Raw genomic sequence first — 71,191 nt, forward strand, 5'->3', positions numbered from 1 at the left:
TCATTTTCACTAGGATAGTTACACGCATTACTCCACTCATTACTCCCAGGACTCCTTAAAATCTATTTTACAATAGATATCTACTAAAAACTTAATCTAGTAACAACATTTCCTAGATTTAGACTAATCTAGCTAAGATTACCTGACTAAACTCCGATTGTCTTCAGAAGCAACAGATATGACAGTCGCTATTTGCTTGCTGTTTTAAGTTGTGGTAGTTGGGTCTCATGATCCATATATTCATAGGGAAGTTTATTTAATATGTTCCCAGTGATGTAGACTATGAATTTCTATATTTCTTTCGCTGTCATCTAGAAAGGAACTGCTCAAAAGCAAAAAATTACCGAGAGCAAAATGTTTGATGTTTACATAACTATGGATTTTTGTATGCTTTAAACGAGAATTCCACTCAGTGACTCTGGAGAGAAAACAAAGCAATATTCTCGTATGAGTTTTCTATGCGAATATACTCCCACAGGAAGAAGATTACGGAACGATATGGAAATATATGTTCCCCTTTGTTTTCCTGAAGATTCTGCCTGCCTGCCTGTGCTGTCATGTATAAATAAAAGTTGCATGCCGGAAGAACAGATTGAAACGAAGTAGGCTAATCCTTCTTTGCATACATCTGTAAGTTAGGCCTCTTATGTTAAACTAACTGACTTAAGGTGAAATCTGATTTTCTCTGATTCTGTCTTATAGTAAGTTTGAGGAGATCTTTAAAGTGAAACAGTATTTTGAAATAAATCAGATTGTTTACTAGGTTAGGATAATTACATTTGAGTGGTATCGCCGTCCCTACCACCTTGCTTTGTCACAAACGTAAATTGGTGGAGATATTCAGAAATATTTCTAAGAATAATCATTACTAAATATTGTGAACGAAATTTGACATTTGAAAAACAAATTTTTGAAGGGTTTCAGAGTCTGAGACATGGCACACTGATGCAGCATGAAGTAAGTTGCGATCTCACTAATTTAGAACAACATCTCCAACTCCATGCACTGTTCTCCAAATTAAGAAAAATTGAGACTAGAACGGAACTTTATTTCGATTTTAGTTTTCATTAAAAGAACAGATTTTGATACATTTAAAAAATGCAAGCGTGAAAGCCTAAAGTTTTGCGCTTACAGAAAAAGACAAAAGGCCAAAGAGAAATAAATATTTAGTAATATTAAAGGTTCATCTAATCATTTATAAGAGTCGGAAATCATAATAAGAAAATTCTAAATTTAATCCCCCAATGTCGGCCCCTTAAGCATTTATGTTTAAAATGGGGGAAAATGGAAACAAGCTAGCAAAACAGTTAAATCTTGCCAAAAGCACTTAATTTTTATGAATATTTAATAAAATAACCAAAAAACTTTAGAAATGTCAAAGCTGAAGTACCAAATTTTTTTCCTAATATAAAAACTTATTTTCAAAAGTAAAAAAATACTTCTTCCAACGGTCTAGACAAAGCCATAAAAATGAAACCCTGTCGCCAACAGCAGATTCACAGTCTTCGTGGCACCGTGCGAAGAACTTCGAGTACCTGATCCATTCTTCTCCTTTGTTACCTGAGAGAACTTTTCGTTAGAGTGGGGATATTCAGCATCCCCTCTTTATCGCTGTCGTTATCATCTGTTGAAACACAAATAAGATGGCTTCCTCGCATGAAGGTTCTGATGAAGATGAGTCTTGTCTCGGCGTTTTTTTTTTTTTTTTTGTATCTGTTTTCGTCTGTCTCTTACTTGCGTTTTTTGTTGTACCCGAGATTTGGCTTTTCCATTGACCAACTTCATCCGCATTTTTTTATTGACCTTTTTCATTTTTATTTGTTTTACTTCTCTTTTTATCTTTCTGTGCTTCAACTTCATTTTCTTATGAGAAGTTGCTGTCTCTACTTTTACAGCGCATCAGTATCTTAAACCATATGCACCATCTTGCAAGACGAACCTATCATTATTGCGTCTTGATGAGATAGCATGTTTCACCATCTCATTTGCATAGCTTCACAGGAGGTTGAACGGGCAAAATATCGTCGAAGTTGTTTTCTTCCTTTGAATTTCGAGAGAAATCGTCATTGATGACTGTTTGATCCTTGACAGAAAATATTTCTAATGCTTTGAAGCTATCGAATGTCATTCAGAGTTTTAATGTGAACACGGAAGTTTTATTAGGTAACTTATAAATAATTTATTTATTTCTGAGGTTCGCCACTGCTTTAATCATGAATCTTTATCGCAAATCTTTCTTCACGAGACCTACAAAAAAGATTTCAACAAAAGGCTAGCAATCAGATGTCATTCTAGGGAAGGAGGGACGAAATATGGAGCGGGATCGTATTGCCACCAACTTCGTGTATAGTTAGGCTTCTGTTAAGCGCCAAAGAAACTAGGGCTATGAGGTCAGTATACTGTGTCCGTAATGAAGTGTATTCTTCGGTAGAAAACCGGGAGGGAAAACACGAAATTCTAGCCTAGCATCTACTAATTCAGCTACGTTGCGAAAAAAAAAAATCTTTGCGTTATTGACGGAATTTGAACTCAAGCCTTTTCCAGGCGGTGTGAAGGACAGCGATTATAACCACTGTGCTATCTGCGGAATCGAACCCAACATTTTTCACCCAGTGTGCGAGCAATTATAACCACTATGCTACCTGGGCAAGTAGCACAGTTGTTATAATGAAGTGGAATAATAAAGAACAAAAGCTATTACGAAAAACCCTTGATCAAGTCCTCCCGGTAGCACAGTTATAATCGCTATTCTCCTCACACGTCGTTCGAATTCTATCAATGATAGGATTCGAAACCGAGAAACTTTTATGTGCTTTTTTCACTCCGTGGCTGAGTTAAACGTTTTCAGGCGTAGACAGAAAGCTTTCAAACTACTCGGGGTTTCTCGTCCAGCAAAAACAGGCTAATCGATCTTCAACAAAGGTTAAAATTCTTTAGAATTAACAATCGGCAAAGATATGGATCGTAGTTTTGGGATTGGGGATCAACAGCTGATATCCCAGCTTTCTCTTCAACAAAGGATGGTCTCATCTTATTTTCAGCGTTTGTACTATTTCAGCGGTTTTTGGAGTAGGAGGCATTCGAAGCTTATATATAACCTGTCTCTCAGTAACCATTGTTCCTCTATAAATCCGACTTTGGTTAGTTGAGATGACAGATGCTAAGATTTCATCAACATGAAGGATTACTGCATATATTATCTTCATGATAAATTATGCTGCCAGTTCAGGTCACAAACTAGGACAGTTGATCTTTTTGCTAGCCAGCAGAGCCGACTCACTTTGATCTGCAGCTTGTCAGTATAGTCTCTAATGGCAAGTGCGGGTGATGTTCGATCCACTCGCACCTGTGGGTTGAACATCACCCACAAGTGCGAATGCTCTTCGCATTAGGAATAAGAACGATGCCAGTTAATGTTTACAATTATGAGTGACTGCTCTTGAGGAATTCTTCCAAATCAATACAAAAATCATTTTTATTGATTTGGAGGAATTGGTACCTAGTTTGAAGCATTGCAGATAATTTTTTGTATCGGCCATCTTCTTGCTTGTGAAAATGTTAACATAGTTAAGGTTCTGACCACTGGCTCAGTCGTCATGAGCATTTTAATGTCATTGACATAACAGCTGATACCTTGTCTGTGCGCAAGGAAAGAGATAAGAACCGCGATAACAAGATACCTAACAGTATCTCATCTTGAGGAACTCCTGTAGTGATTTTATAGGACTTGGTGGACAAATTGAAAGTCATCTCTATGATTCTATTATTAAGACGTTGTCAGAAATTAACGAATATTTACTTGGATGTAGAAGTAATTTTCGAACACAAGGTCAGCATTCAAAAATGAAGAACATTGAATTCAGATTTTATATCAGTGTGGATAACTGCCATTTCTTGGTTGCGGTCGCTTCTGAATATCTATATGATGGCGTTTGTTGCAGAAATAAGATTGATAGTATAGGAACTCCTCTTACAGCGTCGTTGACATTTTGTGGTTGATTACAAAATTCTGGTAAGTAATTATCTGCAGAAGAATTCTCTCGAGAAACTTCAACAGTCTCTAAGGGCAAGAAAATGGCCTGTAGTAATTTGGATCAGTGCATATTGGGATAGGAAGCAGCAGAGACGAAGTATCTGTTCCAGTTTGCTGAGAATTATTGTTAGGCTAACACTCTATTAATCATGAAGAGCAATGGATCTCGAAAGTGTGGGCTGGGTGTTTTTAAACATGAACTAAGTACTCCCATTAGCGTCAATGATGGATTTCGTTGCAAAAGGAGAATCATTTGGCTGAAGATTTAATTGTTCAAAAATATCACTGTCCCCTGTAAACCGAAACATTCCCTGGGTTTGGTAAGTGTGCAGGATGAGCTGAACTTGGAAGGCGGCTTTCCTGATGATCGGGTCAAGGTGCATTACTTGTGATTTTAGGCAGCTAAGTATCGTAGTGCTCTCGAGAAAGTCATCTGGTCTTGAGGTCGAACAGTGTTGTTTTCCAACTCTGACACCTCGTGAGGTGTCATTGAGATATCAAGGTACCTTGCGAGGAGTTCATCGTCCAGATCAATTTCACACCTGTTAAGACACTTCTTGTTTTGTTGTGCTTGGCTGTTGTTGTTTCTGTTGTTCCTATTTTTTATATAGCTTACTAGCATTTAAGGTCATATCTCACTGTACGCATTTTGTCTGTATGACTGTATTCACTGATTTCGTGTTGCATGGACTGGAAAACTCGGAATAGAAACACGCACAAAAAAATAAAAAATACCTGAATGCTGATATGCAGTAGGTTCCCACGTAAGTGGGAAAGCCTATTCCATATATCAATCAAAATGATCGCAGTCAAACAGCTTTTCATGTTTAGCATAAACAGTGAATGTCCAGAGTACTCAAAAAAGTGGTTAGCCTTTTCTGGAGATGATAGAGTGCAAGGGAGGGTTGCAAAATCACCACACACACACACACACACACACACACACACACACACACACACACACACGAGGTGCTTTTTTTTCACACAAATTCATCACACTACCAAGGGAGTGTGCCGCACTGAACTCGACAAACTTCGGGGAATAGTAACGATATTGGACCTTTAACCTTATATGCTTGTAATTAATGGGATTCACCAGTTTCTCCCTCTTTCAACCTGTAATATTTTGTAGTTTTTTTATTGTTTTTTTTAGGTTAATTAAACACTTTTGAAGAACTATTGGATTTCTCTATCTCTGGATTGCTTCGTAATTTAACTAACCCAGTAAAATTTTCTAGTTTGAAAACTTTAGAGAAAATTTATTGATGAATGCATTTTTGATAGAAAGGCAATTTCTTGTTGAACACAAAAAATAGTTTGGTTCACATGTCATTTAATCGTCAGTAAACGTTTGAGTGGAGAATAAAAATATGTGCTTGTCAATGTTTGTCGTTACGATATTACGGCATGAGATAACCCCTAAGCAATAAAGTCATCAATCAAATCTATAGGAGATGGCTTTCTGACAGCTGCCTTGCTGGCTAAATAGAAAAACCTAGCAGAAACAAAAACACACAAAAAATAGGGAAAAAAATCGGTGGATGATGGTAAATTTTAACCAGATTAAGTATTTAGCACGATGTCAGTAATTCTTTTATCATTAAATTGATGAAATAATTAACTCGTCTAGATGCAGAGGGTAAAAAAGAAACTTTGGTTTTTTAATCATCTTTTTTGCAAATCCTACCTCCCCTTGAACTACAGTAAATGATAAAGTAAGACTTAGTGCCAATAATAACCTAAAATTTTTGCCCTGTTAACAGTTTCAGAAGTGATTATAAGAGCATTCTTTAACTTAGTACGTTGGGAAATTATTTCTAGCGAGCAATATCGGTAAATAGAGTGGAGAAAGAAATTTGGCTTTTAAGAATTTAAGCTCAGAACGGTGTGTTTCTATACATAATAACTATTTATTATAGAATAAATCCCTACTTTGTTGAACATAACTGAAAACTGACATAAAAGAACAAGAATCCTTCTTTTAAAAATTAATGAACCTCATCATACAGAACATTTAAATTAAAATTTGATCAGTCAGAAACAAAAATAAGCACGAATTTCAGAATCGACAGAAAGGCATTTCATGTTATCTTCGCTGAGCGATGGAATGAACTGTAAACAAAAATTTCATCCCATGTTGTACGCAGCTGAAGTTTTGATTTATCTTCTTAGTACCAAAGATGATAACTCCAAAACCGCAAGAGTCTTAATCATCTATTGCACTTCGAAAGAAGAGGCAAATCAAAACTTCAGAAATCGAGATTATTATCTTAAACATCCGAAATTCAGTAAACACCTATAAAACTCGACTCAAGTTAATTCACGAGAGCAAACCAAACAATCTTACAACCAATATCAGCAGGAAATCAATCGTGCCATGATGAGAGGAAACGCGAAAACTTAGCAGTCAGTGGATTAAATACCAACATTTAATGAAGTGGTAATTTAAGTTATGTGTACCAGGGTATAAAACAAACCTAAAAACATTATGCAAATAACAATAACCGAACTTTAAAATTATTACGGGTATTTCACACTTAGAATGCTTGCAAATCGAGATACAAAATGAACTAACGTTTCTGTTATAGCCCTCCCAGGCTATACGTGTGTAAATCAGAAACGCGGGCCAGAGTGAATATAGGAAAAAAAAAAAATTCAGGAAAAAAAAGGGCTCCGCAGTCATATATTTAACTTCACTCCTTCAGGTCGAAATCACTTTAGCATTCTGATCAGTCCATTCTCTTAGATTTCGTCACAAATTAGTTAACCGTTAGATGTGCGCGTTTCTCGGTCTCTTTGCCTATCCGGCAAATAAATATTTTTATATTAGAGTTAGATAAAATTTGAATTCGTACGCTTTACCCGCGTTCGATTTCGATCATAACTTTCTGCTTTCATTGAAGAACGAGCGAGCATAACCAGATAAATTCATGGAGAACGCATGGGTGAAGTATGCTACATATACACAAAATCTCCAGGTTCATTTTCTGATTAAACTAAAGCTCGCAACAATTACAAAGCGGTTATTAATCAATCTAAACTATATTTTGAACAAGCCAGGATAAATAGAAAACTTGATTCTTGTCCAAACGGTAGGTGAGAATTCTGGACTTTTACCAAAGCTTTCGCCGCAACCTTTGCCAAACTGTATTCCCATCCATGTTAAAAACTTATGATTTTATTGCCACCTCAACTAAAGATAAACCCGACCTGTTAGCACCCTAATTTTTTTCTTTGATTGTGTTAGGCATAAAGGTCTTCTAAATAAGCTTCCATCTTATGGATTGGCAACTGTTTTCTTGTAATTGGGTATCCAGTTTTCTCTTTGAGCTCACTGCACATGATGGTAGAAGGCGCTCTGCCTTCTAGCTTAGCCACTAATGCTGTTATTCCCCGATGTTTAGTTCTTTCTCCCACTCTTTTCCTATTGTATATTAAATACCTTTTTCCATTGACTGTAAACCCCATATTCATATTTTTACTGATGATTCACATTTTAGAAACCTTGAATTGCACAAACAGCTTCATCTTCTCGAATATCCACTACCAATTCCTTAACTCCAGATAATTCTCCAATGAGGCAAAACTAAGGTAATTCATTTCAATCCTTCTAAAACTCAGTCCTGTCTTATATCTTGCAAAAAGATTCTTTTGCTCCTCTGCTTATTTTCATCGACATTCAGATTTCCAGACAATATCGCATATCTCTATTAAGAATGACTTCTGATCTCTTTTGGCATAAGTACATTACAAATATTGCTTCCTCTTCATCTATAAAACTGAGTTTTTTTTTTTTTTCTTTCGCTCTCGACGTTACTTTTCTCCACACCACATCTGGGGTGTGGCATCATAACGTCCTTTTAGTTTTATACTTTTAGTTACGTAAAAAGATAATAATTTTGCTGGCATTCCAGTTTCTAATATAAAAGTTCTGTGGAGCCTTTAATAATATAACCAAATTTCAGTTTTATTATGAATAAAAATGTATGAACTAGTCTACAAGATATAATTTCGTGTTACAAAAAAATTGTTTAATGAGTCCAAGAGAGCAGGACGAAGAAGCAATGTTTGCCTTCTGGCATTTTTCAGAAATATCCGGTTGCACGGTTTGATTTAAATAGTTTAAGATACAATACACTTCTTCTGTGAAGTATGACAACCATTTATTTGCGAATGTGCGCTCACGTACAATAGATACGTGTATACAGTATTTAGAGCTGTAGATATTCTCTTTATATGGTATTTGACGTGTATTTCTATGTAGTTTGATTATTTAGCTTCATAAAGTGTATGGGTAGTAGGCAGATGTCCTGAAAGGTGTGTTAGTTTCCACCGGGTTTCTCCAACGAGTGACGTACAATGAAATTTTATCTTCTCTTCCTACCAAGAGCTTCGCCGTAAAGTTTACTTAAAGTCAAATGTCATAGTCCTTGAAGTAAGGATGCTATGCCACTTGCTTGGAGCTAAACGCTTAATGTGATTTACTCAGATTAGCTCGCTCACCTACACGACAGCAAAGGAAAGTCGTTAACGATGCTGACAACTACATATCACATGCAAAATACTCAAATGAAAATTCTACCGATTCAGGTCTTTTGCTACGTAGTGAATTTATCTCGCGACTATTATTCGAAAGCTGGATTTATGCAGCTATCGTAATCAGGGAATTAGACTTTAAATCAGTACTGTTAGCCGCATTCAGAAATCGGAGTAAATTGCTGTTTACACCAAGCTTTCAGCCAAGCGCAATTTTCCACTAAGTTTATGCACTCTAGTTGTTACAATTGCACCAACAATTCTTTCAACTGACTGCTCATTCTAGTTAGTTTTTTTTTACGTAATTCAAGATAAAAGAAACATTTTTGTTAATTTAAACAACTGTTATAAGACAGAAATACCCAATCTTGAATTTTAAAAAGTACGTTGCGTTTTAATTCAAATTAAATTTCTAAAGTTAGATTTAAAAAGCGAAGATAAAAATCGTTAACTTTGAATAAATAAATTATCAGCAATTATAATCTACTTATGTGGTTTCGGAAAAAAAACAAAGCTCCTTTGGGGAAATGCGCTTATTCATCTTTTACTTCGTGATATTAGCCACTGTTCTTTTTTTCTTTTTTTTTTTTTTTGGACAAAATGAGACCAAAAAGAAACCAAATATATTGCAAACGACAATGATAAATGTGGTGGCTTCGTTTTCCCCGCGGAAGTCGAAAGTGTCATATAACAGAAAAGGGTCTTCAGTTCTGTAATATTTCTTCGTCTTTGCCACGTACTTGAGATTCTCTATAAATCGCTTGCAATAAATCAGTAATAAAAAAGGGCAAATATTAGTTACGGATGGAAGCTGCTTGATTACAGATTTCTGAAAGGAACTGTCATTTGGACGTTATTTCTATTTATTTCATTTCTATATATTACATTTAGAGAGGATAATACATGCAGGCTATGGATACACCTTCCTCCATGACAGCATTATGGGTTCATTTGCCACTCGTCTGGAGAGGTATGGGTTCAAACCTCCTGAGATATCGAAGCAATTTTTAAAGGCCTCTTAGCTGATCTCCATCGGAGAATAAGGTTTCATCTCCATCCACCGCGATCTGGATTTTTCAGCCAACGAACATGAAAATGGGCCTGGAAAGGACAAAATTCGCGATAAATCGTATAAACTGCATATGAGTTCGCAATATGACTAAAACACGTGCAAAATACTCAAACGAAATCCCCATCCAAGCAGCTAACTTCCAAATTACGTTACATAGGATTACATAAGATAAATTTTAACCAGAATCTTAATGTGCAACCACATAATTATTAAAACAAATACAGTAAATTATTTTAATAAAATAAAGTCATGTGAAGTGGACCAGTAACAGTGCATACGACTGAAAAGTGACTCTTATTGAATACCTTTAGAAAGAATAGGTAAATCAAAAAATTATGTAACTTCTGAAAACTCGCTGTATGGCTATAAACCCATCAACACTCGACTTTCACACTGTACTGAAAGCAAATTGGTAAACACACCTCATAAAGAAACCCCTCCCGGCAGTGTCCATCTAGCGTGAGAAAAATATGAGTTCTGAATATTTATTGCAAATAACCGCTTTCAACACCGAAAACAAATAATATTTCTAGGATACGAGGTGTGGCAAGTATCGTATTACTTCATCACGGCAACGGATGGACAAAATATTCTTCATAAATTCAGTTAGTTCTAAAACGACTTTGCAAATAAAATCTATAATTAATTTCATATACAGTACATTGATATAGTTCAATTTCTGATTTTTTTCGGATGTACACACATAACAAAATTCTGTACTCATTTTTCAGGATTCATTCAAGAACGGTAGCAGAACATTTTAAAATGATCCATAAATTTGAAGCATTCTGGAAACCGTAAAAGATTATCTCAAAGCTCCTCAGGATTTCTCAGAATTTTGATATATTAATCGTTAACATTTTATTTACCTAAGATGTTAAATACTGCACGAATCAATAACTTTTAAAAGTCTTCGGGTATACGTTTTTCGTATTTAATCACGATCTGATGGGACCATTATTCCATATACACTGTCTGACATTTCTTTTATTTTAAGATTTTCCTTTCGCTTATCGAATATGCGGTGAAGAACCTACACAAAGAGAGGACATCTGAGAAGCGATCTACGACTTCACCAACACGTTTCAGGTATATTTGCCGAGTGATTTATAAGTAAGGTACTCTCAAGAAAGTCTGAAGAATTCCATTATTCCAGTGCACTACTTGGTTTGTTGTTGTTCTCGCGAGGGAATAAGTCATTAGTAACTTCGTCTAATGGATGGGTAGGATAAATCTTTATGTCTTCACTTGTACAGAGGATTCATTAGCGCACGCGATTTAGCTGACAGATTACGCCAATTAATGAAGTCAGCCTATCAGCAGCCCACCAAATGCGTACATCGGTGATTTATAGAACTTCGACTTGAATCTTTTACCGAGACAATGTAGAGAAATCAAGATGTCTCGAGCGATGCAATTACACCTTGACTGCGGTGATGGTGGTAGGTCCAATGGAACCACAAATGCTGGACAGTGGAGCGAGAACAATAAAGATCCGTAAAAAGCCAACGGGCCACTTAAGAAATTTCTTAAGTTGGAAAAGAAATTTAATGTTTTCAACCTGCATATTTCTGAAGGCGGTGAAGCTGTTTACTTTATGCACTATGCAAACGCAGAAATACTTACTTTATAAATTTAACTAGTTTATAATGAGTAGTAAATATCAAAGATACAAAAACACTAATCTTGACCAATAACCAAAGTCAACTCAACTTTGCAAAGTTCATCGCATGGATGATGCACGCAGTAGCTCATTCTGCTTGTTTATATCTCTGCTATTGTCTTTATACCTGTTCCCATATGGAATAAATTTGATTTGCACTATTCACTGTATAGATGTCCGAATGCCAGTGTATTCTCCATATACCCTCGCATTCGAAGGGGATAAGAAGTTTTCCATATACATAAAAAGACTCCTTGTCCGTCGTATATGAAAACAAAAAGAGAAGCGGATCGGACACTGGTGTACTGGGTATTAGATAACCCAGCTGAAAAATTGAATGTTATATTGATCTTTACTGAAGAAAGACCCTTTATGCTGAGAAGAGACTATGCGAATGAGGCTGATCCATACTAAATTAGTGATTTCGAAATTACAGATGACGTTTATTACGTAAACTTTCGAGTCCAAAGGCAAGTAAGGCTCCCAGAGTTAGTATTACACCGCTCGACAATATTAGCAGAACAAAAGGTTTTCATGAATATTTAATTGCGAACAGTGTGGCCGAAGGGGAATATTTGATATCGTAGGCATCCTCGAATGCAAATATCGAGTATCAATAGAAATCGATCTACCATTCATGGTAAATCAACAGGAGAGCCGCATATTGTACAAATTATTCATGCCTATAAAAATATGGATAAACTATGATCACATCACTTCACTACCGTCTTTTTGTTTCTTTTTTTTTTTTGTTTGCTCATTGGGAGAGTCAAATCTCCAGTACTCAGGATGGCAAGTCATCGCCCTTCAGATGATTATTTAAAATCGGGGAACGCTGGACAACAATGAAACCGGGCAGTCGCAGGCTGAAGAGACAGGTTGGCTTAATGTGTCACGAAGTGTCATCTCAGCACTATCGAAACAGTTTCAGGAGACAGGAACCAGCCCTCATGGTTAGCACAGTTGGTACGATCTCTGTCCTCCCCACACCGGGTGGAAGACACCTGATTTCGAGTCCTGTCGATGATGAGAGGAATTTTTATGGGCTTTCTCACAACGTGACTGAATTAGTCAGTCTCAGTCGAGGTAGCACGGATTTTCTCCCGGAAACGCGGGTTTTTTGTCCATCAAACAGAAAATCGACTACAGAACACACGCAATCTACAAACTGTATATACGAAACAATATGGCTTTAGTCGTTGATGCTCCTAAAACCCAACTACTACAACAACAACAACAACAACCATTATAAAAAGATATGGCCAAGGTCGCCCGAGGGCTGTGTTAACCTATACAGAGTGCTATCTGGCTCTAATAGCAAGACGGAAACCTACGATGTCCTGTTACCAACTGTCTCTTGAGGTTGCTGCGGCCACAGGTAAAAAGATTTCCAGCAGGACTGTGTTAAGAAGGCTCCATTCAATTGGACTCAACGCATGGAAGTCAGTGTTTTTTTATCCCATTAACTCCAAACCAATGCAGAGCTAGTCGAAACTGGTGCTATGAACATGTGACTTGGAGCCCTGACAAACGGAGTACAGTTATGTTCTCTGACGAGTCCCGTTTTAGCCTACAAACAGATTCTAGACGTTATTTCATCTGGAGACAACAATGAATTCTCTACCTTCCCGCCAACATCACTTATGGTAGAGGCGGTGTACCGCGTGAAGGTGGAATAATGATCAACGGTCGCGTCACTATTTATTGGGTGCGGCCGTTGATCACTTTTAAGGGGTGCAGTTGACTCAGATTTGCTTTTCATGCACGATGACACCACTGTACATAGAGCTGAAGGAACATTTTGAAACTGAAGATATCCAACGACTGCCGTGGCCAGCACGATTAGCAGACTTAAAACCGATCGAACATCCGTGGGACGCCCTCGGGCGTCGCATTGCACGCCGACAGCCAACTCCTCAGTCACTTGTTGAGCTAAGGTCTGCGCTGGTGGAAGAATGGCGTAGTTGCCGAAAATGATGTTGTCGAGCACAGTAGTTGCCGAAAATGATGCAAGAAAGCAAGCTTATGATGCATCAGCCAAAAAAAAAAAAAAATTTCCATTTCTTTGCAACTATTATAGATAAACTTTTAGCTGTTGTAGGTATTAGAACTTTTCATCGCTCTGTAACTTTCCTTAACTATATACTGGCCAGCTCCATATTCATCGATCACAGCATTTAGATTAATAGATTAATCGATGCTATATAGAGCCTTAAACTGTCATAGTCCCTTTTTCTCAAATTAAACCTGTGACTTACCTTTAACTAGTGCAACATCCTTCTTCATCTTCTAGCTAACGACTGTGTAATCACTACCTGCTAATGGTTTCTATACTTTAAACCCTGTGATGTCATCTGATTATTGAATTATGATGAAGTCAGCAATATTCTTACCCCTAGTTTTCACGCTCAGCCTGAGCGTGAAAAGCTCTTTTCATGCTCAGGCTGGTATTGAAAAGAAGCATGAACAGAAACCACGTTTCTTTTAACCCTATTTAAATTAACAAAGTATTACAGAAATTAAACTTTTAAGAAAAACTTTATCCATTAGTGAAATTAAAATTAAACTACCGAAGTTACCGGAAAGAATTTTAAGAAATATTCTAGGAAAATTAAGGATTGAATTTACAAGATATTGTAGAAATTAATTTCCCAAAACTGCTTGTGAACAGTCAGTTCAGCTCATTTTAGAATGAAACTGTACTCTGGTAAAAAACCACAATCTCATTCATGTTCTACAGTTGCTATAATTTAAAATACTGCACGTTCCTACGTGATATATCTCACCTTAACTCTTGGCACCATTCCGAACTTTATTTTATTAAATTTGACCTTGTTCCGTCCGTCAAACTGTAAGCTACTCGTGTCTCGTACACTTACTTCATTCCATAAATTAGAGCTACTTACTCAGATAGCATTGATCGCGAACAGCGTTAAAAATAAAAGGAATGAGATACGAGAGCAGATATTTATGATGACTAAGATAATGAACTGTCTAATTGTTTCTTCCTGCAGCTGTTGCACTTCGAGCACAGTGGTGAATTTCTAAAGGCACCAGTGTCAGCTCGCTTTGCAGAGTCACAGTGGTTGTGTAATATGGCGAAATGCAAAAAAGAAGAAACCATCCCTTATGACCAAGGATACAGCTGGGTCATTGCTTTTCTGTGTTGGTTTCTCGTCTTCCAGGCAGCAGGTGTAGGAAGAACGTCTGGAATATTATATGTGGAAATTATTTATGTTTATGGAGTGACAAGGGAAGTGGCAACCTTGCCGTTTACCCTACGTAGTTGTATTCGCAACTTAATAGGTAAGATAAAGTGGGTGTTTGCTGGGAAAGAGATTACTCTCTCTGAACTTCGTAATCGAATTTATTTCGAATTTAAAATTGGTGTTCCTTTCCGCGCAAGTAAACGTGAAGTCACTGAACGCAGTAAACATCACTCGTGCGTGTAAAGAAATGTGAATTCGGAATTTGTATTAATAGAACTAAAGTGCAGAATCATTGTCTACACTCTTCATTTATAGCCATTAATCATTAAAAATTTATGCTGAGCTCAGAAATTAATAGAGAAAATCACGAAGTTACTGTATGCTGCTTTCTACCACTTTAAATGACTGAAACATAATTAAAATATTAGCATAGTCTGATGTAACGATAATATAGTCGTATTAATTCGAATTTCTTAATGAATGATAACAACAAGTTGTATGACGCAGCCATTTTCAAAAGATTCTTAGTTGCAATCCTTTCCTAAAATATATTTCAACGTGTGATTAGTCGAAAGGCAAAGCGTATGGCTCTTAACTTTAATCAATCCTCAATAGTCCTCTTAATTAGTAGGGTGAGTAAAAATCTCCATTATTAATAATTATGCACTTCTCATTCAGGAAGGTTAAGATTTATTGCATCGTTGTTGAAATCTATCTAATCCCTTAACAACCCTTCTCATTTAAAAAAAAAATCAACGCTAACATAAAAAGGTTCCCAAAATGCACGATTTTTTTTCTTTTGAAATGAAAGAAAGGTAAAGAAAAGACTGCGTTGATATCGTCTTTCAGAAAGCTGTCACTTTTTAGCAAAATTAGTAGAACTGTTTTATCCACAAAAAGTGAAAAAGGCGTCATTTCGAAACTGGTGGGATTTCCATGAATTGTTTTCATTGTGCTGGAATAGAGCGAAGGTTTTTTGATCTTTTTTTTCTTTGGAAACTGATTTTGAGTGTTAATATTTAGTATGAGCAAAGACACGTGTAAAGAAACGGACATTTTCAACTCCCGCGCATCAGCAAGAAATAAAGAAATAATGAAAAAAATCAATAAAATTCATATTATTCTTAGAAAAATCAATATTTTTCGCATTCCCACAATGTAGCTATCCAATTCTACTTGGAACTTAGTTAGACCTAAGACACAGGTCCTCATAAGAGAACTTCATGAAATCTAGTATTCTGTTATTCCCTGCAATTTTATTTGTGCCAACTGTTTTTTGCCGCGTCTACGAGGGAAAAGGAACCTTTCTGATTCGATTTACTCAACCCCTTCAAGGCCTTATAAACTTCAATCAGATCACCCCTTAGATTTCTAGTTGTCGAACTTTGCAGTTCACATCATCCAATTAGTTCTTCATATGTGCATCGATTAGAATACATCATCAATCTGGTTGCTCTTCTATGAACTTTCCAGAGGTTCTATATCTCTTTTTAGGAGAGATCTCCAGACCTGAATACAATATTTCCAATGCGGTCTAACCATCTTTTGTTTTTATTTATTGTACTAGGCGGTCTCATCCAACCTTTGGTAACCCACTATATATTTACAATATCATACAGATAGATTTTCATTATCATTATTTATCGTTTCCTTCATTGCTATTAACTTTCAAACCGTACAGAAAGGACATATTGATATCATTCTTAAATAGAGGAATGATGGCATCCTTTCTCCCTACTCTCAAGGGTCCTATAAATCATGGACAGGAAACAATGTGCCTTCCTATCCGCCTGTTTGCACTGTATGCAAAATTTCATATCATAATTTGAATCGTAAGAGATAAATCTTTTTTATCACTTTTAGCTCTTCTCCCCTACCCCCCTCTTATATGTGACTCCAAGATTTCTGTTATCCAAACATGTAACCTTACATTTAGAAGAACTGAACTTTAGTTGCCACTTTTCAAACCAATATGCAAATGATCCAAGTCGGAATCGCACGATTGTCTGAGGACTACTGCCCCATGCTTTCTTCTTTTGCTCTTGCAAACCCTTAACCTCACTTGTCGTCCATTTTAGCATGGTATGTTTAAGGAACTTGACCACTAGTATGAATATGTTTCTGGCTTTGAAGATAATCCAATCTCTTGAACATTTCCCATAGCGTATTTATATCTGGCACCATACAGGTCGCCCCAGTTACTTGAGCCCAAGAAACACCTCAGTCCTCGTTTCCTCTCGAAACATAACACATTTTATGCTATTATGCTTGCCACTTGCTATTGATACCGCCGCTGTCGTATTTTTTTTTTTTTTTGCGGTCAGACTGGTTAGTGAGAACTTCCTCTAGGGCGTTAGCCCTCCCCCCCCCCGTTTTGTTCCAAATAACTGTTACCATATAGTGAATTTCCAGTAGACGTATCCCAGTCTATAAAAACGAAGGTCAAATTTGTCCAAAATGAGACAATCCCATTATTAATTTAATCAATCTGCCCAAAGAGATTTTTTTCATACTCCTGAGAGTCATTTGGCTTGTAACATACTTCAACTACTATCCTTTCCCGCTAGTCATTTCCCCACACTGATTCCATATCCGTCTTACTTTGATCTCACCTAGGGAATATTCTTGCTTCTTTCGAGCAATTTTTAACAAGACACCTCCATCCCTTCCTGTCTCTCTATAACACACAGTAATCACCGAAATGAAATTCTTCCTCTGGTACCTCTGAGCGGTACTGTCTCAGTAAGCTCAATTACATTAATAATATGCTAAGTTGAGTAAAAGCTCAGATTGATTTAATTTGTTTGCAATGTACTAGGCGGTCTCAAATGAATGAATGAATAAATGAATTAAATTTTGTACTTTTGACAAACCTGATGAGCCTCTTATCCTTAAACGTTTTCTTCGAACCTTAAAAAATATTGACGTCTCATGACATTAGTGATATATAATACACAATATAATACACCCCATACCAAACCCAGCCATTATTCGTGTAAAGAAAATAACCGGCTGATATTTTCCCGTACTTGAAGAGAAAATCTTTCCTACAACTCACTCCAAATCGTGACTATTGCCTTGAAATATATAACGAGGTTCGATGTACGACACAATACAATTATATACGTGTAATTGGAAATTCGCTTCATGGTTAAAGGCATTTTTAAAAGTTGGTTAGTCACATATAAAAATGACTCGTCATTTTTACGCAAGTGTTTTTAACCTTTTTCTAATTTTGTTTTATCACTCTAAGTTTTCCTTCAACTCAAGGTGAAACCTTTACTCTATGTTCGTCCACTGCAAAAAAATCTAAAAGTTTGGTCCACCGAAAGCCAATATCTCGCAGGATATCTTCTTCTCAGTCCACCAATGTATTAACGAAAGCGGCAATACGATCTGCTTGAAATATGTGATGGTGAAACCATTGAATTAGAAAACACAAAGAAAGAAGTCCCACGCAACTGCATGACCATTAACAATATTTACGGATACTTAATCAGGAACAAATTTTCGCTTGAAAAGACAAATCAAGCCTTAAAGCGCAGTTTAGTTTTTCTGTTTCATTTATTGTTGAGAACAGAGATGGGAAAATTACAATTATTGACTCAACAGCAGTATTCAAGGATGCTCGAATGAAAAAACTTCGGAATTTCCAATGCAGACCAAGAAACTCGCATGATCACGTGAAACATATATAAAAAAAGAACGGTCATCATATGTAGAACACAAACAATTAATCATATTGTAAAAATACATAAAAAGCAAGGAAGCGTCCATATTGGAACATCATAAAGTAATTTATTGTGGTAATTCGTGTTGATACTGTTGTTTGATTTTGTCTCAAGCAAATTAGAACCATGAGGCGGCAGCGTATTATGTTTATAAATTGCGTGCATTCTATGTCCCAGTTGCCTTTTTGCTAATGAAAACCTCCAGTTTTCATTAGCGAGTTTCGTGGCTTTTACTAATGAAAACCTCCAGTTTCCGGAGGTTTTCATTAGTAAAAGCCACGAAACTCGCTCCTGAAACCGACTAACTGAGCACGATATGAAGAACAACAAATTCCTTCCTTCCAAATGGGACTAAAATTCCGTTTATTTTCGCATGAAACTGAATGTTAGTTTTTATTATGACAACTATGGCAAGATTATCATATTCTCCTCAATTTACTGTTATACTGAAATATTTTATGATACCAAACGTTGTCATGCTGATAAAGTTACGAAACCTCTGCAGTAAATTAGCACAATGCAGATAAGATACAATTGTTTAGAATGTCCAACAGAAAGCTGCTTTCACAGTTACATTGATGATAGCCAACTAAGTTCAAACCACGTAATACAACTGGCCCATACCATCTCACTACCGCCGCCCCCGACTTTCACCCAGATTGTACTGCCGAATTTTGTCCAGTACATTCTGGGTGAAACTATTCTGTGGACGTATGCCCCACCTGCTAGCGTCCATCTGATGCTTGGCATCTTTCCGTATCATGTTCTACCACAACTGTAATGTCCAATGCGTTCCTCCTCTTCACCAGAAGAGCGCATTGTCGGGAGAGAGCCTCTGCTTCCAAGAAGTTGCGCGATAATGGTAACTCATTCCATGAAATGATTTTCTGTTTGTTGGTCCTGTGCCTATCCCAGTTCAACTGCCTCTCGAGTCAGCTCATTAAAGGTGCCTTTGCAATTACGAGCATAATTGCACTGTACAAATATAGATTATATCTTTAGCAGAAAAGAACTCAACTCTTTGTTTATTTTTTCGTTTTGTTTTATTTGAAAGCGTTGTTGATAATTATCACTCTTTCTGTAATTTAGAGATCGGAAATTAACGCAACCTCTGGAATGGAAAAACTGAATTTGATGGTTATTTTATCAGCATTTATATTTTGTCATCATCTCTTACAGAAATTCATAAATTCTACTTAAACATAGCAAATCATAGCTGCATACTTAAACATCATAGCTAAATCCATATTGTCTGAAAAAATTTTCGAATGAAAATTTAAACGAAATTTTTGAGACATAAGTGAATTTTAATGTATCTGTTTTAGATTGCACTTTAAGAAATTTTTAAAATCATATTATATTGATGGCTGATTATTGCATTAATCTGCATAATTATTTTATCACCATAGGTCCGATAGTAGGGATTCTCGGCCATCATTTTGGAATAAGAAAAGTGAGTACAGCAGGAGCTGCAATTGCTGCTTTGGCTGGCATTTTATGTTATTTTGCAAAAGATGTACTCTGGATCACCATCCTTTGGGGAGGGATAAGTGGTAATGAAAACTCCTTTATTAAAAAATCCTCAATCTTTTCTAATTTTTTAAAGTTGAAATAAATATATTGCCTTTCCTCGACATATCAAATTTATGAGGCTACTACATCATCGAATAAATATCATGTCTTTAAAATAGAAATATAATTCTACTTAGCTGTAACATGGTTCCCTCTCCTTCATCCTCCATATAACAGTTTCAGTTCTTATTAGTATCTCATTGATGGGAAGCCTGACACCTCATCAGTGAACATATTTATATCACTAGTGGTCGCTTCAAAATTTAAGAGGTCAGTGCCTTTAAAATAAGTCGAAACTAAAATCGTTGACATGATGTGGGTAACACGGGTTTTGTTAATATATGATTATTTTTAGTTTTATTGATTATTTATCTAAAATAAAGGTAATCCCTGTTGATTTATAATATTATAGAATATAGGAATTATTAAGCATTTAATAGCTCTCAATTATCAAATTTATTAAATAACAATTTACGAAATTTTCGTTTACTTCAGTTGAAGAAGCAAATTGTGTCCGCTTCATTCCACCTGCGAGGAGGATTCAAAACAGATTTGTATTTCCCAGAAGTAGTTTCGATAGAAGGTTGAAACCGACATCAAGTATTAACACTTTTTCAACATAGTCACTTGACAAAATGACACATTTTACCACCTCTCAATAAACTTCTGCAGACCAGTTTTGTAGAAGTTTCTGGCTGTCCTTCGAACCAAGACTTCCCAGCAGAAATCATCTCCTCATCGTCATCAGCAGCAAAGGGAAAAAAAAGGTCTTAAGAGCAGGAAAGAGATCCGAGGGTGGAAAGGTCGGGATAATAAGCAAAATGCGGCAATATTTCAAATAATTCAGTTTAAAAAGGTTGGACTATCTTAAGATCATAACTATTATCAGTAACCAACGGATCACTTCTTCGGATCACCAAAGCGTAGAACTAAATTTATCACACGCTTTGTTCAATTTCACCATTAAAACTTCGTACCTCCCTGTAGCTCAACTGGAACCGGATGCGTACTAAACTTCGCTTATTTCCTCTTCTGCTTCACCCATTCTTAATGTAGATGCTCAAATTTATAGACAGTATGAACTGTCTATATATTTTCCGGAAGCCATCATTCATTACTGAGTCCATATTATGCAGGGGAATAATCTGTATTATGTGGGTTCATTAGCCCAAACATCTCAAAATACATTTCCTGTTTCTTGTTCTGCTATTAATTGCATAAAGGTAAGGATTCACAAGAGGTGCACTTCAACGTGACATACTCTATTTTAAAACTCTCCTTTTATATTCTTTATTATCTCAATTTCTTCTGCTTTCCTTAACCCACTAATTATCGAGAGAAGAGAAATAGGATGAACATTTCTTGAGATTCATTATTATTTCTTTCAATCTCTTACAAATATATCTTCTTTCAATTTATAAAAATATGCATACACTTCCTGAGTTGGACCTTCAAAATTTTGTGTTATGATTGATTATTATCACAGTATAACTAGTTATCTAATTATGTCGCACAACAGAACAGAAATTTTTTAAATAACTTCTGATCCATTATGGTTAAGGAAATCATCACTTAGATATTTATAACAGCGTTAATCCACTGGTAATTATGATAAAGTATGCAATTTGATCATGCTCAGTAATTTTAAAATTCTGCATGTATAAACTGATTTAAATATTCTGCTCGACAAAATAAACAAAACAACAAGTTTTTCATGAACATTTTATTGTGAATGGTGTCGCCAAAGCCGAATATTTGATATAAGAGGCCTGACGAGCGTGAGTGCAGTAGCACGCGCTCTTTGGGTGGACCGGGATTCAAGCCCGTGACTTCTAAATACGATTAACGTTTGTACTGATGATTTATTGTAAACTTCACTGACCTGTTGGCCGTGCGGGAGTATAAACAAGAACATAATAGGCATCCTGGCATGCGAATTCCAAGTGTTCAATAGACATTGATCTACCACCCTATAGAGCCGCACATTATGCAAATTATTCATGCCTGTGAAAACGGATTGTGACTACATCACTTCATTCCGTTTTTGCCTTGCTCAGTGAGATAACCACGTCTCCAGTACTTGATGTACTCCAGAACGATGACTTGCTGTCCAGTACAGGATGACAAATGATCGTCGTCTAGATGACGGGCCGTTGGACGACTTGAAGTTCTGCAGTTACATGCGGAGGTCACACGTTGGCTTAATGCGTCACGTACTGTTGTCTCGGCACTATGGATGTAGTTTCAGGAGACAAGAACCATTACAAGAACTTGCCAAGATAGCCCGAGGGCTATGTCAACCCGAACAGACTGTTATATGTCTCTAATAGCAAGACGGAACTCTACGATATCCTGTCACCAGCTATCTCTGGAGGTCGCTGCGGCCACAGGTGAAAACATTTCCAACAGGACTGTGCTAAGAAGGCTCAATTCAAATGAAGTCTACGCAAGGAAGCCAGTGGTTTGTAACCCTTTTAATCATCGGCGTATCGGGGAAACCCTGGAGGCCCCAACAAAGTACAAAAATAAACCCTTTTAATGTAAACCATCACAGAACTCGTCGAAACTCGTGCCATGAACATGTGATGGAGCCTGACAAATGGACTACACTTCTGTTCTCTGGTGAGTCCCGTTTTAGCCTACAAACAGATTGTAGACGTTATTTCAGCTGGAGACAACTAGGAATGCGGTACCATTCCTTTAACATCAGAAAAGGACACTTACGGTGAGTGCGGAATAATGATAAACAGCTGCACCCCACATGTTTTCGATATGGGTACCGTAATTGTGCAGAAGTACCGAAAACATATCCCCGAAGCCTATGTGCGACTTTTTAGGGGGTGACGTTGGCCAAAATTTCTTTTGATGCACGACAACCCCACTGTGCCTAGAGCTCAAGTGGTGAAGTAGTATCTTGAAACTGAAGATATTCAACCACTGCTGTGGCCAGCACGATTCCCAGACGCATTGCACGCCGACAGTCAATTGCTCGGTCATTTGGTGAGCTAAGTTCTGCGCTGGTGTAAGAAAGGGATTTGTTGCCACAGAATCTTATAGACACCAAATATAGTTAGGGAAGGACGTTACCTGGTTGTTTTCCATGAAAAATTAATGGTTATAATGACTATTCTTTTACGACGTGAGATAATAATATAGTTTATTAAGCTTATAAGGTGAGGTTTCAGGCAACTTAAATGTATAGCGGTTTGGGCTATAAACTTAATAAACTGTATTATTATCTCACGAGGCTAGAGTGGTCATTATAACGATTAATTCTTATAAACACCCTTATATTCCCCATGGTTCACCCAGTCAGGCCTGTTTAGCCGTTGGAGGGGATCATGCGCCGTACTGGTGTCATGTGACCATATTTTCGAGCATCTTGTATCGATTTCTGTAATGCGACCTTTTTGGTAATTCATATACACCCTTATAAATGTCCCTTATAAATGTCCCTTATACCTGTCCGAAGTTTCTTGCTATCTTCTCGTTTCATCATTATTCAAAATTTCGTCCCGCTTTTTTCCCTTAATTTTGTCGAGCAGTGTATTAAACAAGATACGTTTATTGTCGAATAACTACTTCTGTATAATTTCGCTTCGTCCAGCTAGCAATATCCAACTCCTTAAAGACAATAATGTTAATAAATAGATAAAAATAAATACAGAGGATCTTTAAATGTTTCTTACATAGATGTTCCGTTGAAGAATTAGGCTGAATAATGTGACAGCGAAGGAATACTTTGGCTAAAAACAAAATAACTTTTAACTCATTTTCATGCAACAGATAAAATCTGTTGCATGTAATTGAAGAATTTTAATTTAAATGAAATAGCTGTTTTAAAATTAGAAATTGGTGAAATAATGAGCACTTCACCCTACGTGTAATGTAAATCTGCCTTTAATTTCTTAAAGAATTTCAGATTATTCTCAGAATTTTCATAATACATCCTGTGCCACTTTTTCAATGATTGTAAAAACAGCAGAACTGGTAAATTATAATGACTTAATTTGGATTTATTTGTTAACTTGATTACAGATTTCTTACTTTTAATATTTAGCCTTTAGTAATTATATGCGTAATAGATCCTGGATTAGTCAACCGATGGCTATTAGTAAACTTCAGGTGAAGATTAATTTTAGCAGGTTAAACATTTTTTTTTAAAATCAGTTAGTGATTTAGTTAATAAGGTTACATTTAATAAAATTTAATTCAGTAAACTTAAATAAAACTGTATTTAAGTAAATTGACAGCCATGAATATTTACATTCCTGAAATGTTGCCCTAATACCATCAGCCTCACATAACAAGACAATGGTCTACAATTAATTACATGTTCTATAATTCACAATTCTTATTATATCAATATTGCACCAGTTTCCATTTCTTGAGATATCTGCGCACCATGCCGCTAAAAGAATATTTAAGATGTTTTAAAATTAACTTTCTTTTTATAGGAATTGGATTTGGACTAAGTACGACCTTGCTAAAAGTGTGCATCAACCAATACTTCAAGGACTACAGAGCTACTGCTTCGGGAATAATGTGTTCTGGTGGATGCTTTGGAGCCTTCACCATGCCTGTAATTGTAGACTTGTTGTTGAATTCTTATGGACTGAGGGGCGCATATTTGCTTATTGGAGCGATTTTACTGAATTCTGTTCCTGCTGCATTATTACTTCGGCCACCATCGTGGCTAAACAGGACTACAACAAAAACAAAGCGTAAAAGTTTAAATGATGCTTATCTCTCCAAAAATTCTGAAAAAATAAATGTGATAACTGTATCCTGCATTTACAATCCAGACACGAAGTTTGGAGCCCTACCTTATGTATCGACAGAACAAATCACCACAAGCAATCTTAAAGATTCGTGTCTCGATGAATTTGATGAGCAACACGAGCCCAGTGAAGGTAGTTTTCATTGCAGCTCTAAATATTTAGGAGGAAGTTACGATATTTCAGATAATATTTCTAAGAAAGAAATAATCACTGCCGAAGGAGATCATAAAGAAACCAAGCAAAATAAGTTCACAAACTATCTTAAAGAGATGTTATATCTTGTAATTGATCCCATGTTCCTTCTTATTGGAATAACAAATGCGGTGATAAATTTCGTTATGACTGCAGTCCTCACCACCATCGTCGATTTTGCGGGAGATTTAGGAGTTTCTTTAAACAAAGGAAAATTCATCATTTCTGTATTTTCTATAGGGGATCTCATCGGGCGCCTCTGCTTAGGCTGGATCACAGATAAAGGATTTATGTCTCCAAAGACATTTCTCATGATAAACTTTTTTGCCATGGGGATTTCTCTGGTTGCATTTTCCTTGGCAACAAGTTTTAATATGCTACTTGGACTCAGTGTTTTGTTTGGCATAGGTGAAGGAGCCTCGGTTATGATCAATGCACCTATCGTTGGTTATTATTTGTTAGCAGAACGACAATCACATGCTATGGGCATGATTAATGGCTTCGGTGGAATTTTATTGTTTGCATTACCTCCAATGACAGGTAAGCAAAGCCTTTTAAATGTTAATCTCATTTTAATTGTTTTATTTCTATGTGATTCGATGTTCGAAACACACACCTTCGCATATAGAACACCGTCTTCACACATCAGGTGTAAAAGGCCTGAATTCGAATACCATCAATGACGCAAGGAATTTTAATGGGCTTTTTTTTTTCAAGGCGTTGCTGAGTTTGTCGGTCTCAGTTGAGGCTTTCGTGGGTTTTTCCACACTGAAACTTCGATTTTTAGGTCAGCAGGCTGACCAAAGTCACTCAATTAAATATACAATATACTGATGCCTCATAGCATTAGTTCCTTTGGCGCTTAAAGCACACCTGACAATGAAAACATACAAATCATTAACAATGTAAATGATTTCCTGTACACTTTTCGGAACCACAAAAATTGTAAAGTGTAAGTGTGTATGTTGTTGTCATACTGCACCAGGAGTTTCCCCCATCTCCGCGTTGTTTTCATTGTGGTGAACAGTTCACTGGGAAATGCCAGAGATTTAATAAGAGTGTGTGGGAATTTGTTTATGTGTAGTGTCCTGTACCGTTGTTCATCTGGTCATTTAGCCGTTGGACCCCTATTGAGGCTCAATGTTGCCCCACTTACGCCCCGTTGAGGCAGACCAGGAACCCAGTAGCCGTAGATTCACTCTGGAATGTCCTACCCCTTAATTTCGTGGGATTTCGGCAGCTAGGACCTAAAAAAAAATAAATAAATAAAAAAGAAAATAATAATAAAATCTGCGCTATCGTAGGGGTAATATCGCTTAGGTTTGCTAGGCCGAATATTTGGCTTAAGGTAATTTTATCATATTAAGATTTTGATGTGTGGGGCTTTCGCTATGATGAAGTTAGAGAGGGGGAAGACCGAAGATTGGGGGAAAGACAGAAATATAGGGCCAATAGAGTAGATAGCCCAGTTTTCAATGGGGCATGCCCATGCCCCCACCAGAGTAGAAGTTTGGGGTGGAGGAGAGGGGACAGAAAATCTTCTCTCCCCCCCAAAGAATTGGGAATAATAGGTGAAGAGAGCTAGGGTGCCCTCTTCAGATCACCATCAGGCTGTTTGCAGCTGTGCTACGTTTAGTCTGTTCTCTGCTCTCCGTGCTGCGTTTAGTCTGTTCTGTTTTGACAGACATGGGGGCGAGCCCCGTCCTTGCTTTTCTTTTCCGTGTGATCAGCAATCTTCTTGTCGAAGTACTGCTTTCCTGCGATTTCAGTTTTCTGTCACATTTGAAGACGATTTTTATCAATCTCTATGTATGTATGTTGCTGTAGATAGCTCTTAGTGATTTTCTCCTAGTGAATAGGTCTTGCGCATACTGGGAGAGCGCCCTATATTCATCCTCAGGAAGTGGTGCTCCAGTCCTTTTGGGAGATATCTGAATCTTGTTATTAGTAGACCTCTGTTGACAATATGTCCTACTGTTGACAATCATAGCCTTCATACTGTTTAACAATCATAGACTATGGCTCCAGCTTTCGCTCTCCCCACATATGCAGTTTGGGTTCTCAACGAGTCCGAAGCCAAACAGCTTCTCCTTGTAGGGTCCGTGTCCGGTTAATAGTGTTGTCATTTGGCACCCTGGGAAGTACCAGGCCGGCTGCTTTGGGTATATTTTCCGGAGGTCTAGTAGAAATCTTTTTGTTACTTCGCCTTTTGTAGTCTCTTTCCACCTTTTCTGCCAAAGGTCTAGGAGGTGGGTCTGTAGCCTCATTTTTTTTCATTTTTTAGGTTGCCCGCCGGGTGAGTCGTGTATCCTTGGTGGGTAGCGGCCACTCCCCTGGCCAACAAAAACAGTAGCCCCGCTCAAACAGCCTCCAGATCCACAGGGAGCGCTCCAGCAAGTACCTGCAATGCTGGGGTACTTACCGTGCTGCAAGCGCGCGCGTGTTGTTAATAGCAGTATGGTCCTTTGGGTCATTTCTGGTGTTCTTTTGTTGACTACCAGTGTCGTGTTTGGATACCACACTGCTGCTGCTGCTGCTGCTGCGTAGGTGATTGCTGGCAGAAAGGTTGTTTTACAGTAAAGCATCAGTGTTTTTTTCTTGAGTCCCCAATCTTTCCTTGTGATTCTGGTTACCAGTCCAGAGTATCCTCTGATTTTTCTTCTTATGTATTTCAGATGCGGCTGGAACGTCAGGTTTTTATCTAGGATAACGCCCAGATACTTCAGTTGGCTCACAAATTTTATGGTTACATTGTTAATTTTAATTTGCGGAGGTCGTCGTAGTTGTAGAGTCCCCTTTAGGAGGATCGATGAGGTCTTGTCTGACGATATTTTCAGCTGGTTCTTTGATGCCCATTGCTGCAGTGCCTGATTTCCAGCGTCTCCAATTGGGTCCTGGAGTCCGCCTCTACCGTCAATGTCAAGTCGGTCGCGAAGGCATGCGCTGCCACAGAACCCAGGTCCGTCGTCAGGAATTCATCGAGGACCATTGTCCACAGGAGCGGCCCCAGCACTGACCCCTGCGGACATCCTTTGTGCACCTCTCTTGTTATTTTTTGATAGTGTACATTGATTTCCACTCTTCTTTGCGTTAAATAGCACAAAAATTGTAAAATTATTCACCAATCTTTTTTTAATTGATGGTAACACCTATCATCTCTCCCGTGGCGAGCGCATTAGAGCCTTAGTTGCTAATGTGCCAATAAAATCCAAACCAACCAAATCTTCCGCATGGAATTTAACTTCTTTTTAAACTCACAAAACCTTTCATCCAACTCGCAGTATGGCGAGAAAGTATCCTCCGCCGAAGATGCCATTGCAGCCCTTGTAAAACACTGTCAACATTCCACAGAAGTCTATGAGATGGCCATCTTTGTGGATTTTGAGGATTCCTTTGATACCCTTTGGTGGTAGAGTTCCCTCAGGTCCCTTAGACTGGCAAACTGCAATCAATATCTTTACAAAGTCATAAGATCCTACTTCAGTAACAGATCAATTCAAGTCACTGCCCAACACCTGTCATGTTCAAAATTTATAAACAGAGGTTGCCCACAGGGATCAGTTCTCGGACCAGTTCACTCCTTTGGAACTGCGTACTTGATCAGTGGCTCACCCATCAGAAGTTTTGACAACTGCGGCAATTTCGTCTATGCAGACGACTTGGTTATTTGCATCGCAGGAAGATGCAGGAGAACCCTTGAGGACTGAGCAAAGATTTTCCTGGGTGACCTCGTAAGCTGGACCCTCACAAATAAATTTAAAATATCAAACACAAAAACAAAGCTAATGATTTTCAAAAACAGGTTGGATTACCGCAGATCCCCTAAAGTGCTTATTCACGGGAAGCAAATTCCATATATGGCAGAAACTAAACACCTTAGCATCATATTGGAAAACAGGCTCAGTTTCCAACCACACGTGAACAGTTTGGCAAACAAAACCAAAGCATTCACTGCAGCCATCATCAGGATCTTCCGTTCGGACTGGGGACTCACCAAAAGAACTCTATATCTCTAATATAAAGCTATATTCTTGCCAATTGCCTCCTATGCTGCTGGGGTTCCATAGGGTCACTAACAGCAAAATCCGGACCAAACTCCTTTCCACGCAAAGAACCATGCTGCTTCCCACACCAAGTACCAAGAACAACTTCAACTAATGCACTGTAGGTTCTATCAGGGGGCCCTTCCCCTGCACCTATATATAGCTTATAGAGACTGCATCTACAAGTACAAAAAAGCCTACCAACCTCACTCCTTGGAATAGACTGCAATTCTACTAAAAATATCAAACAGGAAAAAATAAACCAATGGAATAAACGCCTCTCCCTTTGGCAAGTTAGATGGGATGAAAGTCCCTCTGGAGAGGTCACTAGACTTTTTATCCCGGATGTTACCTTTGCCATGAATAAGCCGCATTGTAATTGGTTCTACCCATCCATGAGCACGTCCTACATCCTAACAGCACACGCGTTCTTAAAGCGAAACTGTTCCAATTCGGACTGACGACAAATCCTCATTGCTCCTGTGAGGAAGAGGAATCCTAGAACCACATCCTATTGTCCTGCCCCAACAACTACGAAGAACAACGGACAACACTTAAAAATAAGGTTCAGAACATCTCTGAAGTCATCGTTAGTGAAGATTTGAAGGGCTTGAAAATGAGGCTAACTTTCAAGCCCTTCAAATCTTCACTAACGATGTCTTCAGCAGAAGAATGCAGATATTTCACCACACTGGATAATTCAACAAGCTCTTGCTGAGCTGTTCCCTGTGTCACCTACTACTCATCCTGGACTTAAATTCTTTTGATCTCTGCACTACCTCCCAGTGGATGCGGGATTTTAGCGCACTACTGAGGCGCAGATAGTAGATTATGTCCGGCTCCACGTGCCTTGGGACAGGCAGCAGATGCTCAGGTGTTGGCTGCTCACATTTCAGGCCATGATTACACAGATTCTGTAGTCAAGACAGAGACAATTTGCGGAAATGGACGCAGGTCCTGGAGCCGCTACAAACAGGCCACATATACACATAACAAATAGAAACATATACACATAACAAATAGAAACATATACACATAACAAATAGAAACATATACAAATACACATAACATCCATGGATTTATTGAACTCAAGACTTGCCTTACTTGCATCGAAAAAAATTCTATAACAAACTTCTATTGTGAATGCGAATATATTAATTATTTTTGCCAGTATGCTTGTATAATACTCTTTAAATGGGATGTCTGATTTAAAGTATGATTTGAAATTGTTTTGATTCACATACAATTCCTTTGGCTGTTGTCCATTGGACAAATTTGATGATATTTTTATTTTGTGATTGGTCATATGGTCCATTAATTGTAATTAATGGACTATATAATATATCTTTACATCATATTAGTATTGAAATTTTATTGAAATTTTAACATGTTTCCTACTGGTATTTTAAGAACATCATTAAAAAAAGAGGGAACTAAGTGTGAACCTATGGATTACATCACAAAATGGTGAAATAACTTATTATTATACTTACTTCGGTATGGACTGAGTTGGTTTTGCGTTAGAAACACCTACCTAATACCTCATGCAGCCACCTTTTACCCTTAGTACAGCTCGTACGCGTCTTCGTATGGAATCCACAAGGTGTTGCAGGTGTACATGCAGCGTACTGGTAGCAAAATGTGTCCAATTATACCAGAAGTTGTTGGGTCGAATGTCATTTTCCAATGACATTCGACCCAAAACATGCTCAATTGTAAAAGGTAGAGTATGAAGGAGTTTATTTATGCATGGGTAATGCACACACATCATTGTCACTGACAAGGTACAAGGGAGTTTTAATGCACTGTTTTAATTATATCTCATATTGTGAATACCTTCACAATGCATGGTGAAGATATTCACAATATGGTTGTGGGTGTATTACCCATGCTGATCGCCATGTATTAATCAAAAACTGATCGCCATGTAACCGCATCTTATATCATCCATTCCAGACTTTGAGCCTTCACCAGCGTTACAGACTAGTCCATTCGTACACAAGGGGATGTCGCTATTGAAAAGCCAACTCTGTGTAACGTCTTTATTGAATAGAAATTTACATTATTCTATACATTTTATTTTAAAATTTTTACTTGTATTCATTGCTATAATCTCTGTTTTAACTTTTCGGGCACGAAATATAAAGAATCTTTCATCCTTTTATACTTATGTTCAAGAAATTATACGCTCTTCGTTTGCAGTTGTCATTATGAATGTATTTTGCCATTAGTACAAAATGTTCTCTCAGAAGATACAGAAGAACAACTTATAATTGAAATAAATTTTTCAGGTTATTTTCGAGATCATCTTGGAACCTACGACGGCATCTATTATGTGTTAGGTGGGATGTGCAATATTATTGGTCTTCTGTGGATTGCAGAACCTGCTATTTTGAAACTACGAAAAGGTCGAAAATCAAGCACTTATTAAGAAATTATTGTAAATAAAATTAGAAATTAAGAATTCAACAAGTTTTCTCTTTCTTTTATCCACTTTGCCTTCGACCATTTACTCAGCAATCATTCATTTAACGCAGTAAGATTGGCTTGCAATATCTAGACGAATCAAAGTGTTTTTGAAAGGCAAGTCTGTCCTGTCGAAGGACAAAAAATTGCTTTAATTCACTTTGATTTCTGAGTGATTTAGTTTTCGATATTTCTACTTGAATTCGATAAAAAATTCTGTACAGATCAAGTCATCTTTACTCGCCCAGAAATTAGATTTCGGCAACAGCTGGAAGAGAATAGTCAAGTGTTAATTACAGCTTCACGTAACCATTTGAAGCGAATTATTTCAATAAGCAAGCGATACTAAATTAGCGTTTCATTGCAGTTATATATTTGGTGCTCATCGTATAACATAACTTAGGATATTTTTAAAAGACGTCTAAAAGGAAGAAAGAACTGATTAAAGTAAACATTAAGTTCAACCAAGCATCCAGTTTTCGCTCCTTAATGTCATTCCAGCACTTTATGAATGAATTTGTAGCCAAAGTAAATCTAAAATGTTTTCAAATGGTCTTCAGTTCATTCAGAAGCGTCTGTGTTTAAAGCCACATGATTATAATTCGGGTTTTTCATTATTATAAATGTTACCTAATTTGCATTTCGTAAACAACACTTATCATTTCAACCCACTACTACACGAAGTAAAGTATGAAAAGGTAATAATTTTGGGCAGAAATAACCACAATTATCATAAATTTTCAGCAAGGCAGTGCAAGAAAATGTTTTGAACATGCAAAATTATTATAACTGTTATGAATGGTGATTAAAATTTTAACATACTTGAAAAACTTAAACTTCTTAAAAATTAGCATCCTTCTCTGCATTCATCTAATAGCGCTGACTGCGAGTGTGTACTATCCATATTAAGATAACACACTGGCCAAAAAAATACGAACCTCTATTCAGTAACCAATCGGCCGGCTTTGTTCCGAATTACAGCAAGTGTGCGGGCGACAGGATTTTATAAGGCGTTTTAGTCTAATTGTAACCATTCTTCCTGCAAAATATCGGGTAGCAGCGACAAAGTTGAAGAAGAGGACTTCGTTGCCGAATAGCTCTCTCCAGCATACACACACACACATATTCTCATTGAGATTGAAATCTGCCGAATGTAGGAGCCAGAGAAGATGATGGAAATCCGTGTCACGTTCTCCGAACCATTCAGACACGATAGCTGTTGCTTTGTCATCCATGAAATGGCCATCAACTTCGCGATAACAGTGAAGCATTCTTAGGGTGCAGTAGATCTGATACAAAATTGAGTACTCCCTGAAGTACCTCAATATAGAAGGTAATATATAATTTATATTATGTTCAGTAGAACATTATTAAATTATATTGTTTTAAAAGAATATGATTCTGTTTTTATGAATCGTACTTAAGAGATCATTACTCTCCAAACTTGGGCAGCTCTTACATAATTCAGACGTTTAATGGGACGGATGATCATTCGTTAGGCCTCCGTAGAAGAGTGGCCAGAAGCTGGAGTGCAGTAGCACATGCTCTTTGAGTAGACGGGAGTTCAAGCCCCTGACTGCTAAATACGGTAGATCTGCCAACCCGCACTGGACCAGCGTGGCAGATTACGGTCCATTTCCCTCAACATGGATCGTTGAGGAGACTTTTATCTTGTAGTGGAGTGATAATGGTTGCAGTTTATGATCATCGGTATTATCCCTAACAACTCTCACAAAGAGTTCTAGTGGTATTTAGAAGGTTGATGATTAGGCCATGTGGTAAGAAAGTTCCAGTCTCTACAAAATCAAATCTTTGCCATGGAGAGTTGTAGGCGCAGGAGGAGGAGGAGACCAAAGCTCCCTAGTTCGTCTCCCTAATGCATCCAGACATACTCTTTCAGATTCAGTCCTCGGAACTGACTAGCCACTCCATTTGGAAGATATCCATACTTTGAAGGAATTCATTGACAAATTGAGGAAAAGCATTATCTTTAGTGCCAAATAGTGGTTGACATGCATGCGCTACAACTCTTAATGACATTGAACCCTCTTTTAAACATCTGTTTTATTTATTGATGGAGATTAACTACTATAACTCTGAAATTACATTCTTAACACGCTTAATACTCTGGCAGCTTGATATTTCAATCGTGTTTCAAATACATCCATTATTCTGAATCTTCCAGACATCTACCTTGCATTCTGCGGAAATAAAAAATCTAATCAGTTGCTTTCCGCATCCCGTTATATTACAAATAAGTGAGACTGTCGAAATGTGAATTTAATTTTCAAAATCTGGCTGATTTGCATGTTTTGGAAGCTTAAAATCATATTCTACTGCTATTGAAGTAAAAGCTGAAGATACATGGGAATATCGCTCTTGTTGGAATGACTATTAAGTAACTTTGCACTTTCAGGCTTCATTACAGAATTGTTTAATGGATTTTGATCGATAAACTTTTATATACATCAACACAACAAGAACATTGTCGAATAAATGTGTATTTGTTATTTCATCGTTTTGTATCTTTCCCCTTCGTGTGTTGATTTATCTTTGTTGTGTGCGTGTGCTCATGACATTTAATGCCATGAGGGATCAATATCTGATTGCATCTATTCTTTGTTCAATTTTCCTTTATAATGGACGAAAAACTCTAGTTTTCCACCGATTAACATGGTTATAGTAGGGGAAAAAATCTATAAAAATCCTCTTCTTGCCTCGGAACCGAACCCGGTTCATTTCAACATGGTGTAGTTAAATGGCGATTATAACCGCTATACGACCCATGATGGCATTATCCTCTGTAAGTTTCTTTACCTCAATGGGAGAAATGAAACCCTGCTTATCTTTCTTGATCAGCAGATCTTGATGGTCTCTTTTTTTCACTCATGACAACGCATAACTTGAAAGCAGCTTATGTTCCAAAAGTGAGAATTTTTTATTGCTTTGATGACGCATATTCAGCGAACCCGAACAACTGTTTATTCGTAGTGTTATTTGTAAAATAAAGAGTGTCACTCGTGTTTTTGGCAAAATTCAACTTCAATCCGTGTGCTGCATAGGAAATTAAGGTACATTCGTGCGATCCATCAGCATTGTTATTCTGCGAGAATTCTCGAGAAGAATCAAAAGATAATTTACTATTTCAATGGAGAAAAGGTCTGGTGAAGAAATATCTAGACAAGTAAGAATATCTCTGAATAATAAGAGAAAACGAAAGAATTGAATAATGTCGAGGATTAAGAAATAAATGAAAGACGGTGTCGAAATGTTAACCAGCTGAGTAAGTTATTACATGCATTTTAATGCTTTTCATGCCTTTCATCTTATTTTCTCTCTCTCTCTCAGATTGAAGTAAAAGAAAATATGACTTCCTTACGCCTTTTAGGAAGCTGATTATACTGCTTTTGAAAGCAAACTATTTTTGCCTTTGGTGGTTGGTTGATTTACAAACAATTTTGATCCAGTGGGCCAGTACATATGTATGTACTGGCCCACTATGTACAAGTGTATGTCCACAGGCATATTTATATGTCCCAAGAACTGAAAAAACCCAGAATAACTCACACTCGTAGGAAAATCTGCTTCCTACGCCTGAGACCGACTAACTCTATACTGCCCATGTTGAAGAAGGCTCTAAAGGTTCCTTTATACTCCGACGTGGTTTCAATCCACGTCCCTCCAAAGCACTGACAATTTCCTTCAACGAAAAAGAAAATAACCCAAAGGAGAATGTATCTAGTAATTTGTTTTTAGAAACTTCAGGATTAAGCTCCTGATTGCCCTGGACAACAAATTTTAAGCTTTTGATTTTCCTCCTGAAATGTGGTACACATCATGAATTTCGATGAGCTGAATACAAATGTCAATTTGTATTCAGCAAATGTCTGAATACAAATGTTTGGTTCCATATTTAGGTTACTTATAATAGGTTATAATAGGTTACATTTTTGAAATTTATGGGTACTAAACAACACATGCTCCATAAGTTAAAAAAGGAATGGCGAGTACGCTTATTCGGATTTTTAATGTTAAAATTTCAACAAATATTTCAATGAAGAGAATGAAAGTATAGTCATTTTTTTTTTACTTTTCGTTTTTATTTTTCTTTTGTAATGATCAGGAGTCTCTCTGATCAATGCGTAACAAAAGTGTGCTAAAGTCCTTTTCTCCATGATAGCAAATACCATGATGAAAACGTTCACGGTGTTAATCATAATTATTTCTGAGGTTATCTAAAAAAAAATTCCGAATGGAGTTGAAAGAAGTTTATTTTCAAAGTCAAACAAAAACGGAGATTTTGGTTTCAATTTGAGCTATGAGAAACAATATATATATATATATATATATATATATATATATACACACACACACACACACACTGAGTTAGGTTTGCATTAGGAACACCTACCGAATACCTCGTGGGGACACTTTTTGCCCGTAATACAGCCCGTTCAAGCCTTCGCATGGGCATGGATTCCACAATATGTTGCAGGATGTCCTGTGGTAGTGCTACCCATGAGTTGCGCAATGTGTCTAGTAATGCCGCACATTGTGAGATGGATGGTCTTAGTGCACATGTACTTTTCGAGTAGTTCCCAAACATGATCAATTAGATTAAGATCGGATGAGCTGGACAGCCATGGCAGGATGGAGAATTTGTCATGTTCCTGAAACCAGTTAGCAATCTAACAAGGTCTGTGGCCTGCCGCGTTATTTTGTTGGTAGACGCCGGAGTTGTCCGGATGCCCTGTCATCATGAATAGGTGTATTTAGTCAGCAAACGATATACAGGTAGGTGTTACCATCGAGTCGTTGATTAACGTTGATAATAGAACCGGCATGCATAAAAACAGTCCTCAAACCATAACACCAACCCCGGCCCTCCTGCCGAACACCAACCGTGCATCCAGTTGCCATGGCTTCCTCCATATGTTGATACGCCCAACAGCATGATTGAGATAGAAACGGGATTCATCAGACCAAAAGACACATTTCCACATGTCGGTGGTCCAGTGTTGGTGCTGACGTGCTCATGCGAGGAGAAGTTTCTTGTGTCTCGCTATGAGCACAGGTAGCCGTGAGAGCTGTCGATTGCCATAATCTATAGGAGCTAATGTCCGGCGCATTATCATCTTGGCATTGTACTGGACTCTAAACAACTAAATTTCCGTCCCCATTTAGCCTATCTGCATACTAAAGTAAGAAATACACGTCTGTGATCTTTCACTTATTAGCAGGAGTAATTTGGGACTAAATCGTGGTTTCCTTTCGCTCCTCTATAATTCGAATTTTCTCCCAATCATAACTTATGGAGTGTAAGTTCGGTCCCTCAAACTACAATTTCTCAGAAACCGTAAAAAACTTGAAACCATCCAAAAGTGTGTCCTGCTGGCAATCACTAAGGACTGCTGTACAATAGGTTTTCCAGCCGACCAGATCCTTGCTGGAGTTCTTCCCTAGACCTGGAGGTCATCTGCAGATGTGTTCACTTCCATCTCTCTCGCTCGTGGTATGCCCACCACCACCATCTATGACTACACCACCAACACTGCAAATATTATCAGGCAAGAAAAGCAGATTCCAGAACTAAACATCAGTTAATAAAAGGTCCATTTGAGCTATAAAAAATCTCTTTGAGTTTAGTGTAAATTATTATTTATTTACACTATAAATGATCTATAAATTTATCTGCAAGTCACGTATAATCATTGCAACTGTACAATTGTACATATTGTACAAATCTCGGTGATACCTTACACCAGTCCGTAACTTGTAATCGTGGTTCACAAGCGCTTTATAGGGAAAAATACAGCTTCCTTAGAATTTTACATGGGCCTCTAACGTGTCGTTTTTCAATAGAACCGTCTCTTAATGTCAAATAAATTCTATTTAAGTCAACAGAAAATGATAGCATGGATAATAAAAGTCAGCGAAGAAGTCACGCTCAGATGACGACTTGCAAGAATCGCGTTTCCTTATTCTAAGGCCACAAAAAGCCTTTTAGTTAAGGATGCAAGAGAGTATAATTAAGGAGATACTGGGCATATATTTAATATGTTCTGCTCTCATTAAGTGACAGGAGTAGACGACATAAAATTAACGATCATGAACATTAGTTTCACTCTAATTATTCTTGACTTTCTCCGTAAATTATCTCCTTCATGCTATAGATATCACCTTGATGTGGAAACAGCAAAATGCGATTATAATAAGCCCACATAACTTGCTTCGAAAGTTGCATCTCGAAGTGACACGATAGCGAACTACAAGGCCACCTTTGTTGTAATTAAATCACCGTGTTGCTTTGGGTGACATTTATTTCCACCCTGCAGATTCTCCTCACCTGGATTTCTACAAATACCAACCCTCTTTAAGAAGCCTTAACTTTGTCAAAAGTTTACGAAACAAGTTTATGGAGTTACTAAGCCTAATAGCAGGAACTAATTCTCTGCCAACGATCCTTATTTTTTTTTTAATAAAGAGGTGCCTTGTGGAATATGAAATGCACTAATGAAAATTAATGAAATGGAACGGTTCACAGGAGAGTGAGCGCAAGGAAATGTTAACGAACTGCGAGCAGAGTTATGCTAATGGCTATTACCTGGCAAACAAATCAGGCAACAACTCAGCTACCCTCGCTAGAAGTGACTGTTTTCGCCCCATGATGATACGAACTCATCGAGGTTCCATTAATGTGGTGGAAACCTATCGTAATTAGGTCATACTCGAAATATCCAACTTAGATAAGAAACCTAGGAAAGTCCCCTTCTAAAACTGGCATCCTGATGACCAAAAATAAGAGATAAAGACTGAATGTTAACCCTTTGAATCCATTTTCTGTGGACCTCATAAAAATGTTGATTGCAATAAATGTTATGTGATTGCAGTCAATCCTTAGTTCGTTCTCACAAAATAAATCCTCTTTCTAAAAGAAGAGCATAGCATTTAATTCAAAATGTTAAAATATTCGTGGAAAAATACTACACTACAACCGCACCGATTCTCAAACGAATATCTAAGTTTTCTTACAGTCTCAGTATCTTACTGAATTGCTGTAACCAAAAGTAATAATAATAATAATAAATAATATAACCCTTGAGAATTATGTAGTAGAATCTAGACAGTCAAGGAAGCCTCTCTTTAATAATATACGAACTCTCCAAACTACTTTAAGGAAATGTTTAAACCTGATGGGATATTTTAGACGCCCTTCCAGAATTTCTGTTTTCTCTTTTATCCAGGTCACATTAATGCAGTGCGGCTAATGATCCTTAAATCTAAGGGTTAAATTTGCACTAAAATTAATAAATAGCGGAAGGCTGCCTTCTTAATTTCATTTTACTCTGCTTCTGGTCACGTAATGGATATTGACACGAGCGGATAGTCTCCCCCATTATAAGATGCCTTTAGCTGGTATATGTGGCATGAGGAAGGACTCACGCCTCCACATGAGCACGTGGCGTAGTACAAATACGTATGGTAGTGGTGATAGAAACGTCGGAGAATATTGACGCTTTCCAAAAAAAATAAACTAGAACTGTTGTAGAGATTTCTGACATTATTTCAAGACGACGCAAAGTCCATATGAGATGTATGCGTAGTAATGATTCGAGGGTATGGGAGGAAGGGTTTTGGAGACTCCACAGGATATTCCTGATTTGTCCTCTTGAACCACCGAAACGATGTCTGTCAAACAAATTTTCAGCTGAAGAAGATTTACAGGGGTGATGACATGGATTCAATAGTTTCAGCGGATCCACTGGTAGGACAAATACTTGAATTGTGAAAGCGATTAGGAAGAAAAATAATATTGTGATGCCTCTGCTCAATGTGCACTGTTATATCTCTGTGTCAATAAACGAATCGATATAACAGTAATAGTCGAAAAGAGCCCGGATTATTGTCATCTCTCTTCAGTCATTGTTCTATAAATTTATCTGTCCTATGTTCCGGTCCTACTTTACAGTATGGTGGTTTCGCCACTTGTCACTCGTCGTTTGGAGAATTCTTCTGGTTTCGATACGATTAGAGGAATTTCTCAAGGCGTCTTCAATTGAGACTGTAGTCAGCCGATCTTAAGCGGAGAGAGAAAGAGTAAGGTTTTCCCCCGTCAGTTATTCTGGGTTATTTTTTCAGCAAACACAACATGCAATCGGCTCGTTAACACACGCTTCTGCAGACATAATTCACTTTTAAGGACTCTTCTAACCGTTAGCATAATTATTATCCTATATTCCCAAATGTATGTTTTTCTATACCTAATAATTACTATTCTGAACTAAATATATTTTATATTTTAATTATAATATATTTAGTTTAGTCGAATAGAAAGTTAGAGAGGCTAACCACGGCTTTTGCCCTCGCGGATAGCGAAATGATTATAATCCCTGTCCTCTCACACCAGGTGCAAAATATCCGATTTCGAATGACGTGAGGAAATTTTATTTGCTCTTTACAACGTGGCTGGCTGAGTTAGCCAATCGGTGTCAGACGTGTGTTGCGTGGTTTTTCACACGAGCTCCAGAAACTCCTTGAAACCTCCAGTTTCTCGTCCAATAAACACCAAAGCGGCTTATGAATACACCCAATTACAAACACAGTACACAGACGCCTCATAACCTTAGTTGCATCGGAGCTTACCACACATATACACACCTAATGTAACTCAAGAGTGGCTTTTGAGATTTTAATTAGCATGGCTGAGCCGGGTGAGTGAGGATTAACCGTTTGTTGTATTACCTGTGATGATATCATGAAGAAATACATTTATTTATACCTCTAAAATGAAAGTTTCTGAAATAAATGAAAGCGGTTTTCTTCGCTGAGAGTCTTAAGACAGGTGAAGACGGAAAGTAACCATAACCTATATAACTATCATTATTCAACTTTCCTTGCTAGTGAAACTGTTAAAGTATTATTACAGCCTATGCTATTGGCACTCTAATCAGAAAGTGATTGGATATAGTGTTTTATGAAAGGTGCCACCTGTGGTTTCCCACATCTGCACTTTGTGAGGTGAAAATAGGGGTCTGGGAGTGGGAGTTAAAGTATCAGGGGACAGGTGCCTCTGCATGATCACCAGAGGCCAGTGGACTCTGTATCCTGCACTCAGGATTCTCCAGAGTGCCAGCAATCCCGCACCAGAACGGTGCCGGCTGATCCTACCTTATAAGGGGTTTGCAGCAGTATCCCGCACTCTGAGTGCCAGTAGTCCCGCAGCAGAATGGTGCTCCTACCCTTAAAGGATTAGCAAGTTGTCAGCGCAGTGTCCTCTAGCAGAGAAGGAGCTAACCAAAGTGATTGGATAGTATTACACATAGCGATTGAATTGTTACAATTATTGAATCGTTGTTATATGAACATGCAAGATAACACTAAACGCCAATTGGAAAGATTACGTTTGACCTTATAAGTTCGAAGCAGAAGCGAGGAGAATAGTACGGCTTTGTATAAAATGACGGTCTACATGTAAAAGCCATTTAAAGGCGATAACAAGGATGTGTTTATAAAGAAAATTAAGGAATTGTGGTTGCTGTTTTGTTCTTGTAGTTATTTCGCCAAGAAACTAGATGGTATACTTCTATAGCAAGATGCGGCTTTATACAATAAAATTTGGTTGAAAAAGCAACGATATTCATCCTGCAGAGGAGGATATCCAGTAAAATAAGGAATAATGTTTTCAATACGTTTATAAGATAAGAAGAAGGAATTCGTCATGGAAAATACCATAGGAACAAGAATGGTATGGATCTCCTTCAAATCTTACTGTTATAGTCAAAACAAAACGTAAAAATAAATAAATTGAATGTGAATCGAAATAAAAAAAAAACCTACCCATCGACTATTCCTAACAACACTTTGGAGAGTTGAGCAGTGTGCAGACGAAACAACTTATCCTAACCCAACATTATAAAGACATTAGAGGAAAAAAGAGATTTAAAATTTCTTTTCAATAAATGAACATATTTATTATTATCACTGTTCTAGAACACTCGTTGATAACGCCTGTGTCCATGGAAATGATCTGCAATTCGGCCAATAGCACTCCTTCAATGGCACTTCCGCCGATCGGGCTAGCCAAGTGGGTAAAGTGCCTGCCTGGCAATCCAAAGGTCGCGGGTTCGAATTCCGTCTCGGGCTTGGATCAGAGAAAAATGCAAAAACTTTGGGAGGTGCATTATGGCCACAGAAGCCGATGCGCCAACAACTAAAAAAAAAAAAAAAAAATGGCATTTCCAAAAGCAGGCAGCTAAAGAAATCTTGGAAATCAAAATTCTGGCACAGAGAAGTAGAAAATGATCTTCAACCCTCTTACCAGCAGAAATTCGGTGCATGCGTTTGTGCTTTCCTCCTGCCATGTCCTTGTGAAACCGAATCCTCTTCACTGAAAAAACTCTGCCTTCGTGCTATTGTGGAATCTCAGCCGTCCATAGCTATCGATCAGCCAGTAATCGACTACGACCCTTGGCAGTAAGAATGCATTAGGACTGTTTAGCAACTTAAGTACTTCGCGATTAACTTCGTAAGTTCTCTCAAGCCGAAGACCGGTTTTTTGCACCCACTTGACTAGCTTTGGTAGCCTTAAGAACACGATATTGGAATATATTCCTTGGGCTTCCATCTTTTTTTATAAAACCATTCTGAATAACTTGAAAATATTTCGTTTCGCCTTCAAATGATTTTTTTCCTATAGTTCAACGTCCCACTAACAATAAACTTCCACTTGTACAGTGATTATGAGTATTAGTAAACAAAAACTATTTCGGTAATCCGGTGTAGTCGGCCGTGTTCTAACCTAATACCGCGTGTGATATTTCTTCAGAGCAGCTGCTCGCGGCTTGATCTTTATAAAACCAAGGAGGCCAGGCAAATGAAGAAAAATGCCTCTTTATCTACATAAATGTGGTTGCCTCGAGGAATATTCGAAGCTCTACACAGACAGCCTTTTGTGTAATTTTTCAAGACCGTGTCTTTAAATCCCCGCTGTTTGATCAAAAGAAGACGATCGATGTGTGCTAAGAACGCTGCTGTCTACGACAGACGACAGACTTAAATTATAGGCACGGGCTGATCTGTCGCTATAAATATGGTCGGTGGTTAGGTGGGCTCTCGAACAGCATACTGAAGATGCCAGTTAGGTGTAAAAGTGATGGGAAAATGATGTTTAAGCCTACTTGATGGAGGTTTTAAAGTCTATAATACCACTCTTGCTGTATCCTGCGTACAACTTTAGGTGAAAAGCTTCTCAATTTTTTTCTTGTAGTTGATGGCTGTAATGTGACGTTAGACCAGTGTACTGGTGGAACCACCGTCATTGATTAGTGGACTGACACTGCAGTATGCGATTTAACTCACTCAAAGTAAACAGGGACTTGAAATACAAATCAAAAAGAACACGTGAAACTATTATTTTGTGTTTGATGATAATATGATGCAGTTTTTGTGCTGTGCAGGCTACTGTATGATTTAAAAATTTACTTTACGACGCTAGCTTTTTTTAATAGAAACTTTTAACTAGAAAATTGGATTTAGAATATGAAATTGAATTTTGGAAATTATTTATGACCTCCCTGAAATTTTGTTACTATAAAAAGATGTTCTGCTTAATTAAGTTATAGCAGAATATTCATGTACGCTATTTTATTATTACGATATTAGAGACTTATGCTCGAAAACTCAAAGGCTAATTTTACAGCTCAGTTCTTTAGCGATATTTCACTACTCGAGTGATCGTTAATCGATAAAAAAAGGCACCACCACCTCTAAATTCAGAAGAAGTAGCTACTTAATCAACATAATCTCTATAAGTGTTCCAGTTTAGTACAACATATGGAACTATACTCAGTGATCACTGAATTATGACCACCCCTATGAAAACTGAATGCGACCCGTTGACCGCGTGAGGTACGAGAGTGCGGAGTTAGTCGACCTACGTAGCATAGATAAGGTGTCAGTGGTTCAGTAGGTAGTAAAATTCCGAGCGTGATGGGTAAAAGGAAGGATTTATCGGATTTTAATAAAGGACAGATTGTGGGTGCTCGACAAGATGCTGCCTCGATTTCCCAAACGGCTGAACTGGTGGGGTGTTCAAGAGACGCCGTAGTTAAAGTGTACCAGGACTAGCGTCTAAATGGTCAAACAACGACCCGACGGCAAAACTGCAAAGGTCAGCGAAAGGTTGATGTTAGAGGTGAGCGCCGGGTCCGACGACTCGTACAGTCGTACAGGCGTAGCACTGTTGAGGAGTTGACTACACAAATACAACATGAGAGAACCCGGAACAATATCTGACATGACCATGCGTCGCAGGCTCGCACGTATGAGCTATACCTGCAGACGACCCCTATAGCATCCTTTCCTAACCAAGGTTCATCGGCGTAAAAGACTCACCTGGTGCAAAGACATGCAAGTTGGACGTTAGAAGACTGGAAGAAGGTGTGCTGGTCAGATGAGTCACGTTATTTACTCCACACCGTGGATGGTCGTGTAGGGATTTGGCGTGCAATATTATGAGGCTCTTGATCCATCATGCATGGTATCAAAAGTGCAGGCCGGTGGAGGCAGTTGTATAGTGTGAGGAATGTTTCACTGGCAGGAACTTGCACCCCTGGTGCATGTGGAACAACATATCACTGGTCTCCGCTATCGTCAACTGCTTGCTGACTGTGCACACCCTGCCATGTTACACTTTTTTTCCCGAATGGCGATGGTGCCTTCCACGGTGACAATGCGCCGAGCCATCGGGCACTTGTGGTGCAGGAATGGTTTGAGGAATACAGTTCTGACTTCCAGCCTCCGATTGGCCTCCGAACTGCACCGATATCAATCCCACAAAGCACTTATGGGACTCTATGGAAAGGCATATCAGGCATCTGAATACACCAATCACCTCCATACCTGCATTGCTAACCGCATTGCACACAGCGTGGTTGTCCATACCTCCCGAACGCTTCCGACACCTTGTTGAATCAATGCCACGTCGGATAGCTGCTGTACCGAGGCCAAAAGGAGGACCTACGAAGTAATTATTAGATAGGTGGCCATAATTCAGTGATCACTCAGCGTATGTATCTAAACCTGTTAATTCGTGCCACATATGATGTACAGTCATAGAAGGAAGCATCTGTACACGAGCACATGAAACTGTAAGTATGCGCGAAACAACGAAAACAGTGCATGGATTATAGAAATGACGATTGAAAAGTTCTCCAGACTTTATAAATGAAAACAACGAAAGAGCTTCCAATTTATAATTAATTGTTCAATTAATGAATGGTTAATCTTTGTGTTGTAATGCTTCTGTCGCGTATAGTGGATCATTCAATTAATTGAAATTTATTCAAACTCATCGAAAGATATAAAAGCGTTTTATTACAAAAAATACGTTTAATAATTTTTTATATTGTCTTTAAGAGTATTTTGAGTAACACATCGGTTTATATTATTTTAAAGAGAGCCACTGAAAAAAAAATTTTGGTACTGTTTTATTATTATTGATAATTGTGTTCAATTTTATTTATTGCTGCTGGAACCTGTAGAGCACAGATGGATAAAGTAGAGGTTAAAGGAGCACTTGAACTATAAAAGTTTATAGGTACCGGTGGGATTCGAACCCACGATCTCCTGTTTACTAGACAGGCGCTTTAACCAACTAAGCCACGGCACCACACTGTATTAGTAACCTATACACTTCTAGTTATGAAGAAAATCAAAACGTCTTGGAAGTAGCTAACTAGCATTTAAGTTCAATACTAAGATAGCTCGCAGAGTGGTGCAGTCAAAGTAATAGAGGAAAATTGTGAGCCAAGAGTCGGAATGTTTACAAAAGCACAAACTTCTACTTTTAAAAATAAAATCACCGGTTTTGTTTTTATTTTTCTTATAATATTTTTAAAAATAACAAAAAATATAAGATTGATGCTTTAGAAAAAAAACAGTTTCTTTTAAACTGCCAGTCTACATCCACTTGCGACAAGTGGTGTTTATTACGATGAGATATCCGTCGTACTCCGATGACACGTCAATAATGTCCGTGCATTGCTCAAAGGGCAACTTCGACGCATGCCGTAGCACATGATCTTCACGCTTCAGCAATTTCATCGGCACAGGAAGCTGTGCATAGAGAGGCCGATGGTGATTATCGATGTAATGATTATTATGGATGTGATCACCAGGATGCTGGTTGTTGCTACAGCTGTGGTGATGGTGGTGGAGCGAAATCACGTTTCACGCTGTAAATCGACATCGTGTGCCAATGGGCGTGATGATGCTAAACGCAGAGGTTGATAAGAAAATGCAGTTTGTGATTACTGCAATATTATTGTCGTAAACGAGAAGTGAGACTCTTCCAAACTTAATGAGTACCGTACATGGTAAAAAAAAAACTTTTTTTTATATATTATTAACGCTGATTCGGTCGGTCTATGTACCTAATTAATATCCCGATCATAAAGTTGATTAAAGTTCATGGGCGAAGTGTTGTTCAAGACGTAATTTAGTCAGAGTTAACACCGGAATGATTCAATAAATAAGGCGAATTTCAGTATTGCTCAAGAACATTTGGTCCAGAAGCGCTAATACGTTATTTTTCAAGGTATCGCCCTACAACCCCTCTACTATAAATTTATTCCATCGATTGACAATCATTTTGATTCTAAGAGGGGAAAAACCCTTTGTTAAAGAATTAAGACTATCTGGACTGATCAGTGATGTCATCAGGATCCAATAGATATGCTCTCAATCGGCACCAATTCAAATGGACTCTTTTGTTCATAAAATCCCTCTCATGAAGTGCGAAAGTCGATACGCCCAGCCTTTTGCAAAAGTCTGACTCTCATTTAGCCATTTCAGCTTGACTTTCTTCTTCCTCCTTTCTCTCTATCGCTCTCCGCCTGAAAGATTCATCAATCGAGGACATTCTCGAAGTGATCACCACCTTTAATAGAGTCAGCGATATACATGAAATTCAGAGGTTTCCAAAAAAAAAGCACGTTGTAACAAGTTGTGAGCGATTTTTACAGCATCATACTGGTTCTTTTGATAAATATGAGTATTTGGTGCTAATTTTATTTGTATTAAAATATATACATTCATTTTTCATATATTTCTTATCTTTCGAACATCCACTATAACTCGTATTTAGAAAACTGCAAACTGTGCATGTAATTTCTTTGTAATGAACTAAAGTTTAGATAAATTTATCCAAAGCATTATTCTATTCGAATACATTCATTTTTTTTTCTTTTGTTCTTTTTTTCTGGAAACTGTAATAAGGATTGCAACATCTCTGTGCCTTTGATCGTTCCAGTTCTTTATTTAAGAAATAAAAACTATTTACTTAGAATGTCACTGGAGGTCGCTGTAGTTCAGTCGCTCTTAATAATTGATTCGCTCGGTGGGTTCCTTTTCTTCTCTTCAAGTACATCGCCCACGATATGCCCAAAAGGAAGTAAACATCATCAAGTGCAAAGAGATTGGATAGATGAACCTGTTCATGACGCACACATCTTGTAATCGACATCTGCTATCAGACTCGCGAAGTGTAAGAAATATAGGAACAAGGAAAGAAATTGGTGAGCAGAAAGTAGGTACTAAGAAAGAGAGACAGAAAGCATAAGGTTAAGCAAAGAAGAGAACAGTAAGGACTATTATAAGATCCTATTTTGTACTCTAAAAATTTAATGTCCCACAGGAAAGGAAAACAACTTTAACTTGGAGCACGTCGAGGAACAAACACATTTAACATAAAGTTGAAACTAAAAAATTCGATCAGACTGCAGAATGAGAGAGTCGAGTCTTTTAAATAATAAATACGCAAAACTTTTCTAATATATTTTTCGAATCATAAAATAAGCTACTTGAGTTTACTATTTAGGGCATTTATTTTCAGGTATAATAAGGCATTCCGTTGAATTCGTCATCTGTCTGGGGACATTCATACAAGAGACTTGTCAGCAAGTTCGTAAAAAGTATCATTTTTCTTATGTTTCATCTTTCGTTATTTTTTAAGTAATAATAAAATTTAGATTGAAATTTAGATTTTTTTAATGTACGTTTTCTTTTCCAACGAAAACGTACATTAAAAAGATTTAAAATATAAGATTCATTAGTTGGGATCCTATTTAAACAGTAGTGAACTAATGAATCCTATTTAAAATATAGGATTCATTATTTCACTACTACAATATTAAAATTGGCAAAGTTTGGAGCCCCAAAACGAACTAATTTTTTTTTTAGGAAACTTTGGTTTTTCATCCCTCAAACAGAAAAAGAACACACACAATTTGCAGACGCCATATAGTATTACCTTAGTTATGAGGTTGGTGAAATGTTTTCTTTGTTTGTTTTATCATCCATTGAACTAGACTAAGAGTTTCACGTCATTACATCAATTCAAGCCAAATTTTTTTTTAAAAAAAAGAGGTCTTGAAATCAAGAATTATCAAAAATTACCTAACGAAAGTTGCGTACTCCTCTTCTCTCGAAAGCTCACATTCTTCATCCCGCAAAAAAGGCAAACCAGCCATAGAATATATGCACTCAACAAAATAAAATAAAATAATAATTGAAAGAGTACGCATCAACCCGTTAAATGATATATTTTATTAAAAAAAAAGAAATACAATAAATAATTATTTTTTTTACATTTTATATATTAATTAATTTTTTATTTTAATAAATTATACCGTCATTTGTCCGGTTGGTGCACGTGCACAGATACATTGATGCGTCATGGTGCCTAGTCACAAATTCTAAACAGTCCAGACCAAACAAAAAACTGAACATATTGTATTAAAATATTTTGTCTTTGTTAACGGTTTTAATTTTGACCCAATTAAGTTTCAACCCTTTTAATCTCTGGTCATAAATCTCAAATCAGAAAAGTTTTTCGCTTTTCAGTAGACCACTTCGTACTTTCAGCTTTCTGGAATATTTTCTGATAATGTTACAAAGTTATTCTTTCGAACTGAAATCGGTAACTTGAGTCACATCGGAGGATTTTTCCAGATAAATTAGGTAACTGCTTTAACCTTGTATGTAGCAATCTGAACTTGCGTGATAAATGAACTTCGAAAGATGAAACAGCAAATGGGTCATTTAGTTTCATTATTAAAATTTTATGCTTAATAGGCATAAAGAGCTGCTACACTTTCCTGTTAATAACATGCCTCACGCAAGTAATTAATCATTGTTAAGCAGAATTTCGCGAACACGCCACTAATAAAGACAATAATTCCGATTTTTGGACTACCCACACTTGAGTTCGTACTGATTTACTGTTTTAAGCCCCTTTTCTAGTTTAAGTATTTAAAAACAAAAATCAGAATTACGTACTCTTCGTAGTGCGAACATGCTTAATCAGACCTTCTGTGTTTCTATTGCTTATGTACGCGTTGCGATCATTTGCCAAGATTATGGCATTCAGCATTCCTTGGAAATTATGGAATTAAGTTGGCATTAGTAAAAACAAGATAAAACAATAAATGAAGGTACTTTCGTTATATCTCCGAGTTTATTGATGAAACATGGAAATACAGGTCAATATAATAACTTGCTCTACTACACGTTTATTCCAGCGACTGACAAACTTTCGGATTCTAACCCAGAAGAAAGTACATCTTTAAACAGCTCTATCTTGTGCAAGGTCAAGCGTAAGGCCAGCGCTGAATTATGGATGTGATTTGGTTTATAGTTTAGAATCCAAGATGCATTCTGGTATTAGTCATACAAAAATAAGAACAAGCATTGTTCCATTAAACATTAAATCCTGTTGATAAAGAATCACTTAGTGGCTAATATTAAAAAAAACACTCAGTGGCTCATACTCGGCTAATACAAATTTCACCAAACACTCCTTGTAAAGATACTTGTCAGCTCGGTAACTGTACGAGATTTTGCTGGTCCGGCCGGTCTACCAGGCCGATATTCATCCACCACATTTTAGCTAGTAGTTTTGTACATTTCATACACTTTTACAGAGTTTTCAGTTATATGCCACAATTAGCATACCCTGCACGCAATATAAGATAAATTTAACCTCACTTAATCCGCGGATAATAAAAATCAAACGGAATTTTGCTGTCCAATGGTATCGTAATCTGAAATAATAGCTGTCATTTTGAAAATGATCGTGGATCCTAGTATTACCACCTTCAAATCGCGTACGCTGCAAGTACGTGTAAAGACATACAACAATAAGAATACACAGCAAAAAGTACGTATGATCTTATCATTACCACGAGTTCTAGTATTGATTTATCATTGTACCAAAGTGGTATTGGAGTCAACATTTGAATCTTGCTACAGGCTGTGGTTGGTTTCCGAAATTAATCAAAAAATTGCTGGGCTGAAATATGCGGTGTACATCTTCACGTCATATGGAAGCTCTGTTCGTATTTTTACGATCCTTTGCTCATCTTTCTATTATTACAAGTTTCGCCAGCGCTTCTGTAGTTAGCAATATTCTCCCCAACCTAATGGAGGATAAACGCGTGGGATGCAAATCACGCTATCAGTAACGAATAAATTATTACATCAGTTTCTCATTCCGCGTACGATCACGTATTTGGACAACACCACTGGCATTTCTATTGTTTCTCTGACGAAGATAAATCTCACTCTGACTAAACAACCGTTCTGGGTTTCGTTTCCTGGCACAGTTCGCCGATGCGGACATCAAAGTGAATTTCAGGATGGCTCTTCTTTTTTAAGACGAGTTAGCGGCTGTTTTCAATTATTTATGTGCATAATGAAGTTTATCCTCCATTAGGTATAATTAGCTGTAAATTGGGTGTTAACGAAGATAAATGCTTCTTTCTGACTGTGAGAATGTCAGCCAGCCATGGAGGTGATGCGAAAGGATGGAAATAGGCCTCAACTGACAAGCAGTCTCGGCTGCTAATGAACGTGCAAAGGTTTTTGTGTTGTCAATGTTGCTTATAGTATTGGCTTCAGTTAACGATCCCAGATGCACTTGGCTTCACTGGAAGTTAAGTAGCAAGGATATGTACTTTCCAGCTGCTCCATTTCTTTGAACATAAAGAATCCGGCACATACTGTAATTATTAACAGAAACATACAGACAGCCTCCTTCTGTGGTAGGAGTTCAAGTTCCACAAAGATCTCAGATATTAACACAATAATTTCATGCCACAGTTCGAAGACAAGGTTTCTTTTTAAAATAGTTTTGGGCCGCAGAAGCCTTTTTTCAGTCTTCCGCGGAACCTAATATACCTTTAGATATCTTTTAAAACAGTAATAATTAGCGATACATTGAAAAAAGTAATACTTGTGGATAAATTAAATAAAAATATAAACGATAAAAAATTGACGGACTATTTAAGTAGCCTCTGGGATCCCTTTGCAGGACTCCAAGATTTCGTGAAACGCACTCTGAAAACCATTGCTTTGGATAGTTCCGAATCTTGCATATTTCCTAATGCACATTAAAATATCATAATTATATCTCAATAAACTTTTAATCCCTACATAATTTTCTACATTACCTGCCCCCCCCCTCTCTAAATCAGAAAGAGAAACAATTGTGGTGTAAAATGAAAAATGCATGTACAGAATGGGAGGATACAGCATTTGTTGCGATGTCTTTCAAATGCAGAATATTTGAAGGACTCTGCCGTTCTTTCTTGATCTACGAGCTTTCCACTCACTCCCTCGTTTCGATAGTATTTAAGATAAAGTGGGACAGCCTCTTTGACCGTGACGCAAGTAAAGGGCTTTATTTAAATTATTTCGTAATCTTGTGACATTTATGCGAAGGATATGTTCAAGCAATTAAACTCGCCAAAGGAGACCAGTGTCACTCGTAATTAAGAGGTGGTTATAACTCAACACCCATTTGATGTAACTCACTACTCCTCCCCCCTATTATTATCAAATTAATAAGTTTCCCACATTAAGAGCTCGTTAGAATCATCGTTTCGGCCCTTTGGAAGGATGATTTCTGTCACACCAACAATGAAGCAGTTACTCAGCGTGGTTGGACTCGATGTACTCAATCATCCAACTATGTCGATTTTCCTTATAGTCCAGAAAATTACCTGAGTAATAAAACTTCTACTTTTTCTTTATTGTTCTCCGCTTTATATTTTAGGCATTTGGGAATTGATTAATTACGAAAGGCTCTTCAGAACTAGAAAGTGTACAACTGAGATGCGTCCGTTTAACTTAAGAAAACATTACAGACAGCCTCGTTTCGTCCATCCCTTTATGGCATCTAAAACTTCAGATTTTATCCTCTAATAAACGTATCTGCCCAATGCAGTACGTTTCTTAGATAAAATGGCACTTTTATTCTTTCCATCGGCGAGAGATTCCAAAGAATATTATGTATTAATGAAAAGAAGAACAGAAAATAGAAGTAAAATCGATCATCGGAACTACGGCTTTTATAACAGCGAGGAACTTCTTTGCTGCTCTTCTTTCCATGTAGACTCTGCACTGAACAGCTTCCCTTACTATCCCTGCTTGAAATGAGAATACTTCTTTTGGGGTGGAACAACGTTATGGAACTTAAAATTAAATGCGAATAGCGACTGCACAATGGTCCAGGGAGAATTGTAAAGAACGTATTCGACAGGTACTTTAGAATTTAAGAAATCTACTTTCCTACTTCTCTTTCAAATAGGATAATTTTAGCGAAAGGATATTTACGTAAGTCACACAGAATCGACCCTGTCAGATTTCTTCATTTGGTGCTGTTCGAAACTTTTATTTTATCTCTCTCATGAGCACGGAACTCGCCATGGCAGGATAGTGGTTGTTTTTCATTGGCCAATCATTTGGAAAGATCTGAAGTTCGACTATTGCATTTCGATGATAGGAGAAACAGATTAAGAATTCACAGACCAAAATGAATTAGCCGATTTCATATTGAGATGCAAGTTTTTCATCATCTCCATATTAAACTTTTATGTAGTGATTTTAAACATCTTTTAGCATACACACAAACATAGTTTACGAATAACTTACACATACATAGTTTCAAAAGGAATCATTGCTTCTTTGGAAGTGTTATTTAAAATCTGTACTTCTTATTATGCATAAAAAGCGTTGATTTTAATTAACACTTCTAAAATGCGTACTCGGCTCTCAGAGAACGGAATTTGATGAAATTGCATATTTGAGCCTTTTAAAGAGATCTGTGGAGTCAGCCCAAATTTCATTAAAATCGAAGTAATAGAAATCCAACATTATTTACTTCTTTTGTCCGCATCTATTAATTAGATTCTCAGCAGAGTAGCAAAAGAATTTCCACGAAATTTTACACTTGGCTCGATCGAAGCGATTTATTGATCCTTCCCAAATTTCATTAAAATTGATCCAATACAATTCCGGAAATTATTATTTGTTTTTTCCTACGCATGGATAGCCAATGTACCAATGTATGGTACATTGGCGATCCATGTACCATATATTGTTGCTGACGTATAGCATTGTTTGTTGCCCTGTGCTGATTGGAGGAATGAATGATGGGCAGTGTGGCGGATGCTCAGAAACGAAATGCTTTCGATTTCTACATGAAGGTCGTTGCTTTTTGGTTTCTATTTTTTTATAAATCATAAATTATTACTGTTTTGCTATCGGCCTGAAATGTAACGCACTACGTATATTAGCTAACTGTTTCTAAGTTCTGTTTATTAGTATATAGCGTTTGCCATCTCCTGTTAAGTGAGAGTAAATGTTTTTTTGAAAATTCACTCGCCATTGTTTCATGTCTAACAACCCCTCTAATTATAAATCTAAAGAATAGAGTTATCATGAGGTAATGCCATAATCCTTCGCGTTGCGAAAGCAAACTTATCTCTACTTCATTTCACAGCCTCCGAGCCTTAATTTATTGGCGAATTTATCTTCTTCATTGGCGCATCATATTTTTCACTCCAGAGTATAAAAAAACTCCATTTATCTAAGATATATTAAAAATAAAATAAGTTTTATGCCCCCTCTCCAAAGCTAGAAGGAATATTTCCCTATACCCCAAATGTTATAAATGTATGAAGTTTGGGCACACTTCCCACACTTGCTCTCAAAAGGAGAGCACCTGTGGACATTGTGCAAAGGACACTATTACCATCAGTGTAAAAAGGCTCAAAAAGCGAAATGGGCAAATTGTAAACCTTCTGGGCTAACCTTCAGTCGTTCAGTAAGGGACGCTGGTAATGGGGTTTTCACCAGGGGCCCCGTGGCTAAGTGAACGGACGAACAACAAACCAACGCACCCCAACACTATATTTAGCCTTTACAAAGTTTGTATTGCGACATAGCGTATACTACGCGGAGTTGGGGAAGACGCAATTGAAGTCTTTAAGAATTTCTAAAGTCTGGAACGGGATTAAAACATAAACCTCTCGAAAAGTGTGACATCTGAAGAGACCACTATGCTGCCACCGAGCCCTAAAGGGAAAAATTATTCCTGGTGACCTTGAAAAATGAAAATGTCACTTCATCTAATGAAAGCGATACTGCATAACAAAAGGTATACACCAGGTTGTAAACTTTGTTTGCACGAATAAGCGAAAACACGTATATTAATATTATATATGGCGTAAGATATGAATCTCATATCCCACATATAATAACTTACACGAGGCATTAATCTACTGTCGTGTCATGGCATTTGTAGCTTAGGTGGTTCACTTTCTCTATTTACCATAAGTTGTTTCTGTCATAACGGCAGATGTTCTTTAGCAATATCGTCAACAGGAAATTTGAAAGATGTCCTATTTTGCCGCCTGCGAATTAAAATGCATTAGTGAAGCATTTAAGATTAGATTTATGAAATATTTAACATTTAACGTAGAATTTCAACCGCAGTGCTGAAATTCTGTGTATAATAAATCAGATGAATCATTATATTTGAGTGATGTTAAATGCCAGAACATTTTCGAATGTAGAATTTGAATGGAGTAATCAGTGGAATCTAATGGATCAAACTTCGCCAAAGATTAATCACAGAAGATGACCTTAATGTGGACTACTAAGTTTATCGAGCTGCAACAGACAAGTATGGAAGAATTTAGTTATTTTGCACAGAGGGCGTTGTTGAAGCTGATCACCTAAATTGTAAAAAAGACGGAAGAGTTATATATACTAACAGCCTTACTGGCTTTTTGGGGCTGGAAATTTTATTGTCGAAAGTAGCTTTTTGTTTTGCTTTTTTTAATAGCGTGATATAAAGAATGTTTGTTATTAATATTAGCATGTAAAGCTCATCGACGCAATAGAGCATCCAATAACACGTCTGTTACCTCCTTGATTTTATAATCTGAAAGTTCCATAAAATGTGTAAATGTCAGTAGGTAAAAAAAACGGTGAACAACGTTGTCAACGTTGTGTACAACTCATAAACTTTGGAAGGGGCTGGACCATTGAGTCGTCGGAATCGAGATGGTTAACTCAGAAAATTGCCTTTTGTATGGCTCATGATGCCAGAATTGTTGGACACTGTTGGCGACAATTAATATACAAAGATACTCCGACACGTCGCCAGGGCTCTTGTGGCAAGAGAACTTCAGAATGGAAGAATCAACGGAAAGCGATGGAAAATAGATCCGTCCCAATCCGCCAGATTTCCAATGCTTTAACTCCATCCTTGTCGCCACCTGTATCGGAAAGAATGATTAGCAGACGACTACATGATTAGCAGACAGCGGACTGCGAGAATACACCCTTAGAATTGAGGCAGCATTCTGGCAGTGCGTTGCATTGTCTTCCTTTGATATTTCATCATTCCATCAGTGTCTGCAGTGGAACAAGGAAAGAATTTCTTTACAGGCAAGGATGGCGCCGTGTCGTCTTCAGTAACGAATTATATTTCTTTACGGGATACAATGATGGCACTATGCGCATCAATGAGCGGAATACCAGCACAACACTCTGATTAATAGCATGAGTAAGCCATCAATTACATTCACCTCTCATTCAATATTCTGGTTGATTGATGTCAAGTTTACAACAACAAAAAAAAAGATTATTATATTAGGGCCACTTCAGAACGATCGAAGTCACCTCGCCATGTTTACGTAGTAGGCCTTTTAACTGCTTATGTTCTCTGGTCAAGTTGCTGTTTTACTGGATGAAAAACCCGATTTGAGGGGGGGAGGAACTTTCTATCCACTCCTGAGACGGATAACTCATTCACGGAGTGGAAAAAGCCCATTAAAGTTCCTCACGTCACTGACGGATTCAAATCCCGGTCTTTTCCACCCAACGTGGGGAGGAGGGGACGGTGAACATAACAATTGTGTTATTAGCGCGGAAAGGCATGTTGACGATAAGATATTATGCTGAAATCATTCTAAGTGTGTCCTATCTACACGCTATCCCAAATACTATTTTCCACCAGGACAACGCCCGCTCGCATACAGCTTTTATATCCCTACAGTGCTTACGTAATGTGGACATGCTTTCCCAAATCATCACTTTAAAAGAGTCGTTACTTAGCCGGTTATTTCCAACAAAATATAACTACAAATTACTTACTATTCACACTAATGATGTCATCTTCCTTCTGTTATTTTCCTGGACATCCTGATTACAGAAAGGAGTGATGCATCAGTCCAAAGAATTGACAGAGGAGTTTCGGGAACACGACCTGCTAACAAAGATAATAATCAGTAATAGTACAATTTGTAGTTATCTCTTAATGGACATATTTTCTTGGATTGTACATTCAGCAGATTTGCCCCTCAAACATATTCAGGATATGATGGAGTATTCACCAATATCCGTCAACTCACAACAACTCAAGTGCAAGAAGCATGGCTCAATGTATAATCTTTATTGTACACCGGTTTGGATATACAATGACCACTCATGGTCTATTAGACATGCTCTTTCATTATGCACTACTACTCCTGCTTTTCATATTTCCTAATCAAGGTAAGCGATATGGGTCTGTGTCATGGACTTATCATAATGTTGTTAACAATTAACATATATTATGGTTAACATCTGAACAGAAATTAGAAGGATGAACTATGTTTTCTAGAGTTATTTTGAAAACACAGAGAGAGAGAGAGAGAGAGAGAGAGAGAGAGAGAGAATAGCGTACTTGTAGCAATAAACTGGATTGTTTCAGCCATATTTTGGTGTTGTGATAGAAATACACTGAATCATGAATCATCCTGCGCTCACGATAAATATGGATTTGGATTTAAATGCGAATTTATGACTTATTCAAGAACTTATAATGAACGCTTCTACTGAGGATTCAAAATACAGTATGTGAAAATAGATTAATAAAGTGGTTGCACTTCGCATAATATTCCACTTCGTAAGTTATTTCAAATCGTTGAAATTTAATTAGTCTAATCTTATTAAAGACAGAATACTTTTAAAGTTACTGTGCAATAAAATAAACTTAAAAGGACGGTTGAACTGCAGTGCCAAGCAGACCTTCATTAGCAGTGGCAAAATAAAGAGAGAAAAAGTGAGTTAGGATAAAACGTTAACACCACTTCATTAACCTTGAGATAATCATATTAATTAACAATTTACACTGAAACGATGAAACTGCTAAACTGGAAGCAAACCTTGAACACAATAATGTATGATGCATAAAATAATGTAGAATGTATCCTTCATTACTGTTTAGCGGTACTTCATATTTAACAAGGTTAAACTAATTAACCAATATTTAATAACAGTCTGTAATTATACATAGTTACTGTAATTATATGTGATCTCTTGTATTACCTGAGAGGCTGCAGTTCTGAAAATCGTTAAGGATTTGGCCATCGAAGTCCGATTAAATTTCATCTTTGTGTAATTTCTGTATTTCTGCTTCAATTTCTTTCTTATAACTGGAAGATCTGAACAAATACGCGAAGGAATTGGCTGTTCCCTTGATTGCTTAACTCTTTTTCATCAAATAGTAAATAATTTTCATTGGATTCTCATTTTTCAGTTGAAATGGCAAAACAGTCACCAACTGGTGAAACCCAGACTTTTTTCTCCTAACAACGTTCCAGCTTATTATAAACGGATTGCGTGCCATATCGACGTTTGCATCAGGTTTCTTGACTATGAACTTTCCCTGGAGGTTTAAAACAATGAGAAAGGATGCATTTATTGATCTGTTTATCCCCCAAATCCAATAGAATGAGGAATGGAACTGTGATTCCCTCGGGGAGATTACTTCAAGCATGTTCCACAAGGAGTTCTTTTTTTACTACAATCTACAGTTTTCGTCCTGAAGACATATAATGTCCAATTCACCAGTAGTTTTGCGTGATCCATCTTGCAAATAACAATGAAACTTACTTTTTTTTACATTTTTATATTCCATACAAAACTCAAACGCCAGTTGCTGAATTATTAAGGTAAGCGAGGTAAACCTTAAAGGTCTCTTTCTCCCCACACACATACCCAACGTTCACATCGCTCTACAGTGAATTAATATTAGTTATAATAGAAAAAAAAAGCAGAATGTCCTGGTGTTGGTTGATTAATGTAACAAAGGCTTATTTTATTTTACAGCTGACAAAGGTACGGTTCCTTTTCTTTAATTGGCCACCGCTACTAACAAAATATTTTTATTTAAAGCAAATTATCGTGTTTATTTTCTGTGACTAAAGATGAACATTTCGTTACTGCAAGATCACTCTTAAAAGAAATAGTTCTTATCATAAGAAGATTAGCAAAATTCATTACACCTGTATTTAAAAACTGCAAACTCAACGTAGGTGTGGTTGAATTTTCTACCAATAAGAACATCGGGCTCGAACAGAAAGAAATTTCGCCACAAGAAGAGGTTATTCAATCTTAGCCAACTTCATGCTTCTTTGTCATTTTTAGTTTATCAATAATATAAACGTACCTGTATAATGACGTCTGATTCCTCGAATTACTGCATCATTATACCATCTTGGATCATTAGCGTTATAAAAATAAAAATTGCTTCAGATTTCAGGCGAGTTTTAACTTTTTTCCTTAAATTAATAATTTTGTGGAAAATACATTACATCGAATATAAGATTTTAGTCGAAAAAATATAGTGCCCATGAGACGTTCCAATTATGTTTTAATTTGTAGAGTCTATAGCTGTTTATTCTGTACAGTGGTCTACAGGACATCCACGTGATCGAAGTGGCATAGTACAGTACTCAATTATCAACCCATTTCTTATCCTCCAACACAGGATTCAACGAAAATTCAAAAACGCAGCCAGCACACCAATTTTAGAATTCTTTTGATAGATGGTGGAATCTGAACCTTCTACTTTACGAAACAATGAACTAAAATATGAATATCACATGGACTTAGTGTGTATTTGCTCACATGAAATCTTAATTTTTCTATTACTCTTATTTAATTATTTTTCTGTCGATCGATAATGCCATTATATTTATTTATTGCATGTGGATAGATTGTGCGTTATAACCTATCCCTTTATAACCCGCAGTAAACTTGCATATTTCGCAAAGCACTCACAATTTCCTGTGATCAGAGAAAATTAATGAAAAAAATCTGTTAGTTTACATTGCTTTATAAGTTTCAGACATTTCATCTGCAATCTCGGAAATCTTTTCAGTCTTTGATCTATCTTAAACAGGTATTTGAATGTACTAATTAGAGACACCTGCTAGCTGAGTTGATAATCAACTCAGCTAGCAGGTGTCTCAAATATATACATTCAAATATATACATAGAAATATATACGTTCATCGAAACAAAGGCAACGAGAAAGCACCATTAATTTATACTGTTTGGCCTTTCTTCTTGGCAAATAACACTACTCTGCATTTTGAGAGACATTCAATGATGTTTTCTCAGAAAATGGTGTTTCGGAATCATTTTCTAATGCTTACTGATTTAAAAAATGACTTCCGTTTGCTTTTATCACGTCAAGTTTCTTCAAAAATCACGAAAATAATTTAGATTTTTCGCAAATTTTTATTAAATTTGGCAGAATTTGTGCACCGAAATTTTTTAGGCTTTTATATTTAAATACATGTTGAAAACACTATTAAAAAGGGCAGTGTGGTAAAAATTCCAATAAACTCACCTCTCATTTAAAAACGGATATACGATGGGTAAATTTTTTTCGTTTCTTTGATTTTCTTGCAAATCCCTCTTCAGAATGCAATAATCAGCCATTAAGTTGACATTCCACCATCCTCGGGACCTCATCTTCATGTCTTTAATATCCTAGTGAAACTTCTCACCTTGTTCTTTGCTAAGATTTCCTAGATTTTCTGCGACTTAGTCGATGTGGGAGTGTGAAAAATGTACCTTGACATATTGCAGCCTGGCTTCTTGAAGCTTGCCAACATATTTTTAACTATATTCTTGTAATTTGGATCCTTGTTTTTCCCTAAGAAGTTCTCAACAATAAACCTGGAGCTAATCCGTGTCTGGTCGTCTCTTTTATTCACAGTTCCCTCAAAATCTCGGTCCTTCATCAGTTTGCGAATTGGAAGTCCAAAAAAATACTTTGTTTTAGCTTTTCTTGGATGATCGATGGGAATTTAGTACAAAGGTAGTTAAAGCAGGACCCCCCCCTTTCTGAAGTAAAGCTTTTGCAAACTGTTTCATCAAACCCAGTTTTATGTGCAGGGAAAGAAAGACAGTTTTGGAAGCTACCAGTGGTTTTTGAAACTATGTTTCTTCAAAATCACCAAGTTTCACTCCAAAATAAGCACAATACTCATTTTTTTACAAATTCTGTAAATCTTGTCTTTGCTCGAGGACTGACGTACGTAACTTCCGCCATATATAAAAAAATAAGTTTGGATTGTTCAAACACTTGCGTGAAGACATATTACTCACTTTTCAGCCCAAGTTTGACACGATGACCTAAAAAATAAACTGAGCTCACACTGCTACATAGGGTTCTCAAGGTCAATAAAAATGTTAACAGTGAAGGTTTAGTAGCATTTACTCCTAACATTTACTCATGACATCAACTTAATTGCTTTGTGAAAAACTAGGTAGTGATATAAAAAATGAATACATTTCTGAAATCAGTGTAAAAATGTTAAAAAAATGCTTTAAAAATATTTATTAGTTTACAAACCATCGAAAACCATGAAGAGTGGTGGAATCATCTTTAAATTCCGTTCTGCAACTGAAATGGTGACATCACCCCATGTTTTTCGAAAACTACTGCATTTCTAATTTAGAAATTTATTCCCAACGATGTTCTATTTTATTCCATGGCGAATTTATTCTGTATCGATTTGTGCCAGTTCTCTTCCCAATAAACTCTCACTGGATGTCGGTAGAATGTGTTTATTGATTTACTTATTACATGAACCTAGTACGAAGAACTGTGGTCGTTCCCTGAGGGACGGACAGAGACAAGATTACATTAAGATGTCCCACAATTGAATTCATAAGAATATCTGTTGTTTTTTTTTTTCCCTTCTATGACCAACAAACATTTGTCGAGAGGATAGGCAACGTTCCTGGAGAAAATTAAACGATGACCCAAATGATCGATATTTGCGTATGGACAATCTTATTTTTAAAATCAACAAAAAATGAATACGATGAAATATTTTACTCTTAAATTTGGTGTAATTACCAACATTACTCACAGATCTTTATTTTGGGATTGTCCAAAAAGTATACATAATTTAAAATATTTATATCTTATAATGTGATGTTTAAGTATCTCTTTAGCCAGCCGGCTTCTAAATTCAAAGATATAAATTTTAAATAGCTTAATATTTCTGGTAAATACCTATTATTTCTTAAGGACACTTTTTAAACTTATTCGGTATTTATTTTAGGACACAACGTTATTTCTGAAGGTACACAACAACATTAGAATTTGTAAAAATATATTTTGAAATTACGACGCATGTTTTTTTACATGCACTGGAGTTTTTTAAATTATCAGCGGTATTATGGATAAATGCTGTAACTGAGTGTGGCTAATGCATCTATTAATTCACACCAGTTTTGCTTGAAGAAATTGTTTAGGTCACTATACCAATTATTGTGGATATTACACAATACGGAAGCTAGTGACTTTGTCCACATTTTTTCTCGTAGGATTTCCAAGCTTTCAGTTTGAAAAGATTAACCCTTTTTAAAAACGTTTATCTTTCAGTTAATATGCAGACCGACGAATATATCTTCTTTGATTTTGGTGTTAATAATAAGCATAAATTTAGGTTTAAGTAGCCATCTCCATATCTGTCCATTGCTTTAGTCTTCGCAGATTGCACAGTGATTTTAATCACCATCTTTTTCAACAGGGTGGAAAAGGCCCGGGTTCGAATACCACCAATGACGCAAGGAACCTATATGGGCTTTTTGCACGCCCTGGATGGGTTAGTCAGTCTCAGACATGGACAGAAAGGTTCCCCTCCCTCCCAGAAACTGGAATTTTTCGTCCAGAAAAACAGGAAAATCGACCAGAGAACACATTAAATTTATGGAAATAATATACATAGGTAGATGAGATAGTTCTTGGGGTCACCCAATATGACAGTTTGAACACACAAAAGCAACAATATTTTAAATAGCCAGATGTAGAATTAAAAATATCCCAATAATTTTAAAATCAACCCATATGTGCCATGTGTATTTATTGAACTGTACTCTTCTTAATAGTGGTTTGTTCGCATAGGATTCTTTCAGGTGGACCAGCAATCCATCAACGTTATTAGTAGCAAGTGAACCTTCCATAACAAAATACGACAATGTTCTTTTTTTAATTTACGAAATGCGGATATAGCTGTATCTTTTTTTTAAGTAAATTCTGTTCCTTCAACTACAAGATCATAAAAACTATGTCTCAGCCTTGGATAGATTTAAATCATCCACAAGGTCATTTAAATGACGAGGTTTGTTTTGGTGCCGTCATTCGTATTCTGAATTAGAGCTCGTATGGACCTTTTCCATTGACCATTTATGTTTTCCTCTTCTAATGACCAGGTTTCTGAAGCAGATATTTTACTGTGACTGACTAATTATTCAGATACTCAGTTTTAAGTAGCGTTCGCCTGAGGGTAAAGCACCAATTGTCTTCACCACTGTCCGTCTTGGCCATGACTCCGCCTTTAACGATAAATTTTATATTCACCTCTTATAAAAAAAAATGTAGAGCCTCTAAATTTCATTAAAATCGAAACAACAGATATCCAGTAATTATTATTTCTGTTTTATATATATATTATATATTAAAAGTGTAACTGCCCATGTAGAGATGCATTTCATTCTCTTAAAGGTTATTGAAAATCTCCAAATTAACCTTCTTTCATTAAACCTCTTTTTCTTCAAACTTCTTTGTGCAAAAGGTTACTGAATTGGACATAATATTTCTTGATCTAAATGCAAACTTTAATGCAATTTGTCCTGAAACTATTTCTCAAAATTTGTAATGAATATTACTTCATAGATAACCAGTTCCCCAAATTTTTCTTTAAACAAATAACTGAAAGAAAATTCTACCTTCATCTCGTGCGATCATCCGATCAGATATCTCTTCCTATGTGTATCCTACAAGAGGTTATTTTTTCCGAATATTTTACTGCTATACTAACCCTCTTCCTAATTAAGAAAGCAAAAAGTAACGTTCGTTCCACGCTGATGACATGAAGATTTTCTCTATTATCAGACCTGATCTGAATCTCTGCATGGCCAACGAGAAAGTTGTGAAATATTTCTGACTTTGACCGGAATGCTTCTTGTACTATATGCAGTTCGCCACCTTCAATGCCATCTCTTTCAATCAATCGGCCAAAGTCTGCCTTCGTGATATGTTCTTTCAAGAAAAGTCCCTTCACTCTTCACCTTGTCCTTCTCAGAGTTCTCACAGATATTCTCAGAGAGAATATCTGTAATGTCCCATCATAAAGAGCTTGATATTGTTCTTGAGAGTAAAGTATAACCAACGCGTTAATACTGAATTCTCATGGGCTAAACTTACAAGGATATAATAGAAAGAAAAATGTGACTTTATATTTAATAATTGTCTCGACACCACAGTTGTTTACCTGTGCTCTATTATACAGCCTGCATTTCTGTAACGCAGAGACTCTTGGCATTAGCTGCAGCAGCTGCAGCATTAACCTCTCTTCTTCCGATACCGCGTAGAACATATTGATTTGTATAACAGCTGGTATTCAAACATGGACCGTGTTCCATTTTAGACACCACAGCGATGCGTCCATCCAACCATTGCCAACCGAATAGGTTGCTTGAAAATATGTGTTCTGAGAAGGATATTGTAAGAGCATAACCCAGACTTACTGCTATGCCAGTTCTGAAAGTGATCCAAGACCCATTGGCCGCTCTCATTTTTCCCAGCTCTTATATTCATCAAGTGCCTCCATTTTGAGCGAATATACACAAATTCTCTGAATGTGCTAAATATAGGAAATAACACTCTGGCGCTCGCGTGAAACAGGCACTAATTGGTAGCTGAAGGTGTAATTCTGTGCCACTAGCTGTCTATTAGTTTTTACAATTGTAATCAACCTTCGTATTATTGTAACTTTGATGTTTAATGCTTTTCTATTGAGATTAGAAAAGATCTCAAAAATTTAGAGACTAGAAAAGATCTCAAAAGATTAGAGACTAGGAAATTGAGATTACCTAGTGGCCTCAGGATCATAAATGAAGGCCCAACTAGAGGTCTTCATCGCCTGGATCTCATATTATCGTCTGGTTCCTGTAGCGTCGACATTAAACCCGAAACTCACTTTGAATCCGATCATGAACCCATCGTAGTCCTATTGCAGCTCCCAACGCCCAACTTTAATGTTTCCCACTACGTCAAAAGGAAGATCATCATCTCTCCCGCCTTCCTACAACCGAACAGATGCCTTTATGCAACAAGATTAATTCCCTGGGAAGTTCTCGAATCAGGAGATCCGGAACTGGCTCTAGACATATTAACTAGATGGTTGCACACTGTTACTATGTTCTCAGCAGCTAAACAGGTCAGTATCTCCGCTAGAACTAATGCTTGGTGGTCTTCGGAGCTAAATTACAGTTTCAAGCGCAAACAGTCCCTCCATAAACAATGGAAACAGTCTGGTACAGCATATGACCGAACTCAGTACTCCAAAGCTAGAGCACTGTTTAACAGACTGAAATCGCAAGCCATTAAAGAATATACTGACAAGACCTTATCCAAAGGCAAAGTGCCATATACCCGTAACTCTGAACCAGATTGCAATTTCAATCCAGTTGAATGGATCAACTATGTAGCCAGATTCCAAGACAACATTACACAACCATATGATTACCAACCAGACCCCATTTCTAGTCCACATGATGAGCTGTTTTCCATTCAAATCGATCGACAGCAGCTTCGTCAAGCCATCAACTCGCTGCGTCCGTCATGCACCGCTGGCATCGATAAAGTCCCGCATTTCATCGTAAAGTGCCTCAGTCCATATATCCTTGATCCTCTGCTCTACTTGTTCAACTCCATCCTCTCTCATAGAGTGTTTCCTGCATCCTGGAGCAAATACAGTCTTGCCCCACTACCTAAAGTTCAACTACCAAGCCAGCCGAAGCACTATAGACCGATTTCCACTTCATCCACGCTCCTAAAGCTACTGGAAAAAGTCCTTCTTCCGCATATAACACGCCATCTTCTTCCACAATCATCAAAACAACTCCATTATGTTCTCCCTAATAGATCAACTGTCTCCAACCTTCTGGCAGTCCAAACGGAAATTTTAAATGCATTTGAGGCCAAATCAGAAATGGCGGTTGTTTATGCCGATATTGAAGCTGCTTTTGATAGCCTCAACATCTCAGCCCTTCTGAATCTCCTAACCAATTTCTTTCGGATCAAAGGTGACGTTTTCGCTTTTCTGCACTCGCTCCTCCGGAATAGAACAGTGTACCTCACTCATCATAAGCTCTGCTATACCCGATCCATCAATGCTGGTGTGCCGCAAGGTGGCGTTTTATCGGGGTTACTTTTTACCGCCCTCCTTATTCCGTTTGTGTGTAACAGAGATGATGTCATTACCTACGCCGACGATATAAAGTTCCTAACGGAAATACCACCATCAGCCGACAGGGGAGTGATCACATCGGAAATCTGTAATAAGATCACAGCTTTCTCTAACCACCTCAACCATTTCGGTCTCAAACTGAACCCCCAAAAATCCGTTATTATGGTTTTTTCTCTGAAGAAGTGTCCCACATCCATACAACCCTCACTGCAGGGTGCAGTTATTCCAAGTGTTACTAAACACATAGATCTCGGTGTAACCTTCGACCGAAACCTTAGGTTCAACTGTCACATCGAATGTGTTCTACGCAAGATCAACCGAATGCGCTGGATTGCCCGTCAACATTTTCTTCATAACACAGACGCAAGAACCACAATCAGATATCTGGAAACCATTGTGTATTCTACCTTTCTGTATGCCTCTGAAATATGGGCATCCGCAGTACCTTCTCTCATGAAGCCCATCTTCGCCAGTGAATATTAGGTATTAGGTATTAGGTATTAGGTATGTTCGGGGTCTGACGGCACCTGGGATTTCTCCCATCTCCGCGTATGTTCTCTGTATCGGACAAGCCAGAGATTTAAAAGTGTGTGGGATATGTACTGTGTAGTTTGTTGTGCCCATTGTTCGTCCGGCCTGTTAGCCGCCGGGCCCCTAGTGAGACCCGACGTTACCAATACCTGCCACAGGGAGGCCGGCCGGGTGTTACCAATATTTGTACTCTGGCTGGTCTTGCCACTTACTTTCCTGGGATTTTAGTGGCTAGGACCAAAAAAAAAAAAAAAAAAAAAAAAATCGAGGTTGATATTAGTGATACAAGTTAGTATTAATATTGCGCGACGTGGGGCTGTGCGGTGAAAGTGAGTTTTAAAAACCAAATAGGTTCGGGCAAGAATTTTGATGTTCTCTTTTGATTTTGACATGTAGGGCTAAACGCTGTGCAAGACAAAAGTTTGGGGGGAGGATGAAGACTGGGGGGAAGAAATTGGAAATAAGGGGCCGACAGAGTAGATGGCCCCTGCAGGTAGTGAGGCATGCCCGTGCCCCACCAGAGTGAAAAAATTGGGGAGGCAAGGAGAGGCAAGCCTCTCCTCCCCAGGAGTTTGGAAAGAAAGATCCGCTCAAGAGAGTGCGGATTTGGGTCGCCAATAGGCTGTTCCGGCGGGAGAGTGCCACGTATGTCGTCTCCATCAGTTTGCAGGCCCTAAAAAATTGGCCGTTGAGTCTCATCTAGGTGGGACACTAATAGGGGATTAAATCTGGATGTCATCCTTCCAGACTGCATGTGGTCTGGGGCTTATTTTCTGGTCATTATCTTGGGGTCATAATCAAGTCTACTGGCTGTCATTATGGGGTTTTATCCCTTCCGTGATGTTTGCTAGTCCTTACACTACCTTTTGTCATTATGTAGTGGGTCTATGCTGCAAGGACTTGGGGCAGTGTCCCTTTGTTCTGATGTCACGACTATTTAAAGGTGTTTTTTCGCTTCTATTGGCGGTAATCATGACTCTTGTAGTTCGACAATCTATTGTCACTTGTCTTTTCCTAGTGCATTTTGTAGTCAGTCCAAGGTCTGTATAGTCGGTTCCTCTGTGTCGTCTCGCAGCTATTTGCAGTTTTGTTTTGTCTCATTCCGTTAAGGTCTTCGGTATATGGCGGCTAGTGTTTGGCGCCTGCTAAATAATCCCTGGGCAAAATCAGTTAAGGCTAAATATTCTTCTTGTGTATCTAGTAGATGTGACTCGAGATCCCTCGGTAAATAGTGAACTCTAGTTATTAGTCTGCATCTAAGGTCTTCGTATTGGACACACTCAAACATAATGTGCACCCAGCTTTCTTGTTCCCCGCAAGTACAACGCGGATCCTCCACTATTCCCAATGCTGTAAGCTTTGCATTGAAAGCCCCATGACCCGTAAGGAGGTAGGTCGTGTAAAGTCCGGGTTGCAGCCAGGTTGGAAGAATGGGGTATACTCTGTCTACGTCCGGGATGAACTTTTTGGTGATGTTCCCTTTTGTTGTGTTTGTCCAGCGGTATTGCCAGGTTTCTTTTAGGTATTTCTGCAGCCTGTTCTTTTCAGCCTTGTGGGTTGCATTGTTATCCACTGTGTAGTCTTGGTGGGTGCAAGGCATTCCTTTGGTTATATAATAGGCTATTCCAGTACGTATGATGTCCAGGTCAAGGGGAAGGGCTCCGGCCAAGACCTGTAGGGCAACAGTGCTAGTGGTGCTACAGGCTCTGGTAATGGTTAACAGGATAGTTCTATGGATTGAGTCGATTATGCGTCTATTTACGGCGGTTGATGCCTTGTGATACCAAACCGCAGAGGCGTATGTTATAGCTGGTAGGAATGTCGTTTTATAATATAAGGAGAGCACGCGACGTTTAAGTCCCCAGTTCCGACGAACCACACGTGCTAACAGTGCAGAGTACTTCCTTATCTTTGTTCTTAAATGTGTGAGATGCTGCTTGAAGGAAAGATTACAATCTAATATCACCCCCAGGTACTTAAGCTGGCTTTGGAGTTTCACTGTGGTGTTGTTCACCTTTATTTGAGGTGGCCTGTGCAGGTCAAGGGAGCCTTTCAGTAAGATTGAGGATGTCTTAGTTAATACTGGATGTTGAAGTGGGCAACCCACAAACATCGACTCCCCCCTCAGCAGAGGACCACCAGCATGGCCGACCAACTCCAAATCCCGCGGCTGCCTCAAATAATCAGCATGAGGAGAACTGCGACCACAGTCAAAATGCTGGTTGGAAAAATCAACTCCCCTGACTTCTGGGATATATGCCAGTGGCATGTTCCACTTCCTTCCTTACGAGCCACCCCTCTTCTTCAGCTACAACGGAACAGGCTGAAGATCAGTGACAGATTCCTACCTGGACAAGTACTTCCTACAGTACAAGCCCTGCTAATGATCGGAGTTGACCTGCAGAAATTCGCTTCTGATCGCAATTACAGGCGCTCGTTGGCCGAACTTGTTCCCCTTTTGTTTGGCCCCTGATGTCGACTCATACTGATATCTCCATCTGCTATCTCCTATGAGGCGCATAACGGCACGTCGCAGGCAAATCAACGAACTGTCTCACAAGAAAAGACGATACCGAACATCAATTTGGCACTGTGAAAAATTCTGACTCGTGTGAATATGCTTAAATATGTGCTTAAATATTATGCACATACCTTGGTGTACTGTCTGCCTCACAACTATACATACTCGTATCTATTGAATGGCTAATGCTACGTTTTTAATTGTTATGTAATCTTTTATACTGCACAAATTTTTATACTGTACATATTTTTATATTACCCTATATCAATGTCAAGCCCCTGGCCTCCTGGCTGTGGCGGGCACATTATTGTATCTGTATCTTTACTGTACAATAAAGATTTTCTTCATTAATAACGTGTATAATATCTTCAGACAGTAAGCCTACATACCTTTATTGGTATTATTTTACGTTATGCCCAGGGCCTCATTAATATAATAATAAAGATTTATTTAAATCGCATGGACATGCAACGTGTATATATATTAGCTATAATGGAAGTTCAGACAAGAAATAACAGGAAAAACTAAATGAGTATATTGATAACTAAAGATATAATATAACTACACTCGAAATAATTGGGTATAACTTAACAAATTTGCGTTCCTATTAACAGCAACGATAATTACTGAGGTCAGGGATAATATCGAGTGGTGTAAAGAAATTTATGAACAGCCCAACATAAAACAATTAACGTTGTAGTGTTTAGAAGGATAAAATACAAGACGAAAGTAAAAAAAATGCAGAAAATAGTTTTTCCCTTACTTTTAGATGTCAAAATATACTCCATCGACTGTTTGCTATTCTGTTTTCATGAACCCGCGCCATTCTTTTCGTCAACTTACTGTGCCCCACAACTGAGGTCATCATCAAACCAGCCTGCTCTGACTAATCTTCTTGCTGCAGCTGGTGGAGACAAGATACCTACTCGATGTGCGGCAATACTCCTGCAAGCAACATTGGAATATGTTGACAAATTAATGTTCAATTGTTTGAACATTTGTCATTGTTTTAACATGCTGATGAAAGAATATTTCACTTTCCTTCATCAACATATATATATATATATATGTATATATATATATATATATACAGGGTGTTTCAGTTAAACGTTTCAGAACTTCTAAGAGGGGTAGGGTACATCCTGACAACTCGAAATCATATAGCAATGTGGGGTCGGAAATGCTTTCCTGAAGCGGTGTTGTACACAGAAGCACCATAAAGAAAAGAGACCGTAAGTGAGAAATCGTTTTAATAATACATGAAAAGAAGCAAAAGGTACATGGATTAAAGAAAGTGTTCGAAGTTTCTTCAACGGGCTACAATGCACGCCTCACATCTCCGACGCATGGACATCCGAACATTCTGGAATCCTCCAGGCGAATTTCGAATTTCTTCGGCAGCTACTGCGATTCTTGCAACCAGCTCCTCAGCATTGTCAACAGGGGTGTCATAAACTAGCGATTTCATATGACCCCAGAAATAAAAATCAAGACATGATAGGTCGGGTGACCGAGCAGGCCAATGCACGGGACCACCACGTCCGATCCACTGTTGACCAAATGTGACATCCAGGTAGTTACGAACATCTCCGCTATAATGGGCAGGGGCTTCATCGTGTTGGAACCACATTGTCTGTTACGTCGATGCAGAAATCTGTTCGTCTCTCAAAAGTTGTGGCAATACTTGCTGCAGAAAGATCAATTAGATAGGTCCGGTTAGACGACACGGTAACAGGTAAGGTCCGATGAGGTGATCTCCCATAATACCGGCCCATACATTGACCGAAAATCGAATCTGTGCTGCACGACGTCGTATTGCATGCGGGTTCTCGACCGCCCAGATATGGTCGTTATGCGTGTTGAAAATTCCTTCCCTTGTGAAGGATGCCTCATCGGAAAACAACACTTCAGCAGGAAAAAGGGGATTTGTAGCACATTTTCCAAGGTACCACTGTGCGAAAGCAATACGAGGTGCATAATCCTCCGGTTGCTGTGTCTGGACACGCTGCACGTGAAACGGATGCATGTCTTGTTCTCGGAGAATCCTCCAGACGCTGCAATGGGAAACCCCGACTGCGTTTGCTAGACTTCGTGTACTCGTTCTTGGATTCCCCTGTACATGCTGCAGCACATTCTGTTCGACGGCTGGAGTCCGTGCTGTTCTTACCCTGTCCCTGTCAGCTCTTTCAAATGAACCTCTCTCAGCTAACCTCTGGTGCAGTCTTGCAAAGAAATTATGACTGGGAATACGCCTCGTCGGATATCGTTCCGCGTACAAACGCTGTGCGGCTGGCCCACTACAATTTGCAGCCCCGTACGCCAAATGCATATCGGCTAACTCTGCGTTCGTGTAATCATCCATCCTACTAACTTGGCGTTCTTGTTCAAGAAATTCGAAATTCGCCTGGAGTATTCCAGAATGTTCGGATGTCCATGCGTCGGAGATGTGAGGCGTGCATTGTAGCCCGTGGAAGAAACTTCGAACACTTACTTTAATCCATGTACCTTTTGCTTCTTTTCATGTATTATTAAAACGATTTCTCACTTACGGTCTCTTTTCTTTATGGTGCTTCTGTGTACAACACCGCTTCAGGAAAGCATTTCCGACCCCACATTGCTATATGATTTCGAGTTGTCAGGATGTACCCTACCCCTCTTAGAAGTTCTGAAACGTTTAACTGAAACACCCTGTATATATATGCATGGCCCAGTCACATTATTATGACCATCTGCATAGTATCCAGAATATGGATACTATGTAGATGGTCATAATAATGTGACTGGGCCATGCCTTTCGCAGCATGCACCGAAGCCAGCCGCTGTGGGAGGGACTCAATAAGTTCGGGGAAGATTGCTACGGGTATCTGTGATCATGCAGACTGCAGTGC

General features: G+C 37.8%; 1 protein-coding gene and 1 non-coding gene across 2 annotated transcripts; one reads left to right on the forward strand and one right to left on the reverse strand.

Annotated features, from left to right (window-relative positions):
• Nucleotides 1-14,399: 14,399 nt before the first annotated feature.
• LOC150089611 (monocarboxylate transporter 12-like) lies at nt 14,400-31,263 on the forward strand. Its single transcript, XM_090390045.1, has 4 exons — nt 14,400-14,610; nt 19,654-19,797; nt 24,274-25,329; nt 31,124-31,263. The coding sequence occupies exons 1-4, from the start codon at nt 14,400-14,402 to the stop codon at nt 31,261-31,263; spliced, it is 1,551 nt and encodes a 516-aa protein (XP_090246171.1).
• Nucleotides 31,264-44,893: 13,630 nt separating this feature from the next.
• TRNAT-AGU (transfer RNA threonine (anticodon AGU)) lies at nt 44,894-44,967 on the reverse strand. Its single transcript has one exon. It is a non-coding gene; the product is annotated as a tRNA-Thr (tRNA).
• Nucleotides 44,968-71,191: the final 26,224 nt, after the last annotated feature.

This window comes from Mastigoproctus giganteus, chromosome 2 (genome assembly GCF_048544385.1).
Source record: "Mastigoproctus giganteus isolate SK-2022 chromosome 2, ASM4854438v1, whole genome shotgun sequence".
In the NCBI taxonomy this organism is placed as follows: Eukaryota; Metazoa; Arthropoda; class Arachnida; order Uropygi; family Thelyphonidae; genus Mastigoproctus; species Mastigoproctus giganteus.

Coding starts and splice junctions, on each gene's coding strand:
- LOC150089611 (XM_090390045.1), top strand. CDS start 14,400: ATGGCGAAATGCAAAAAAGAAGAAACCATCCCTTATGACCAAGGATAC. Junction 19,798..24,273: donor CCTTTGGGGAGGGATAAGTG/GTAATGAAAACT, acceptor TTCTTTTTATAG/GAATTGGATTTGGACTAAGT. Junction 25,330..31,123: donor TGCATTACCTCCAATGACAG/GTAAGCAAAGCC, acceptor TAAATTTTTCAG/GTTATTTTCGAGATCATCTT.